Source organism: Salvelinus sp. IW2-2015, linkage group LG7 (genome assembly GCF_002910315.2).
Source record: "Salvelinus sp. IW2-2015 linkage group LG7, ASM291031v2, whole genome shotgun sequence".
Classification (NCBI taxonomy): domain Eukaryota; kingdom Metazoa; phylum Chordata; class Actinopteri; order Salmoniformes; family Salmonidae; genus Salvelinus; species Salvelinus sp. IW2-2015.
The window spans coordinates 3298985-3371073 of NC_036847.1; the positions used below are offsets into that span (position 1 = coordinate 3298985).

General features: G+C 42.3%; 1 protein-coding gene across 2 annotated transcripts; it reads right to left on the reverse strand.

The window, feature by feature from the left end:
* Nucleotides 1-36874: 36874 nt before the first annotated feature.
* Nucleotides 36875-50862, reverse strand: LOC111966211 (sodium- and chloride-dependent GABA transporter 1). Of its 2 annotated transcripts, none has more exons than XM_023990675.3 (15): nt 50503-50862; nt 48445-48829; nt 48068-48199; nt 47755-47855; nt 47490-47599; nt 47208-47340; nt 46131-46265; nt 45921-46024; nt 44692-44816; nt 44396-44508; nt 39477-39608; nt 39012-39114; nt 38529-38629; nt 38197-38364; nt 36875-37782 (listed from the first exon to the last, which is right to left on the reverse strand). In XM_023990675.3, the coding sequence occupies exons 2-15, from the start codon at nt 48671-48673 to the stop codon at nt 37399-37401; spliced, it is 2070 nt and encodes a 689-aa protein (XP_023846443.1). In that variant the 5' UTR covers nt 48674-48829; nt 50503-50862; the 3' UTR covers nt 36875-37398. The 2 variants fall into 2 exon arrangements, with proteins under 2 accessions (XP_023846443.1, XP_023846442.1); XM_023990674.2 differs by lacking the exon at nt 50503-50862 and adding an exon at nt 49911-50301.
* Nucleotides 50863-72089: the final 21227 nt, after the last annotated feature.

The following is a 72089-nucleotide window of genomic DNA, read 5'->3' on the forward strand; positions in this document are numbered from 1 at the left end:
TGACGCTGTGTGTCCCATGGTGTTTATACTTGCGTACCTATGTTTTTACAGATGAACGTGGTACCTTCAGGTGTTTGGAAATTGCTCCCAAGGATGAACCAGACTTGTGCGAGGTCTACAATTTATTTTCTGACGCCTTGAAATACATCCACAGGTACACCTCCAATTGACTCAAATGATGTCAATTAGCCTATCAGAAGCATCCAAAGCCATGACATCATTTTCTGGAAGTTTCCAAGCTGTTTAAAGTCACAGTCAACTTAGTATATGTCAACTTCTGACCCACTGGAATTGTGATACAGTGAATTATAAGTGAAATAATCTCTGTAAACAATTGTTGGAAAAATGACTTGTGTCATGCACAAAGTAGATTTGCCAAAACTATAGTTTGTTAACAAAACATTTMTGGAGTGGTTGAAAAACMAGTTTTAATGACTCCAACCTAAGTGTATGTAAACTTCCGACTTCAACTGTACATGTACATGTACATATTACCTCAATTGTCTCTACACCGGTGCCCCCGCACATTGACTCTGTACCGGTACCCCCTGTATATAGCCCCGCTATTGTTATTTACTGCTGCTCTTTAATTACTTGTTTTTCTTATCTCATACTTTTTRAAATATGTATTTTCTTAAATCTGCATTGTTGGTTAAGGGCTTCTAATTTCACTGTAAGGTCTACACCTGTTGTATTCGGCGCGTGTGACAAACACAATTTGATTTGATGTGATTTAAAGTGGATGTGAAATGACAAACGAGGTAAAGGGAGTAATGGCACCATCTTGTGGTCAGTAGGGTTACTGCTGCTGCTGCTGCTGCTGGAGAGATTGTCAAATGTTGCTCCCTTTCAAAGCTGATGCCTCTGGCAATCAACAATGCAACCATGCAGTGGAACAAATGTATAGGATTAACACATTCATTGTTTGATTTTAGAAATTCAAGCGACATTTCAGGTGGCCTCGTTTTTTCGCTCGATGGATTTCGGCAGTCCTACAGTATGTAACCTACAAGCCAGAGCCCCTGCAGTTAGTTTGGCAACACAGCATTTGCCCAACACCCCTCGTTGTAACCCACATCTTCTAACTGGGATAGGAGGGAAGATCCCTGGGATTTTTGTGCTCTCGCCCCTCAGGCTCAAAGCTGCTCTAAAACCCCTCCAACAGACCCCTGCCTCCACGAGATTAGATTTAACCATTGAAATGGCACAATGCTACCGTCTCCTACTGCACCAAGCCTTCCAAGGAAACCTGTTCCTTTGGGATTACTGGGAGGAGAGGAAAGGAAGAAGATCCACATTTCCCCGCCTTATGCAAAAACCCAATGGCAGACACATAGCACGGCGTAGTCCCGACGTGGCCGCACAGCCATCAGGCCACATCAGCAGCAGACACAGACAATAGGGTCTAAATCAGAGCGACACTTCAGGGCCACGCCAAACCCAGGCCTGACTGCTTCAGTGTGCGAAGGCTGCAAGGAGCGTGACATCTGCAGTGGAGACGAAGAGAACCGGTCCTCAGCCCCTGCCGCCTACTATCGCTGTAATACCACAGACTTATGCTCTCAGACATGGTCAAGGCAGACATCAGTTGACAGTGTCTTTTACCATTGTGTCCCATAGCAGTTATGTAAAGCGGACGTACCACTGAAACACAGCGAGTTCACTAGATGCGCATTTTAGAGCGATTCACAGACGCCCTGTTGTGTGGCAATTAATTGAGTCATTCTAAAGGGTAAATAGAAACGTGCCCCCTTTGACTGTCACGCGTTGACATACGTGTAGCCTACATGTTGGCGTGTGCAAAGGGCTTGATAGAGATCTCATTCGCTGGTTTGCATAATTCCAAATGTGTTGTGGCTGATGAGGATGTAGGGCTGCTCTGCTATCTACATCCCTGAGTGCACCACGGAAGGGGATTTTGCATGATTGCCTTAAGATCATTTGAATATTACCTATCCCCCCCTACCCCTCTTTTTCTCTGTGGCTCCCTGCTGTGTGGATGCGCACACATCCTTGGGCTAGAGCATCTAAAATAGATCATACAAGCAACTGGAGTAGATGAACAAGCGCAGGAAGCGGCTCACGGGCAGACTTGAGTCATGCTGGCGTAGGTCATGCACCCTGAGCTGACAGCCCAACACACCCGATTACAAAGCACGTCATCTTCCAGACGCAGCAGTCGCTACCATGGGTCACAAACAAAAGGGGGAAATATATGGAGAGCTAACTGGGTGATTGACCCCCATCCCAAGCCCATGTTACTGTGATGTGTGGTACGTATAGGTCCAGTGTAGGGGGGTTGAGAGGACTGGTGAATTACCTTCAGTGGGCTGACCTGATGAGGGTCTCTCTGTGCCTCTGCCTGGCCCCAGCAAGCCATGTTGGAGACTCATTCATTGTGTCATGTGGACTGCTGGCAATGGTATAACCTCAGTGGAGGGGAGGGAAGACAACCCGGTCACTCTGGATAACGGTCCACCAATGAGCAGAAACAGAACCTGTCAGGCCGTCTCAGTGTCAGCCAATCGCTCCTGCTACCTCATATCCTTCAGTCATCAGTTAAGACAGCTTCCCTTTGTTATCCCTCTGTATGGTGTGTAACATTGATTTGCCAGGATCTATTAATACTTTTCTAATTTCCAACCCGGGATAAGAAGCTCAATGTAAAGTCTTGCTGTCTCAGTGTACTGTCCTGTACATCTCTGACCTCCTTTGTAGTGTACATTAGACAGGCCAATTAGCAGCCTGTTAATTGAGGTTTATGGACTGTATGGTGTTTGGGAAAAGGACAATTCCAAAGGATACAAGTGACACATCATTTTCAGATTTTTTTATTATTCATTCTCTTTGAATGATTGATTACAAAACCCATCTGCTACACAATAGCATGACTTGGCACTTACCGCCCCCCCCACCCCATCCCCCTAAAATAATGAGTTGTCCCCAATTAAGATGAACAGACCATCATGATAAGTCAGTATGTTTTTGTAATTAGACAGCAACCATATTTTTTTATGTCTTACAAGATCAGCACCCCCCTGTATTTATATAACAACAATCCTTTGGTAATGTATGCCCCAGAAAGGGATGCTGTATTGAGACAGTGGGACTTGGGCATGGAACAGCAGAGAATATATGTTGAACCATAACTAAGGGACATTCTGATACAGTTGAAGTCGGAAATTTAAATACACCTTAGCCAAATACATTTAAACTCAGTTTTTCACAATTCCTGACATTTAATCCTAGTAAAAATTCCCTGTCTTAGGTAAGTTAGGGTCACCACTTTATTTTAAGAATGTGAAATGTCAGAATAATAGTAGAGAGAATGATTTATTTCAGCTTTTATTTCTTTCATCACATTCCCAGTGGGTCAGAAGTTTACATACACTCAATTAGTATTTGGTAGCATTGCCTTGGAATTGTTTAACTTGGGTCAAACGTTTCGGGTAGCCTTCCACAAGCTTCCCACAATAAGTTGGGTGAATTTTGTCCCATTCCTCCTGATAGAGCTGGTGTAACTGAGTCAGGTTTGTAGGCCTCCTTGCTCGCACACACTTTTTCAGTTCTGCTCACAAATTTTCTTTAGGATTGAGGTCAGAGCTTTGTGTTGGCCACTCCAATACCTTGATTTTGTTATCCTTAAGCCATTTTGCCACAACTTTGGAAGGATGCTTGGGGTCATTGTCCATTTGGGAGACCCATTTGTGATCAAGCTTTATCTTCCTGACTGATGTCTTGTTTAAATATTTCCACATAATTTTCCTCCGTCATGATGCCATCTATTTTGTGAAGTGCACCAGTCCGTCCTGCAGCAAAGCACCTCCACAACATGATGCTGCCACCCCCGCGCTTCACGTTTGGGATGGTGTTCTTCAGCTTGCAAACCTTCCCCTTTTTCCTCCAAACAGTTCTATTTTTGTTTCATCAGACCAGAGGACATTTCTCCAAAAAGTACGATCTTTGTCCCCATGTGCAGTTGCAAACCGTAGTTTGGTTAGTTCCTAGGCAACGTGCTTCTACACCTGCATTGCTTGCTGTTTGGGGGTTTTAGGATGGGTTTCTGTACAGCACTTTGAGATATCAGCTGATGTAAGAAGGGTGTTACAAATAAATTTGATTTGATTTGCTGTTGTTCTGGGATTGATTTGCACTTTTCACACCACAGTACGTTCATCTCTAGGAGACAGAACGCGTCTCCTTCCTGAGCGGTATGCCGGCTGCGTGGTCCCATAGTATTTATACTTGCGTACTATTGTTTGTACAGATGAACATGGTACCTTCAGGCGTTTGGAAATTGCTCCCAAGGATGAACCAGATTTGTGGAGGTCTACAATTTTTTTCTGAGGTCTTGGCTGATTTCTTTTGATTTTCCCATGATGTCAAGCAAAGAGGTGCTGAGTTTGATGGTAGGCCTTGAAATACATCCACAGGTACACCTCCAATTGACTCAAATGATATCAATTAGCCTATCAGAAGCTTCTAAAGCCATGACATCAATTTCTGGAATTTTCCAAGCTGTTTAAAAGGCACAGTCAACTTAGTGTATGTAAACTTCTGACCCACTGGAATTGTGATACAGTGAAATAATTTGTCTGTAAACAATTGTTGGAAAAATTACTTGTGTCATGCACAAAGTAACCGACTTGTCAAAACTATAGTTTGTTAACAAGAAATTTGTGGAGTGGTTGAAAAACGAGTTTTAATGACTCCAACCTAAGTGTATGTACACTTCCGACTTCAACTGTATCTCATTATCAAGCTCGTTAGGGTCCATGTTACAGCTGCTCCACTGAACAGCCTTAATGAGGAAAGTGACCCAACGCCAATATGAGCAGCGGTGTTGCTCATATCACGTCTTCCATCTTTCTCTGCCTCACTGTCTCTCGTCTCCCTCTCTTTCCATCTCTCTCTCTCTCTTTTTCTCTCTCTCTCTCAATTTAATTCAATTCAAAGGGCTTTATCGGCATGGGGAAAAATATGTTTACATTGCCAAAGCAAGTGAAATAGATAATTGCTAAAAAACAGAAATACCTTATTTACATAAGTATTCAGACCTTTTGCTATGAGACTCAAAATGGAGCTCAGGTGCATCCTGTTTCCACTGATCATCCTTGAGACGTTTCTACAACTTGATTGCAGTCCACCTGTGGTAAATTCAATTGATTGGACATGATTTGGAAAGGCACACGCCTGTCTATATAAGGTCCCACTTTTGACAGTGCATTTCAGAGCAAAACGATAGAAGGAATTGTCAGTAGAACTCCGAGACAAGATTGTGTTGAGGCACAGATCTGGGGAAGGGTACCAAAACTTTTCTGCAGCAATAACACGGTGGCTTCCATCATTCTTAAATGGAAGAAGTTTACCACCAAGACTCTTCCTAAAGCTGGCAGCCGGTCAAACTGAGCAATTGGGGGAGAAGGGCCTTGGTCAGAGAGGTAACCATCTCTGCAGCACTCCACCAATCAGGCCTTTATGGTAGAGTGACCAGACAGAAGCCACTCCTCAGTAAAAGGCTCATGACAGCCCGCTTGGAGTTTGCCAAAAGGCATCTAAAGACTCTCAGACCATGAGAAACAAGATTCTCTGGTCTGATGAAACCAAGATTGAACTCTTTTGGCTGAATGCCAAGCGTCACGTCTGGTGGAAACCTGGCACCATCCCTACGGTGAAGCATGGTGTTAGCAGCATCATGCTGTGGGGATGTTTTTCAGCAGCAGGGACTGGGAGATGTACAGAGAGAAAACCTGCTCTAGAGCGCTCAGGACCTCAGACTGGGGCGAAGGTTCACCTTCCAACAGGACAATGACCCTAAGCACAAAGCCAAGACAATGCAGGAGTGGCTTCGGAACAAGTCTCTGAATAATCTTGAGTGACCAAGCCAGAGCCGGACTTGAACCCGATCGAGACCTGCAAATAGCTGTGCAGCAACGCTCACCATCCAACCTGACGGCTTGAGAGGATGGGTCACTCAAGAGAAGAATGGGAGAAACTCCCCAAATACAGGTGTGCCAAGCTTGTAGCGTCATACCAAAGAAGACCCGAGGCTGTAATCGCTGCCAAAGGTGCTTCAACAAAGTACTGAGTAAAGGGTCTGAATGCTTATGTAAATGTGATATTTCCGGTTTTTATTTTTAATAAATTAGCAAAACTTTCTAAAAACCTGTTTTTGCTTTGTCATTGTGGGCTATTGTGTGTAGATTGATGAGTATTTTTTTTTTTTAAATACATTTTATAATAAGGCTGTAACCTAACAAAATGTGGGAAAAGTCAAGGGGTCTGAATACTTTCCGAAGGCACTGTATGTTCAGACCCAGCATACAACAGAGCTACAGGAGTTGTGACCCGTTTTTGTTGGTTGTTTTGTCATAGTTGTGTCTGGGGGCATATTTGGGAGGGATTTATTTCACCTCCAGGTAGGTGTTTGTCCACCTGTGTGCTAAGAGTGTCAGGTTTTTGTCCAGTCTGGCATTTAGGTCGCCACAGACTATTACATGTCCCTGCGCTTGGAAATGTTTGATCTCCCTCTATATCAAATCAAATTTATTTATATAGCCCTTCGTACATCAGCTGATATCTCAAAGTGCTGTACAGAAACCCAGCCTAAAACCCCAAACAGCAAGCAATGCAGGTGTAGAAGCACGGTGGCTAGGAAAAACTCCCTAGAAAGGCCAACACCTAGGAAGAAACCTAGAGAGGAACCAGGCTATGAGGGGTGGCCAGTCCTCTTCTGGCTGTGCCGGGTGGAGATTATAACAGAACATGGCCAAGATGTTCAAATGTTCATAAATGACCAGCATGGTCAAATAATAATAATCACAGTAGTTGTTGAGGGTGCAGCACCTCAGGAGTAAATGTCAGTTGGCTTTTCATAGCCGATCATTAAGAGTATCTCTACCGCTCCTGCGCCCTCTAGAGAGTTGAAAACAGCAGGTCTGGGACAGGTAGCACGTCCGGTGAACAGGTCAGGGTTCCATAGCCGCAGGCAGAACAGTTGAAACTGGAGCAGCAGCACGGCCAGGTGGACTGGGGACAGCAAGGAGTCATCATGTCAGGTCGTCCTGAGGCATGGTCCTAGGGCTCAGGTCCTCCGAGAGAGAGAAAGAAAGAGAGAAAGAGAGAATTAGAGAGAGCATACTTAAATTCACACAGAACACCGGATAAGACAGGAGAAGTACTCCAGATATAACAAACTGACCCTAGCCCCCCGACACATAAACTAATGCAGCATAAATACTAGAGGCTGAGACAGCAGGGGTCAGGAGACACTGTGGCCCCATCCGATGATACCCCCAGACAGGGCCAAACAGGAAGGATATAACCCCACCCACTTTGCCAAGGCACAGCCCCCACACCACTAGAGGGATARCTTCAACCACCAACTTACCATCCTGAGACAAGGCCGAGTATAGCCCACAAAGATCTCTGCCACGGCACAACCCAAGGGGGGCGCCAACCCAGACAGGAAGATCACGTCAGTGACTCAACCCAGTCAAGTGACGCACCCCTCCTAGGGACGGCATGAAAGAGCACCAGTAAGCCAGTGACTCGGCCCCTGTAATAGGGTTAGAGGCAGAGAATCCCAGTGGAGACAGGGGAACCGGCCAGGCAGAGACAGCAAGGGCGGTTCGTTGCGCCAGAGCCTTTCCGTTCACCTTCACACTCCTGGGCCAGACTACACTCAATCATAGGACCTACTGAAGAGATTAGACTTCAATAAAGACTTAAAGGTTGAGATCGAGTCTGCGTCTCTCACATGGGTAGGCAGACCATTCCATAAAAATGGAGATCTATAGGAGAAAGCCCTGCCTCCAGCTGTTTGCTTAGAAATTCTAGGGACAATTAGGAGGCCTGCGTCTTGTGACCGTAGCGTACGTGTAGGTATGTACGGCAGGACCAAKTCYGAAAGATWGGTAGGAGCAAGCCCATGTAARGCTTTGTAGGTTAYCAGTAAAACCTTGAAATCAGCCCTTGCCTTAACAGGAAGCCAGTGTAGGGAGGCTAGCACTGGAGTAATATGATCAAATTTTGGGGTTCTAGTCAGGATTCTAGCAGCCGTATTTAGCACTAACTGAAGTTTATTTGGTGCTTTATTATTGCAGTAGTCTAACCTAGAAGTAACAAAAGCATGGATTAATTTTTCTGCATCATTTTTGGACAGAACATTTCTGATGTTTGCAATGTTACGTAGATGGAAAAAAGCTGTCCTTGAAACAGGATGTCTATAGGATGGAGAAGCTGTATGGGGATTCTATTGGGGGGATATAGGTAGGCCATTTTTCTCAGTTGAGATCATTTCCTTAATTTCTAGCCAGATGTAGAATGTTCCTGTTTTGACTAATCGAGTGGGTTAGGTGTGCTCTATATCAAATTAGCATACCACCTGAGTCTCTTCCCTGTTTCACACCTGGTAGTTTGGTGGATGGGATTAGCAGCTCTCTGTAACCTAGAGGGCAACCAGTGGGTCTGTCTCCTCTATACCATGTTTCTTGTAGGATGCTAATGTCTGTATTTCCAATGTCTTTGATGAAGTCTGGGTTCCTGCTCTTTAGGCCAGATGACATCAGACCTGTATATTCCATGATGAGATAGTAAAAGTGTGTAGTGTTCCATAGTGTCTAGTGTTGTTTTTGTGTGGTTTATGCTTAGACCACTACAGTAGGTGTGAGCAGAGCATGTTGAGCCTCTTAGGTCGCAGGATGGAGGTTGGGTGGGTGTATTAGTGGGGTTTGGGCCTGTGGCTTTGCTCTCTCTCTCTCTCTCTCTCTCTCTCTCTCTCTCTCTCTCTCTCTCTCTCTCTCTCTCTCTCTCTTCTCTCTTTCTTCTCTCTCTCTCTCTCTCTCTCTCTCTCTCTCTCTCTCTCTCTCTCTCTCTCTCTTCTCTCTCTCTCTCTCTCTCTCTCTCTCTCTCTCTCTCTCTTCTTCTCTCTTCTCTCTTCTCCTCTCCTCTCTCTCTCTCTCTCTCTCTCTCTCTCTCTCTCTCTCTCTCTCTCTCTCTTCTCTCTTCTCTCTCTTCTCTCTCTTCTCTCTCTCTCTCTCTCTCTCTCTCTCTCTCTCTCCTCTCTCTCTCTCTCTCTCTCTCTTCTCTCTGTTTTGCAGTCAACACCCTCAGGCCGATTGTGTGTGCTGAAGACGGTTACGTAATGACCTCCTTTCACTGCACTCCAGATCAAAGAGAACAATCTGCCACAGAAAATTGCTCTTCTTCATTTCTTCCTTTCCGCTCCTCCTCCACCCCTACATTGTTTTATCAGACTCCAGCATCCTTAGGCTGCTACAGTATTTGCTATATCATTCCCATTCATGTTGCAAACCAAACAGCGCAAAAGGGAAACAGTCAGAGGTTCACGATAGCAAACAGCCAGCCAGGTTGAGACAGGATGAGCTAGAATAAAGAGGCCTCGGATGCTGAGATCTTATACCTCACGTGGGCTTCATCTCCTATTGGTGTACTTATATGTTCCCACCCTAACCTCCGGTAATTACCAATGAATGGATCATCTCTGGAGATTGTAGAGGTTGTGTGACTTGTGTGACTCAGCGTGCAAACACTCTTACCTACCGAAATAAACATGTCTGACATTTTCTCCAAAAGGGACAGTGTGTGAGCCAAGAGAGACAGACAGTTTACTGTGCAGTGTTCTGATGCACAACAAAAGCCTTTTTTTCCCAAGTGCTGCTGCTCTATTTTCCCCCTTGCTATTTCTACAGGTTTTTTTTATCATCAAGAGAAGAGGGATTGGGAGAGAAAAGAAGAGAATGGGAGAAGGAAAAAGAGACTAGAAAGAAATAAAAAGACGGAGAAAGAGGGAGAGAAGCAGCACCAAATGCTGTCAGGGAGGCTGTGCCTGTCGGCAGGCTTGTGAGGATTGAAATAACGAGTGTGTGCCAGGGAATATTACCCCAATGCCAAATGTAGGCAGCAGATTTGGGACCAAGGGGCATGGAGGATGCCAGAGGACATAGAAACAACAAAAAACGGAAATTTCCACTCCAGTACATAATTCAGAGGGAGCAGGTCCTCTGGAAGAGAGAGGCATATTAATACAGGAAACGTACAGTGCACTACAAGACAGTTACACTGAGTTAATCCAATAACACTCCATGTACAGTCTACCATTAACGTTTGGGCAGTATTTTTTTTCTGCATACTGCAGATATATGCAGTTTGCATTCAGCTTAAAGTTGGGAAGTGCCATTATCCTCACAGTGAACCTTGCCTCTGTGATAGAGAGAGGGAAGGTATTTGATTCCCTCCACAGACCAGTGGTACAGTAGTGGCCCTTATCTCTCCTAAAAAACCCATGTGGAGGTAGAGTCTTTCCTCTGATGGTGCGGTAATTGTCCAGTTAAATGGAGCAGAGCAAGGTTATCTCTAGGCCTCAGCCAGGGGTCTGTACCGCAGTGTACCTACAGGCGAACCAGGAAGAGTATCTTTGGGACATAGCACTCGCAGCGGTGCATTGTGGTCCATGAACTGTGCAGCATCAGACAGGCCATGGGGGAATGGGAGAGGGCAGGGTTTTAGAGCTGGAGCTGTTATCACACCTGACAGTGTCTGTTTTGGGATCCAGTGGTGTACACGGCATACGTAAGCGACTGGTCAGCGGCGAGGCCAAGCGATAGGGTCTGACGCGTCACGCTCCACATTATGCTCGCCGAGGGGCTGTGTTTGACAGCGCACAGGAACTTGACGGCCCTGCTTCCACCACACAGAGAGATGTACAGTACAGACTGGTGGTACTGAGTGTAAGAACCCAGTGCATTGTGTTTATAATTACATTTTTTCCTTTCTTTAGTTTAGGATTTTCCATATATATTTTTTACATAAAACCCCATCCTTGGTTACATACAATGAATAAACGTCTGCCTGTATATTACAGTACTTTATGTATAATTTAAGGAAAGTACACATACACCAGAGTTTCAGTTTTAGTGAGGTCTGGAAGGTGAGGTGGGTTATGAGAAATGATTCACACTGACACGTAGCATCAGTGACGCAACGAAAAAGTATAAAATTTTAGAACTGTATTGTCTGCATTTTGATAGCATTTTAATGTGTTTTTAATTTATTTTTTTACAGTTCCTAACTTGTTTGATATCAGTACAGATTTTCTCAGGGGACCCCACATGGGGCCTGACCCCAAGTTTGGGAACCACTGTACTAACCTCTCGTTCTGCTTGTTTCCACTCTCTCGCTATCTCCTCTGCTTCCTCCTCCATGCATTGCACTCATTGTGCACTCATTCTCCAAGAGTTGTTTTTTGTTTGTTTGGGGGGGGGTGACACGGCAGGAGTTTCTGTACTTTTTTTTTTTAATTGCCTTTTGTCCGGCATCTCTCAAACACACTGTCAACAGCGTCTCTATTGCCTACTTGAGCTGACTGCGAGCTGGGGTAGTTCGTTTCACGTCTCAGGGCCTCGGCCTGTGCTGTGAGAGGGCGGAGTTAGTCGTTTGAGAGATTGATGACTGGTGAATGTGGTGCTAAAAAGGCAAATCCGGGGTACACAGGTAAATATAACGAACAAACCACTGCTCATGATTCCTCTCATTTGCAAAGAGGCAGGGGTGATTCGAACTCAGTCAGGTCAAGAATATAAGCTTACTGAGCATAGATCAATGCTGGTAGCAATATTTAAATGTTGACCTGTAATTAATTTTCTGTTTTGTGTACAAAATATATATTTGTATTACTTTTTTTTTTTTAATCGAATTAGAAAAAATGACTTTGGTCCAGACCACTGTGTCCTCATATGTAGTTACGGCCACTATGTATGAGAATAGTGTTATATATTATTATATCAACATCGACCTGGGTTCCCCTTCCTCACATTGAGTCTAGAATGAGTCCAGTTAGCCTCGAGTTTCCAGTGTGCTCTTGAATTAGAATACTGGCCCCTGTGTAGCAGCAGGAGGAGCTTGGGCTGTGGCTGAGCTGCCCCAGGAGAGAGGGCTTGGGCTAGAGAGAATGCCTGCCGTGGCCCTGCCTGGTCCTACTCACCCATCAGTGGGCAGGGCCCTGAGCCTCTCTGACAAATAGGATTAGAAAGCATCGGTACATCAGAGCTCTGATTCACTGCAGCCCCCATTCCAAGCCTTTCTTGAAGGCCGTCCGACCTCTTAATCATTAGTCGGTGTGCGTGCCAACGAGTTTGTTTGCTTGACTCTGTGCTTGTGAGTGTGTGTGTCTGTGTGTGTTTTGTGAATGCGTGCATGTTAGGAAGTGTGGGAAATAGAGTGAAAAATATGGGGGGGTTGTGTCGGAGTATATGTGTGTGTGTGAGAGTACATGTAGTCTGTGTGTGTGTGAGAGAGACAGAGTGAGAGAGAGAGAGAGAGAGAGAGAGAGAGAGAGAGGACACAGACAGAGGGATTGTGTATGTGTACAGTGACCTTTGTTGTGTTACATCCTGAAGTTGTTTTACACAATACCACATAATGACAAAGTAATTGAAAATTAAATACACAAATATCTAATTTACATAAGAATTCACACCCCTGGGTCAATATTTTGTAAAAGCACTTTTTGGCAGCGATTACAACTGTGAGTCTTTCTGGGTAAGGGAAGACCCCCATGGAACGGACAAAAATGTATGGCAACTTACTGACATTGGGCGAACCATATACACAATCGCAAATACCACTCAAATGGACGGCAGTTCATCAAAACCATATTGCAACCGGAACATTTCAAATGCCAAGTGTAATAAACCAAAAGTTTACGGGGTGAGGTTGCTCCATCGTAGATTTTCATATGGGAAACTTTCAAAATCTCAACAAAAAAATTCAACCTCATAAAAAGTGAGTTTTGGACAGTTTTTTAAATATAAATATATAAAAAATTGTCAATTACGCATATGTAGTAACCGTATGGACATACATTTGTCTTATTTTATTGAGTTTGTCCATAAGGCCTATGTTTTGTCCATTTGCCTCATATGATCATAGGAAGCCGGCTTCCGAACCCAAACATCAGTGAACCCTGTCCAAATGGCATAAGAAATGTCCAAATGGCATATATACTGACCAAATGATATATATCACTATGTTATATCCTGAATCAACCTAGAAGGTCTATTTGTCATGTTTGATCATAGTAAGTCATAGGAAGTAAGAATTTCTCGTTGATGTTGATTCAGCATGTCCATTTCGTAATGGGTTGTTCTTATGGATATACATTGGCAATGGACACTGTCAACTTGCAGAAGAGCATGTTCACACTGACAATATAGCACGTGTAATGGACACTGTCCAATCGCTCGTTGGTGTTGATTTCAGCCTGTCCATTTGGTGATGGAAAAACCCTCATTAAATACATTGGAAATGTACACTGTCCATTTGCAATGTCTTACAATGGGCATTTACCATCACGAATTGGTCACGCTCTAATATACTGCAGAAATGTCCAATTGACTGGCTCGTTGATCTCGGGATGGCCGAGCAGTGATAGTGGTTCCTCTCCATCGCTCGTTGCTGTTGATTTCACCCTGTCCATTTGGTGATGGTAAATCCCTCATTAAATACATTGGAAATGTACACTGTCCATTTGCAATATAAAATGTACAATGCCAATATATTATACTGCCATCAAGTCAGCCATCAGTCAATAAGATATCATACTGACACCAAACTCACTCGGTCAAACTCTTTTAGAAGTTAACTCTCACATATTTCAGAGTCGGCCCAAAACTTTTAGCACATTCTGTTAAAACCATATAAAACCATAAAAAACATAGTTACATTCAAGCTGTGCTTCCAGTTCTGACAGTCTAGAGTCTAGACATTAATTTGCATTCTGGGTTTCTCTGTGGTAAAGTCTTTTGAGGACCTCATCATTTGACATCCTATGATATACAGGTACCATTTTCTGTGCAACCTCTCTATTAAAAATGTATGGCCTCCAAGGTTTTTGTGACAGGGTGGATCTTCACCGTTTTCTATGGCTCGCTGGTACCAGCACCAATGCACACATCTATCCCGTAGTTGGAAGTGAATCTTCTCTTGTGCCAAGTGCCATCGAAGGATACATTAATGTCTATGATGGCATCCTCCTTCAGAAACTCTGCTATGTCTGGGTCTATATCTGTATCCTCATCCTCCTTCAGCATCTCTGCTATGTCTGGGTCTATATCTGTATCCTCATCCTCCTTCAGAAACTCTGCTATGTCTGGGTCTATATCTGCGTATGCTCTTCTAATTATCTTTGCAGTACTCTCCATCGACTCTCCCTTTCTGAATCTCTGCAACTAAAGTTGGGGGAAAAAGTACTTATCTTGTCTGTCGACAAAATATCAGCATGTTAACCTATGTAAATATTAACATATCAGCATGCATTTACTATATGTAAAGCAAATTTTCTCACTAATCTCATTAGGCTACAGCCCTTTGACACTGTAGGCCTGTGTGACAGTCTCATTGTATAGTTATGGTTTCCTATCACTCTGTTTAGTTCACTTTGAATACATTTGCTGGAGCAAGGAAATACATATTATTTATACACAGCAAGTCACCGGACAATAATGGGCTGCTCTCCCTTTTTATTTACCTGTCATTCTCCTGTCATGTCTCTGATATGAGCTGAGAAGCAAGGAAGGAATCCCTTTGCTTATTCTTTAGAGCTGCATAACCAAGTCCAAGTTCGTGGGCAAGAAGAACCATCTTCACATTTATGTCAAATGCCACATCTCCCCTGGAGCACTCCTGCAGCCTGGAGGAAGTGTAAACACTCCTCCTAAATGCATCACGATCACCTTCACAGTCTGCACATTCTATCATGACAGAATTACAGAATCACTGGTTGGTGAAGTCTATGGTGATTTTGAGTCCAGTTTTATACATTTAGGGCAAATCAAATCATGTACAAGTTGATTTATTTGAGACATGTGGAATAAAAGCCACTGGTGGCTGGCTGCTGTCTGGTTGATCGCTGCTAGTTGTCATCTTCGTCTCAACTAATTTGCGACTCAACGTGCTGCTGCGGGCTAACTCATTTTACTCCTGTACTGCCACTGCCACTGCCTCGTTCGGCAGATCAGGCAAATGTTCTCTTTCATTCACTGCTTTTCTCGCATTGGCTAACTGAGATCGTCTATTTTTATTAACATACTGTAGGTATATTCTTTGAGATTCTTTCATTTGGTCTCCCTTTACGTTGATTTGTCACGGAAGATATTTTCAAACAAGGAAGTGCTGCGTAGCACGTGAGACATTTTAACCAATCGGGTTGCCGGGAAAGGGCCTTTAAATTCCAGTAAACAATCGGATGTCAGGAAATTACTAATCTTTCAGCACAAAGCACTACGTCTACAAAGGATATAGCCATGTATAGACTAGCTAATGATATGCTCTGGAAAACAAGCCGTTGAGTGATATATGATTCAACATGGAAAGTTTTAAAAATAGCGGTTGAAGTTCTACATTAAACATGCTATCAAGAACGACATTTATGGTAGGTGTAGTTGACGCAGTTGGAATAAAATGATACAAATGAACTATTTCTATACATTATTGCCGATTTATTTGTACATTTTATGAAAGTATGTAAGTTATAGTTACAAAATATCCCAAAATCTGAAAATTGACAGATGGAGCAAAATCACAATTTTTACTCCTAAACTTATTTAGGCTTGCCATAAGAAAGGGGTTGAACACTAATTGACTCAAGACATTTCAACTTTTCATTTTTTATTATTTGTAAACATTTTGAAAAACATATTTCTACTTTGACATTATGGGGTATTGTGTGTAGGCCAGTGACAAAAACATCTCAATTGAATCAATTTTAAATTCAGGCTGAAACACAACAAAATGCAGAAAAAGTCAAGGGGTGTGAATACTTTCTGAAGGCACTGTATGTGTGAGTGGACACGTGTATCTGACTGCATCTGATATTATGTGAAGCCATTTCAGTGTGGTTCTAAACATGTGCATGGATAACATCACGCAACAGTAAAGGAAGTACACACAAACAATAGAGGTAGGCTAACCAGACATTTTTATTTGTAGCAATCTGTCAAATAGATACAATTCCACACAAAAAATCTGGAGAAAAATCACTCACACGGTGATTCATATTCATATCATGAGACCTACAGTAAAAGCCAAACCTGTGCTGTGCTTGTCTGTCAGTACAGTTTGCCTCTAGTTTTGTGCTATGGACTTCCTGTGCTGTGTATTCCTCAGCTCGCCCTCCACCTGACTCCCAGTAGCCATCTGCAATGAACTGAGGAGACACTGTCGACGCCCCCAGGAATGAACAGTAAGTATGTGCTGGCATCATCTGACAGAACTCATTTTAGAGTGGACATCTTTACTTTAGCAGTGCTTCAAGCAGATTCCAGGACCCTCTCTGTAGTCCGAGGGGAAATATGAAAATACTCACACACACTGTATTTATGCACACACACACACACACACACAACACACACACACACACCCCACACACACACACACACACACACACACACACACACACACACCACACACACACACACACACACACACACACACACACACACACACACACACACACACACACACACACCACACCACACACCACACAACACACACACAACCACACACACACACACACACACACACACACACACACACACACACAGCTACTGTAGCAGAGATTGTGGGTCGGAGATGGAGTCATTACTATCCAAATTCAATTCATGAAGAAACACTGAATGCTGGCTTCACTTCTGCTGTCATCAGGTGTTCATAACAATGGCCAGAAACAGTTTGATCACCCAGCAGCATAGCCACACTAGCGCCATTGAAAAACCTATGTTTTGTAATTTACCACTGAATTAACCCAGAAGATCAGTCCCGGCTGACTGTAGTAGCCTAAACCCCTTTAAAGCTCATAATACAGTCAGGAGGGAATAATTAGGGTGCCGTACTGGAGAGAGAGCCCTTCTTCCCTCTATCTACAGTTCCGGCAGAAGATCCTCAACGTGTGCGTGACAGTCAGAGTAACATGTCTTGCTCACCATGTGGAGTGTTGCGTCTTGGCAAGTGGTGGAATGAGCTACTATATAGGTGTAATCATTACTTTGCTATTCCAGATAAGGCAGAACACAATACAACCCCCACAGTCATTTAGCTGTTCTTTCTTCCCAGGAGATAGCCTGTGCCCGGTGCCCTGCTTTCCTTTACGTTTCTGTTTGGTTCGCCTGGCTGTTTTTGTGCCTCATTTGCATACAGCGTTTGACCCGAGCCGTAATCTACAGTGACTCTTCAATAAGCCCCTGGCACATTGGGGAGATGTTATAAGCTCTGACAAAAGACAAGACGGGCTAGAACAAACTGAAGGTCACCGGGGACAGCCTTCTGATTAACTTAAATGTTCTCTTTTATCTGTTTATTTAAATTCCCCTTCTTTGACAGAGGCTAATTCTAAACCATCTGCAGAGTGCTCAATGCATACCAAGTATCTGCAGGGGCTCAGCTAACAGTCAGGTTATTCATTGAGAAAACAGGTTTTATGTGGGACAGACGGTACCACATTCAGTAGAGTTATCCAAACAATACCAATTTTTTGAAATGAAGGAGTACCTTACACATAATAGAAGGAGCTAGGGCAGGAGGGTCGTTCCACCAGTTCGGTGCCTTTTGAGTGTAACATGGTAAAATTTCAACAAATCTTAACATTTTGTCATAAAGAGCATAAACATTTTCCCATCTCAAGAGGTTAAATACAAAAATGACTATAATAAGGGCCCATTAGTGCCAAATAAAGTAACAGGGTTGACCGTAACAGGGTTGACAATTCCATCTTAAAATCAGCCATAAATCAAATCAAAGCGCAATTGTTACATGCTTCGTAAACAACGGGTGTAGATTAACGGTGAAATGCTTAATTACGGGCCCTTCCCAACAATGCAGAGAGAAATAATAGAAAAGTAAAAGACGTAATGAAAAAAGTAATAATAGATACACAATGAGTAACGATATCTTGACTGTATACACGGGGTACAAGTACTGAATCGATGTGCAGGGGTATGGGGTAATTGAGGTAGATATGTACATATAATATGTACAAAGAAGTTAGTGCAAAAGGGGTCAATGCAGATAGCTATTTGGTTAACTATTTAACTAACTGGCCTAACTATTTAGCAGTCTTACGGCTTGGGGGTCCTTTTGGTTTCAGACTTGATGCATCGGTACTGCTTGCCGTGCGGTAGCAGAGAGAACAGTTTATGACTAGGGTGGCTGGAAGTCTTTGACAATTTTAGGGCCTTCCTCTGACTGCCTGGTATAGAGGTCCTGGATGGCAGGGAGCAGTCAAATTCCACGTGACCGTTTAGTCATGCTAGTTAGACATCTCCAAGCTCTGATGCTGCTGATAGTCATTAGTAGCCTACCAAACGTGCTAACTGCCTGATACTCAGTACTATATTGTCCCTCTAATCACTCTGACATCAATGCAAATGTAATCGAAAATCTAATCAAACACTTCATGAGAGCGCATGAGCTCATGTTGCGCAACATATAGGCTATGCAATTGTGCGAGAAAACAGTGATGGCCTCTACTAAAAAGAGGAGGATCCCATCAGCTTTCGATAGGCTAGGCCTGCTATATTTATTTCTCAGCTTACCTAATATTACGCACATTGATTATATTTACAACAGGAGTATAGCCTACCTGGCTGACATGAAAATGAACCACGAGAAAGCTTCCTCCATTCACTATTTAAGTGCATAGATGACATGTATTTTTTCCCAGTGCCCCTGTTTTGATACAGGTGCATGATAATGGTCCTTTCTAAATCAAAACAATTTCACACATATATTATGCAGTATATGTAATGACGATTAAATCAAGAATAGTCTGATGGGTGACAATATTAGCCTATCACAATATTTTATCACTTGTGTATGATGCCCTGCATAAGAAACAATACATTTTTCAAATCATAGTCATACACCTCATGTAGCCTAGCCCATAGGCCTATATGTTTTGATAAGGTTTGTATCACAACAGTTCTTCCAATATCTTCAGTATGCACCTCGGATTTGGATAAGGATGCGCGCAATTGCATCCCCGATGTGTCTGTTTTCACTTGTAGCCTGTGAGAAAGCCCCGATCATGTGATGGAGAGCCATGTGAGTAAGAGGTGCTTCTGAGCGGGCAGCACTCGGCCACTGGCCACAAAAGGCTTGGATTTTTTTAGGGTGCATGATGGTCACACAAAGGGGATGCCGCCGTGAAATTCGAAGCATTATCAGGTGCTTGTCAAATTGTGAATGAGTGACTGATGAAGTGTGTACAGCCTGTGCAAAAAAAACAACGCAGAGCTTATGCCTTTCAAGCACTTTTTAAAAAGTCATCATTAGATTCGCATCACAAACATTACAATGTTTTAAACATCAAAACATACAGCCCAACGTTTGTAGAAAAACTAAAGTTACATTAACTCTAAATTAAGCATATAGGAATAGCCATTTCTTTGTTAACACTCAACACACAATAGCCGCATCTGCACACTCCCTCAAATCGTTTGGAGAAAATATACTTTCTATTTTATTCAGCGTTGTTCAATTGTATTCTTGATTCTATAAAATAATGCCACGGAATTCTAAGCAAATCTTGTCTGCTAAATGAAGTAGTGTAGCCCACAGCCATTTGGCATAGCCAGATCAGGACCTAACATAAGGACAACTCAGAGTATGCTATTCTGTTCTTCTGAAATAGACTACATTTTCATCATATCATGCTTCTTTAAACTTGTCTAAAATAAATAATAGATTTATTGTGAAGGTGTAGGCTAAAATACATGGATTTACTAGACTTTTTAAAATGTAGATCTTCCAAAGGTCTGCATCAGTGGCTTATGTGGAAGCCAGGAGATGCTAAATGTGTTTGTTAATTAACGGTCAATAACCGTGAGACCAACAGTTATTTGCTTGACAATCACCAGCTGACGAAATTCCGTGACCACCACTGCCTAACTAGGCCGTACCTATTACCCTCTGTAGAGCCTTGTGGTCGGATGCCAAGCAGTTGCCATACCAAGCGGTAATGCAGCCAGTCCAGATGCTCTCAAATGGTGCAGCTGTAGAACTTTGAGGATCTGAGGGCTCATGCCAAATCTTTTCAGACTCCTGAGGGGAAAGAGGCGTTGTTGTGCCCTCTTCACAATTGTGTTGGTGTGTGTGGACCATGATAGATCGTTATTGATGTGGATACTGAGGAAATTGAAGCATTCGACCCGCTTCACTACAGCCTCATCGATGTGAATGGGGGCGTGCTCAGCCCTCAGTTTCCTGTAATTCACGATCAGATCCTTTGTCTTGCTGATGTCGAGGGAGAAGTTGTTGTCCTGCCACCTAACTGCCAGATTGCTGACCTCCTCCCTATAGGCTGTACAGGAGAGATCTAAGCACGCACCCCTGAGGGGCCACTGTATTGAGGGGCAGCGTGGCGGATGTGTTGTTACCTACCCTCACCACCTGGGGACGGCCCGTCAGGACGTCCAGGATCCAGTTGCAGAGGGAGGTGTTCAGTATCAGGGTCTTTAGCTTAGTAATGAGCTTGGAGGGCACTCTGGTGATGAACGCTGAGCTGTAGTCAATGAACAGCATTCTCACATAGGTGTTCCTTTTGTCCAGCTGGAAAGGGCAGTGTGGCGTGCAACAGAGATTGCATCATCTGGACGGTATGCGAATTGGAGTGGGTCCAGGGTGTCTAGGACGATGGTGTTGATTTGAGCCATAACCAGCCTTTTAAAGCATTTCATGTCTACAGATGTGAGTGCTACGGAGCGACAGTCATTTAGACTGGTTACCTTGGTGTTCTTGGGCACAGGGACTATGGTGGTCTGCTTGAAAAATGTAAGTATTACAGACTGTGTCAGGGAGATGTTGCAAATGTCAGTGAAGAAGTAACTTGCCAGCTGGTCAGCACATCCTCTGAGAACGCGTCCTGGTAATCCATCTGGCCCTGCGGTCTTCTGAATGTTAACCTGTTAAAAAGTCTTACTCAGATCTGCTACTCAGATTGGCTATGGAGAAAGCTTGATCACACAGACGCCCGTAACAGCTGGTGGTCTCATGCATGGCTCAGTGTTGCTTGCCTCGAAGCGATTTAGCTCATCTGGTAGGCTCGCGTCACTGGGCAGCTAGACAGCTTGGCTTCAATTTGTGATCTGTGATAGTTTGCAAGCCCTGCCACACCCGACGAGTGTCAGAGACAGTGTAGTAGGATTCAATCTTAGTCCTGTATTGACACTTTGCCTGTTTTCATGGTTCGTCGGAGGGCTTGGCAGGATTTCTTCTAAGTGTCCAGATTAGTGTCCTGCTCCTTGAAAGCAACAGCTCAGTGCAGATGTTGCCCCATGGCTTCTGGTTGGGATATGTACAGTTAAGTCAGAAGTTTACATACACCTTAGCCAAATACATTTAAACTCAGTTTTTCACAATTCCTGACATTTAATCCTAGTAAGAATTCCCTGTCTTAGGTCAGTTAGGACAACCACTGCATTTTAATAATGTGAAATATCAGAATAATAGTAGAGTGAATGATTTATTTCAGCTTTTATTTCTTTCATCACATTCCCAGTGGGTAAGACATTTACATACACTCAATTAGTATTTGGTAGCATTGCCTTTAAATTGTTTAACTTGGGTCAAACTTTTCCGGTAGCCTTCCACAAGCTTCTCACAATAAGTTCGGCGAATTTTGGCCCATTCCTCCTGACAGAGCTAGTGTAACTGAGTCAGGTTCTTAGGCCTCCTTGCTCGCACACGCTTTTTCAGTTCTGCCCACAATTCTTCTATAGGATTGAGGTCAGGGATTTGTGACGGCAACTCCAATACCTTGACTTTGTTGTCCTTCAGCCATTTTGCCACAACTTTGGAAGTATGCTTGGGGTCATTGTTCATTTGGAAGACCCATTTGCGACCAAGCTTTAACTTCCTGACTGATGTCTTGAGATGTTGCTTCAATATAACCACACAATTTTCCTCCCTCATGAAGCCATCTATTTTGTGAAGTGCACCAGTCCCTCCTGCAGCAAAGCACTCCCACAACATGATGCTGCCACCCCCGTGTTTCACGGTTGGGATGGTGTTCTTCGGCTTGCAAGCCTCCCCCTTTTTCCTCCAAATATAACGATGGTCATTATGGCCAAACAGTTCTATTTTTGTTTCATCAGACCAGAGGACATTTCTCCAAAAAGTACGATCTTTGTCCCCATGTGCAGTTGCAAACCCTCGTCTGGATTTTTTATGGCGGTTTTGGAGCAGTGGCTTCTTCATTGTGAGCGACCTTTCAGGTTATGTCGATATAGGACTTGTTTTACTGTGGATACAGATAATTTTGCACGTGTTTTCTCCAGCATCTTCACAAGGTCCTTTGCTGTTGTTCTGTGATTGATTTGCACTTTTCACACCAAAGTACGTTCATCTCTAGGAGACGCGTCTCCTTCCTGAGCGGTATGACAGCTGCGTGGTCCCTTGGTGTTTATACTTGCGTACTATTGTTTGTACAGATGAACGTGGTACCTTCAGGCATTTGGAAATTGTTCCCAAGGATGAACCCGACTTGTGGAGGTCTTCCATTTTTGGCTGATTTCTTTTGATTTTCCCATGATGTCAAGCAAAAAGGTGCTGAGTTTGAAGGTAGGCCTTGAAATACATCTACAGGTACACCTCCAATTGACTCAAATGATGACAATTAGCCTATCAGAAGCTTCTAAAGCCATTACATAATTTTCTGGATTTTTCCAAGCTGTTTAAAGGCACAGTCAACTTAGTGTATGTAAACTTCTGACCCACTGGAATTGTGATACAGTGAATTATAAGTGAAATAATCTGTCTGTAAACAGTTGGAAATATTACTTGTGTCATGCACCATGTAACGTTCCTGACCTGTTTTCTGTTGTTTTTGTATGTGTATATGGTCAGGGCGTGAGTTTTACGTTTAGTTAGTTTAATTCATGTTCAGGTTTCGTCTACGTCGTTTTCTTGTTGTATTTGTAAGTGTTTGTTTCGTGTTGCCATCGTTTCAAATAAAGAGATGGCTTATTCCCTAATGCTGCGTATTGGTCCACTGATCCTTCTCTCCTCTCCTCATCTGAGGAGGAGGAGGACACAGTCCTTACAGAATCACCCACAACCTAGGACCAAGCGGCAAGGGATGCTCAACAGAGCAACAGGACTTCTGGACTTGGGAGGAGATCCTGACGGTAGAAGACCCTGGCTCAGCCAGGGGAATATCGCCGTCCCAAGGCGGAGTTGAAGCAGCGAAGGCTGAGAGGCGCTGGTATGAGGAGGCGCGGCGACGCGGTTGGGAGCCGTGAGTCAGACCCAAAAATTTATTGGGGGGGCACACGAGGAGTGTGGCAAAGCCGGGTAGGATACCTGAGCCAACTCCCCGTGCTTACCGTGGAGGTAGAAGGCGTCGTACTGGTAAGACACCGTTTATGCGGTAAAGCCACGGTGTCCCCAGTACGCGTGCTTAGCCCAGTGCGGGCTATTCCACCTTGCGCACTGGGAGAGCTAAGTTGGGCATCGAGCTGGATGTCATGAAGCCGGCCCAACGCATCTGGCCACCAGTGCGTCTCCTCGGGCCGCGCATACATGGCACCAGCCTTACGATGGTGTCCCCGGTTCGCAGCATAGGCCAGTGCGGGCTATTCCACCTTGCCGCACTGGCGGGCTACGGCACCATTCAACCTGGTAAGGTTGGGCAGGCTCGGTGCTCAAGAGCACGTGTCCTCCTTCACGGTCCGGTATACCCCGGTGCCCTCCATGTACCAGTCCTCCGGTGCAGCCCCCGTACCAGGCTGTCTCTCCGGGTTCTCTCTCCAGCTGTTTCCTCCTCTCCAGCGCAGCCAGTGCCTATACCACGCACCAGGCTGTCTCTCCTTCTCCTCCTACAGAAGCCGTCTCCTGCCATGACCAGCCAGTGCCGTCCTGCCATGACCAGCCAGAGCCGTCCTGCCAACTGCCAGCCAGAGCCGTCTGCCATGACCTGCCAGAGCCGTCCAGCAGACCTGCCAGAGCCGTCCAGCCAGGACCTGCCAGAGCCGTCCAGCCAGGACCTGCCAGAGCGTCCAGCCAGGCCTGCCAGAGCCGTCCAGCCAGGACCTGCCAGAGCCGTCCAGCCAGGACCTGCCAGAGCGTCCAGCCAGACCTGCCAGAGCCGTCAGCCAGGACCTGCAGAGCCGCTCCAGCCAGGACTGCCAGAGTCCCTCAGCCAGACCTGCGAGATCCTCAGCCAGACCTGCCAGAGTCCCTCAGCCAGGGACCTGCCAGGTCCCTCATCAGGACCCAAGTCCTCAGCCAGACCTGCAGAGTCCCTCAGCCAGGACTGCCAGAGTCCCTCAGCCAGGACCTGCCAGAGTCCTCAGCCAGGACTGCCAGGTATCTCAGCCGGGACCTGCCCCTTGTCCCGGTGCTGCCCTTATCTGTGCTGGCCCTTGTCCGGTGCTACCCTTGTCCCGGGTGCTACCCCTTTGTCCCGTGCTACCCCTTGTCCCGGTGCTGCCCCTTTGTCCCGGTGCTGCCCTTGTCCCGGTGCTGCCCTTCTCCCGGTGCTGGCCGTTCATTAGGGATGTTAAGTTTGAGGTGGTCAGTGGAGCGGAAGACAGAAGCGGGGAGTGACTATTGGTGGTGGGGGACAGCGTCCGGAGCCTGAGCCACCACCGTGGTCAACTGCCACCCAGCCCTCCCTGGACTTTGTGCTGGTGCGCCCGCGTTCGCACCTTAGAGGGGGGGTTCTGTAACGTTTCTGACCTGTTTCTGTTGTTTTTGTATGTGTGTATATGGTCAGGGCGTGAGTTTGGGTGGGCAGTCTATGTTTTCTGTTTCTATGTTGGTTTTGGGTTGCCTGGTATGGCTCTTAATTAGAGGCAGGTGTTTTTGCGTTTTCTCTAATTAAGAGTCATATTTAGTAGGGGTTCTCACGTTTGTTTGTGGGTGATTGTCTCCTGTGTCGTCTATGCTTATGTACCATACGGGACTGTTTGGTGTTTCGTTCGTTTTGATTAGTCTGTTCCTGTCCGTGAGTTCTACGTTTAGTTAGTTTAATTTCATGTTCAGGTTTCGTCTACGTCGTTTTCTTGTTTTGTTAATTTTGTAAGTGTTTGTTTCGTGTTGCCATCGTTTCAAATAAAGAGATGGCTTATTTCCCTAATGCTGCGTATTGGTCCACTGATCCTTCTCTCCTCTCCTCATCTGAGGAGGAGGAGGACAACAGTCCTTACACACCAGGTAGTTTGTTAACAAGAAAATTGTAGTGATTTAAAAACGAATTGTAATGACTCCAACCTAAGTGTATGTAAACTTCCGACTTCAACTGTAAGTACGGTCACTGCGGGGATGACGTCGTTGATGCACTTATTAATGAAGATGGTGATTGACGTCGTAAACTCCTCAATGCCATCGTATGAATCCCGGAACATATTCCAGTCTGTGCTAGAGAAACAGTCCTTTAGCTTAGCATCCGCTTCATCGGACCACTTCCAAATTGAGCACATTACTGGTACGTCCGTTTAGATTTTTTGCTCCTAAGCAGATATCAGGAGTTTAGAGTTAGATTTTCCAAATGGAGGGCGAGGTAGAGATTTTTTTTTCTTGTTGCACAGGTGACATGTTGGTGGGAATGATCTACAACAGATTTCAGTTTTTCCGCGTAAAAATCACGGGCTACTAGGAGCCGCTGGATGAGCATTTTCTAGTTTGTTCATGGCCGTATACAGCTTGTTAAATGCGGTCTTAGTGCCAGCATCAGTTTGTGGTGGTAAATAGACAGCGACAAAAATATAGATATACTCTTATGGTAAGTACACTGAACAAAAATATAAATGCAACATGCAGCAATTTCTTAGATTTTACTGTTACAGTTTATCTACAGTGCATTCGGGAAGAACTCAGACCCATTGACTTTTTCCACATTTTGTTACATTAGAGCCTTAATCTAAAATTGATTAAGTAGTTTTTTCCCCCCTTATCAATCTACTCACAATACCCCATAATGACAAAGCAAATGTATAAAAAACGACTCAAATTCCACAGTTACAGAAGTATCCAGATCCTTTACTCAATACTTTGTTGATGCACCATTGGCAGCGATTACAACCTCAAGTATTCTTGGGTATGACGCTACAAGCTTGGCACACCTGTATTTGGGGAGTATCTCCCATTCTTCTCTGCAGATCCTCACAAGGACCCAAGAACACAGTCTGAGGTCCTGAGCACTCTGGAGCAGGTTTTCATCAAGGATCTCTGTACTTTGCTCTGTTCATCTTTTCCTCGATCCTGACTAGTGTCCCAGTCCCTGCTGCTAAAAAACATCCCCACAGCATGATACTACTGCCACCACCATGCTTCACTGTAGGGATGGTGCCAGGTTTCCTCCAGACGTGACGCTTGGCATTCAGGCCAAAGAGTTTAACCTTGGTTTCATCAGACCAGAGAATCTTGATTCTCATGGTCTGCGAGTCTTTAGTGGCTCCCGTCTGGCCACTCTACCATAAAGGCCTGATTGGTTGAGTGCTGCAGAGATGGTTGTCCTTCTGGAAGGTTCTCCCATCTCCACAGAGGAACTCTGGAGCTCTGTCAAAGTGACCATTGGGTTCTTGGTCACCACCCTGACCAAGGCCCTTATCCCCCGATTGCTCAGTTATAGCCAGGCGGCCAGCTCTAGGAAGAGTCTTGGTGGTTCCAAACTTCTTCCATTTAAGAAGGATGGATGCCACTGTGCTCTTAGGGACCTTCAATGCTGCAAAAAAGTGTGGCTACCCTTTCCCAGAGCTGTGCCTCAACACAATCCTGTCTCAGAGCTCTACGGACAATTCCTTCGACCTCATGGCTTGTCAACGGCATTGTCAACTGTGGGACCTTATATAGACAGGTGTGTGCCGGTTGGACGCTGGAGGTGGCTTATGGTAGAGAAATGAACATTCAATTCTATGGCAACAGCAAGCACTGATGGACATTCCTGCAGTCAGCATGCCAATTGCACGATCACTCAAAACTAGAGACACCTGTGGCATTGTGTTGTGTGACAAAACTGCACATTTTGCCAAATACAAGGTGCACCTGTGCAATGATCATGTTGTTTAATCAGCTTCTTGATATGCCAAACCTGTCAGGTGGATGGATTATCTTGGCAAATAAAATGCTCACCAACAGGGATGTAAACAGATGTGTGCACAACATTTTAGAGAAATAAGCTTTTTGTGCGGACGGAACATTTCTGTGATCTTTTATTTTTGAAAAAACAGCTAGTTGTATTTTATCCATGGCCTTATTCAGCCACATGGGATACATAGAATCATAGGATATTACAGTTCTTTAGGTCCCTTTGATAGGATAGTCTCGAATGGAACTATTTCAGTTTGTTCTCCAGTGTTGTATGTTCTCCAATAGAACGGAGGGTAGAGGCGGTTTATGTACTCACCGACGTAGTTTCATCAGGGTGCCCCCACGTCAACCTCTCTTACGCCGCCTTTTTCTTTTCAGAGTCTCTTGGATTAGGGCCTGATCCAGGGGGAGCAGTGTGTCTGTAACGCCCTTCTTCATCTGAAGAACAGGAAAGATCGGACCAAAATGCAGCGTGGTACGTGTCCATGTTAAATTTATTATAACTGAACACTAAATACAAAATAACAAAAGTGAAACAATGAAAATCGAAACAGTCCTGAAAGGTGACACAACACAAAACAGGAAACAACTACCCACAAACACCAGGTGGGAAAAGGCTACCTAAGTATGGTTCTCAATCAGAGACAACGATAGACAGCTGCCTCTGATTGGGAACCATACCAGGCCAAACACATAGAGATACAAAACATAGAATGAACATAGAATGCCCACCCCAACTCACGCCCTGACCAAACGAAAATAGAGACATAAAAAAGGAACTAAGTTCAGGACGTGACAATGTCCTGCACCTCCTACTCATTGAAGTAGAAATCTTCATCCAAATCGAGGTTAGTAATCGCTGATGTCCAGCAGCTCTTTTCGGTCAAAGGAAATGATGGCGGAAACATTATGTACAAAAAAAGTTAAGATCAGAGCAACAAAAAAAACACTAAATAGCTAAATTTGTCATGAGCCCGTAAAACACGGCTATCCATTGGAATGCCATTCTTCTGACAGGGGGAATGGAATCTTGTAGTTTGTGGCAATTGAGTGGATGCTTCACAATTCTTTTAAATTATTAAAACATTTCTAGCCTGTCTATCTGGGGCTTTACAATGATGCTAAAAACTTTAAGAAATGTTGGGGTTACTTACTAGAAGTCACAGAGGTTGCACGGAGGGACATATCAAAATGCTGAATTTTGTTTATTCGCTGATAAGATTTTATTGTCATTTGAGCAGATGGTTGAGACATATCGACTGCCGAAGCAGGACTTGTTCCGCTTCCTACAAATAAGACATTATATTTTGAAAAGCACCAACTTGATTGGCAACCCTGATGTGTCTGTCATTAAAAGAATGCTTTTTGTCCTCACTATGGAAAATGTCTGTACATTTATTTTATGATGCTTTGAGGTCCTTTTCTACTGTTCACACACAGAGGGTCAAGCGAGTGTGGGAGAAATAATTGTCTGTTACTATTGATGAGGAGATGTGGGAGGACATCAGTGATCGTACTAGAGCAATCCAATTAAGGATAATACACAGATTGCATATATTCCTCAAATCGCAGACATGCTTTTAGCCCCTCTTCCTCTTCTCCTCAGTGTCTTAAATGCAAAACTGATACAGGCACCCTAACACATTGTTTATGGTCATGTACCAAAATACAAAGATACTGGTCTGGGGTTCTGCAAGAAATTGGAAAAATCCTAGGTGTCGACCTAGAATTGGACCTAGTTTCTTTGCTGTTAGGTCTCCCTAGTAGGCATGTTACTTCTCTGGGTAAGGGGAGGCTTTACAACATCCTTGCCTTCTCAGCAAGGAAAAACATCCTCTTACAGTGGATGGTGCACCTGATGGTGCACCTGTGTAATGATCATGTTGTTTAATCAGGTTTGACAAGGAATGGCATCAAATACTATTTGAATGGGTGCCATTGGAATATCTGACATGTACATTACATTCTAAAACAGATCAGCTCTACAAAGTGTGGGAACCTTATTTAAAGGACCTAGAACCCGATTTATCAGCTATTATGCTGCAAGGATTTATTTAGAATAGTGGTTGTTTACTTGTCTCAGGATTACACTGTACGTTCCATGTGTTGGACCTAATTCCTTTATTTAAACTGAGATTTTGTGTTTAATCTGTCTGTATATTTGAATTTTTTTATTTTTTATTCTTAATCCCATATTTCCTAATATGGGAGAAAATTGAGAAATTCCAATAAAAATATTATTACGGGGAAAAAAGTAGCATTTTGTCATTTTAGCTAATATTTATTCAAATAAAAAAATTGATTTATTGAATTCTCCGTGTGGTCTATATTAAAGGGCACTTCATTTAAAATAACAGGCTTTTAAAATTCAATATTTGTGCACAATTTCTACATAAAGGGTCATTCCACGAAATTAGTGCCTTTTGGGTCCCTTTGATATTTTAAGTTGAAATTGTGCACCAATATTGAATTTTAAAAGCATGTTATATAAAATTAATTGGCCTTTAATGTAGACCACATGGAGAATTCAATAAATTCAATTTTTAATATGAATAAAGGCTTGTGCCAGTATTCAGCATCCCACCGTCAACCCTGTGACACGTCTATGAAGATTTCAACCCACTTAATCCACACATTTCTCCAAATTTCATCATCATTGTAAAGACCTAGGTTTTTTGTTTCTTTGATGTGATTAGTGAATCATTTACATCTGTTCCTCATTCTAAGGTCAACCCTGTTACGTGAACTGAACTCTCATTTTAGTATGATGAAACTATTGAAACTGAGCTGGTTGAGGATAACACTTGCATTCAATTGCCACTCCCTGTTGCACACAATAAGCTTCCATTCCCCCTGTCACGAGGGGATTTAAGATTATATTGTCAACCCTGTTACAGTCAACCCTGTTACTGTATTTGGCACTTAATAGTCACTTACTATAGTATTTTTTTTATTTAACTTCTTGAAATGGGGAAAACTGTTTTTTTTTCATGAAGTTGGTCTTTATGACAGAATGTTAAAATTAGGTGTAATAATATTTATTTTATTGTTTTACTTACACTTCTCAAAAGGCACCGAATCGGTGGAACAACCCTAAAATATCAAAAGGACGCAAAAGGCACTATTTTCATGGAACGACCCAGGAGTATCAAACATGCAGCCTGGGGGCTATTTTCGGCCCAGGAACTGATTTAATGTGGCACCACTTGTGGTCCATGAATCAAGTACTTCAAACAGTGACAATATTTGAGTTTACCTTTCCCAAAGGAAGAGCTTGGCCTGAGGCATCTCGTAGAGATGTCTTCAGATGTCTTCCAGTTTTTGTATGCAATAGATGTCAATCTCTCTGGGTAGGCTCGCCATCCAAGAATGTAACTCCAACCAAAAACATGACATGTATATTAAATAAGCAGGCCAACACTTACACTCATGCAAATTATGGACTAATAACCCAATGGCGAAGGTGGGTATAAGAAAATATTTCACATTTGTTTTAGAACAATGTATGTACCTATCTTATCAAAAGAGAAAGATCATCTTAAATAGTAATACTCTTAGATTTACATTTCTCTTTATAGCATAAACGTATAGTGTAAATAACCAATGTAATAAAATATGCAAATAGCATAAACTTTAAACTGCTTCTCTATGGTTACACATGGTGAAAAGTTAGCATTGGCCTGCTAATGCGGTGCTAATACAGTAGCTTAATTCAGGAAAAACAGAGCTCACCTAATAGAATGCGATGACCATAAATACTTAGCTTTTCTCTGAAGATATATCTAGGTTTTACTCATTATTTTGAACTTTTGAAGCTTCTTTCTGACATTCACATGGCACATCCTCTGCGGGGCCCAAGATTGAAGATAATTGAGCTGTCAATCAAAGGCAGGACCTAAATGATTTGTGCACTTCTGATTGGTTAGGTCATTTCTCTCACAAGTACATGCATATTCAACCCATTCGTTGACCTGTGTTACATTGACCTTTCCCATAGGAAGAGCTGGTCTGAGGCAGCCAATTTCCAGTGGGGTGGGGGCTGGGTAGATTCAATTCATCCCTAATTTCTTGAGGCTGTATAATCTTCAGAAGTGGTAGATTTGCTAAAAGGACTGTTGCATTTTCTTGGATGTGGTTTTACCTCCCATAAATTGTAGTGGATGACTGCGTTACCTACTTGACATGGCTACTATAAGCCTCTGATACCTCTGTGCTGAAGAATACGTTGGCTGCCTTGAGCCCTGGATCCTAAAGCACCACAGCGTGCTGATATCTGCTACGTCACGAAAAGATCTGATCAAACAGGAATTTCATGCGGACGAAACGATGGCCTCCACTCATCTCCAAACCCAGACACCGCTATGCTGAGTGAATGCATATCCATACGGCATCAGCACAGATTCAGTGGTTAAAAAATCAGCAAAGATTCTAACGTTTCAGATTTTCCTGTAAACGTATTTATTTCAGCGAGGTTCATATTGAGATTGGAAACTAAGTGTGATTAGCATATACGCAGAGAGGCTTTGCACGCTTGACATCCTCTCAGCCCCTCTGCTGGAAATAACCAAGCACACAACATCCTCTGATTTCATTGATATGTAGATTCATGCATCTACAAAGATGAGTTATTCATTCATGTATTTGCTTTGAATTCTCGGGTGAGAGGACCTCAGTCAGGCGGAAGTCCGGGGCAAACAACCTAAGCCTAGAAGAAGAATAGGAATTATCACAAAAATAAACACATAAAGACCCCACATCAGAAATCTGAAGGTTAGGTGACTGAAAATGTCATGTGATGACAATATGTTCAAGAACAGAGGCTGCTTTGATTTGTGTAGCCTATGCAGCACTGTAAGGGGTTACAGTAAATCTCAAGACCCCATCCCTAACCTCATAATTATCAGTCTTTTGTTCCTAACAGCAGAATTAGTTTTCCTCTTTTAAGTAGGCTATGAGGATTAATCATAGTGGCCTGTGTGAGTCTATAAGCCCCAGCGTTCTGTCATTCTTTTATAAAAGCATCATGGGTCACCAGTTTGCTCATCCAGTGTCCTCTCCCGTGGCCACACTCCCAGCACTTTTTCATTTTAAAAATAGTCTCTCACCACCGACTGTGCCAATAAATGCTAAATACCAAACAGCAGTGTCCCCTACTTGCCTCTCCTTTTCGAACATCCTTGTCTGAATCCCTCAATATGTCATTCATTAAAGGGGCAATCTGTAGTTCAAACAAGAAAAAAGTGGTCACCCTGCGGTCACCTCGCCAAAACATGGGGCTGGAGAAATATAACCACTATCAAATTCAAAGACAGAGTTGTGCATGCATGGACTGACCATCATTTTAACCATGTTTTGAGGCTGTACAGTGTTTCTTTACAATTGAATTATTGCAATTAAAACAAGCTTATATTTTAGGTTATGATGGGGTATGACAGTTGAACGAAGCTCATGAGTTATATTCTTCAATAATCAGGTATATATCATTAATTTAAAAGTAAAAAAAATGGATGTAGCAATCACAGATTTCCCCTTTAAGGAGGAAACATATGAAATTAATGTGGTGTTTTTATGACAAGGTATACGATATATCTGTCACCTATTTAGATGTGTATGTATGGTATATTTTTCTAAATGCACTGTATGTATCATTAACAGACTTGTATTTCCAATTTGATGCTGAAATGTTACATTTTTAAGAGCTTCCTTCTTGTGTCCTCCCCATCTGAAAACGATGATATTTTGTCTTTGTGGACATAAGACATTAGCTTCAGTTGCCTCAGTGGTGACTGATTTTCATAGGTAATGATGCTAAATTATACTACTGGTAATAGGGAGGCTAGTATGCCATCCATCATTGGCTAGTTTATATGTACTGTCATTATGGGCATTATTCAACCCCTAATATGCTCACAGACATGTTCTGCAGCTACACGCACGCACGCACGCACACAAACACACACACACAACACACACACACACACACACACACACACACCAACACACACACAACCACACACACAACAACACACACACACACACAACACACACACCACACCACACACACACACCACACACGACACACACACACTCACTCACTTTGCCACAAGCTACGAGAGGAGACATCTCATTCTTTCATCTATGTGCGACTCATTGTTGTGGTGTCAGCTGGTGCCTTCTCTTTTATCACACTGGAAGCTAATGGAAGCAGCAACTGCAGGAGGTGGGGGAGAAGGAAGACACACATACACACACACAGCCGTAAGAGGTTGGGGAGATGAGGCGGATCGGCACGCCAGGCCGCGGGGCCAGAGCTGTTTTGTGGTGATGTTTTTCTAGCCTGCTGAGGCCTCGCTATCAGACTGTTTCTGACACACTTCTTCTGTACACCACAAGGAAAGGTTTTAGCCATTTTGCTCTTATTCTCTTTTCATGATACATTTTTGGTTTATAATACTTTCTTCTGGTGAACCTATTGGCATGTGTACTGTGGCAGGATATGAATATTATAGAAATGCCTTATTTCCCCCCTATATACTGAACAAAGGATTTACTCACAGGTCCTTCAGAAAGCATTCACACCCCTTGACTTTTTCCAAATGTAGTTATGTTATAGCCTGAATTTAAAATGGATTCAATTGATATTTGTTGTCACTGGCCTACACACAATACCCCATGATGTCAAAGTGGAATTATGTTTACTGAAATGTTTACAAATTCATTAAAAATGGAAAGCTGAAATGTTTTGAGTCAGTAAGTTTTCAACCCCTTTGTTATGGCAAGCCTAAATTACGTTCAGGAGTAAAAATGTGCTTAACGAGTTACATAGTAAGTTGCATGGACTCACTTTGTGATCAATAATAGTCTTTAACATGATTTTTGAATGACTACCTCATCTCTGTACCCCACACATCTGTAAGGTTCCTCAGTTGAGCAGTGAATTTCAAACATAGATTCAACCACAAAGACCAGGGATGTTTTACAATGCCTCGCAAAAAGAGCACTTATTGTTAGATGGATAAAAAAAAGCAGATATTGAATATCCGTTTGAGCATGGTGAAGTAATGAATTACACTTTGAATGGTGTACACCCAGTCACTACAAATATACAGACATCCTTCCTAACTCAGTTGCTGGAGAGGAAGGAAATCACTCAGGGATTTCACCATGAGGCTAATGGTGACTTTAAAACAGTTACAGAGTTTAATGGCTGTGATAAGAGAAAACTGAGGATGGATCAACAACATTGTAGTTACTCCACAATTCTAACCTAATTGAGAGAGTGAATAAAAGGAAGCCTTTACAGAATACAAATATTCCAAAACATGCATCCTGTTTCCAGTAAAGCACTGAAGTAAAACTGCAAAAAAGTTGGCAAAGAAATGTACTTTATGTCCTGAATACAAAGCGTTATGTTTGGTGCAAATCCAACACAACAGATCATTAAGTACCACTCTTCACATTTTCAAGCATGGTGGTGGCTGTATCATGTTATGGGTATGCTTGTCATCGGCAAGGACTAGGGAGTTTTTTATGATAAAAAAACGGAATAGAGCTAAGCACAGGAAATTTCCTAGTGGAAAAGCTGGTTCAGTCAACTTTCCGACAGATACTGGGAGACAAATTCCCCTTTCAGCAGGACAATAACCTAAAACACAAGGACAAATATATACTGGAGTTGCTTACCAAGTTACAGTTTTTACTTAAATTGTCTTGTAATATGGCAAGACTTGAAAATGGCTGTCTAGCAATGATCAAGAACTAACTTGACAGAGCTTGAATAATTTTTTAAAGAATAATGTGAAAATTTACAGTCCAGGTGTGCAAAGCTCTTAGAGACTTACCCAGAAAGACTCACAGCTGTAATTGCTTTCCGAAGGGGATTCCAACATGCATTGACTCAAGTGGTTGAATACTTATTTAATCAAGATATATTAGTGTTTTATTTTTCATTTATATGATTTTTTTTAAACACATTTTTACAAATTTTCTTCCACTTTCATATTACATGTGACAATTTAAAATGACAATTAAATCCATTTGAAACTTACTTTGTAACACAACAAAATGTGGAAAAAGTAAAGGGGTGTGAATACTTTCTGATGTCACTGTACATTGCATTTTCTGTCTCCCACCTGGTTCTATAGTACAACTCCATGGTTTTAGTAATTAGCAATTGCCTTTGTATGCTTTTCCATTCTTGCTTTATTTGCTATACATCCTTACTTGTTTTTTTCTAGACAGCATTTTCTTAATTGTGTAAATCTATTCATTACAAATGTCATTACACATATCTATTGTCTCTGTTCAGCGATCCAAAACAATTGCCAATTACTACTATTCTGAGGTTTGATGCAGAATATAGTATTTGAGAGGTCTATTATGGTGACCTAATTTCATGATATCAAAAGCTACAGTACGGCAAACATAACATTATGCTTGAGCGCAGTAGTGAACATATGCAGGACAGTTATTCATATTTTCTATAATTATTTATTTTTTCAGCTTTTTTCTTTTTGTATAACATGACAATCGTGCTTTATCATATGACACCATTTAAATACATATCATGTTTATATTGTGTTGTGCATTAGGCAGTGAGACAGTTAAAAATGAACAAAACAATCAGATTTTTTACTAGACATAGTTTCTATTTTTAATATAATCGTCAATATCTTCATTGTCATCATCATTTCGTATATTTCTGTAAGATATGTGCTTTAGTTTCTGTGATCAAAATATTATTGCAGAAAGCAGCAACTCTTCATAATTTTTTTCAACATTTAGACAATAACTTCCAATGTACTACAGACATTCACAGTTACATGTTTTACACAGTACAGTTTTTACAACAAAGTTCCGGAGGAAACTGTGGTGGAGTAACTTTATACAAAATTCACAGGACATGAACTGTAGCCATTTCACATTTTCACTTGGTTGTTTTGCTTTTCAAAGTAAACGTGTTTTGTTCGACCAGATGCTTTTCACTGCCGTATAAGCCAACTAGCATTGTCTTAACACGCCATGTCAAATGTCTGTTGAAATTAAAGCTTTGAGCTTTTTACTAGTAAAGCAAAGACAACGAAAAGAAAAAGACAAACAGACCACTCTTCTACTGGCCTGCATCTCTACATCTACATTTGTATTGCTGAATACAAAATTGATCAAAGTATAATTGATCATTACACATAAAGTGAAATAAAAAGGAATATTTTTTAAACATAGAGTTGGTCCAATATTGTTTGCTAGAGTACAAAGTGATAAGCAGGAGATCTGCCCAGTCATGCAAACAGACTATGGCTTGGTATAAATTGGTTGATAACTGGCTTAAGGCCTTCTCTGTTCTCGTCTTAGATCTGTCAGGAGACATTTTGGAATTTTTCTTTGACGTTCCTGAGGAAAGCATGCAAAAAAGTAAACAGGATTGACTGTCAGCATCAATGGATAGTCAATGTTTGTAAATCACTTTTCTATACCCTGTGCGTTTGCATTTATTTTTATTGTATGTTTTTCATACCCTGTGTTTCTCAAACCAAACACTACATGGCATAGATCGTTTTTGCTTTCGTCTGCCTACGATTTTGGTCCTCGGTCACAATATTTATAGTAGAAAACATATTAAAAATAATTCTAAAAATGTTTGTCACATAAAAGTTCATTTTTTTTACAAAAAAAAAGGAAGATAAAATAACAGTCTCTCTCACACACAAAATCTTTTGCAACAGATATACTGGATAATTCCAGGGTTCATAGACTTTAAACTTCTTATTGGCATTGTGCTTCTTCATCAGAGTTCCCCCATTGCCATGTGGCTTGTAATCAGCCTCACAGAGTGCAAAGTTTTGTAAAGAGATGACTGTGTGAGGCTTAGTAAACAACCACGATAACTTGACTCTGTCCCTTGCACTCTCCCATCTTGACAATTTTGTTCACTAGTACTTCATCCCTACTATAGACACACTGTATTTACTTGGTTCATGAAGATATTGAACAAATTGCTATTCTATTTTCAATAGTTGTTTTCTTTTCTCACAGTATTACACAGTTTGTTTACATATTTTTACTCAGATTACGGTAGTTTTTGTGAACACTAACAGTCTTTGATTTGAGCATTTTTAATGCATACCAATAAAAAGACATTAACGGGTTGGTTTTACAAATGCAGAAAAATTAAACATGATTTTAAAATCCGGTTTGATCAGATATTGCCCCTGGAGGTAGGTGAATCAATTAAAATCTTGGAAGTCCTTTGTAATGTTCGCCGTTGACTACACAATCTCCATGAGGGTTTTGCCTTGTCTAGACATTGGCCTCAGCGTTGGTCAGGTTTGTTGAGCTCACTATGTTGGGTGGTGGGATGGCCGTCTCTTTTGCCGTTGGGCTAACCGGATTGGGTGGTGGGCTGGTAGGGCTGGTCGGGTTGGCTGGAGTGGCAGGGACGGTAGGGACAGTTGGAACGGTCGGACTAGTTGGGTTCACAGGGCTAGCCAGAGCTGGAATGGCTGGAGGTGCTGGGTTGGCCGGGGCTGCAGCAACCGGGCTTGTAGCAGTTGGGTTGGATGGACTACTTGGGTTGGCCGCGTTAGAGGGACTGGCAATGTTGGTCTCGGCAACCACTGTCTCAGGTCCATTCTCCTGTGGCCGTCGGACCACTGCAGGAGGCTGGAACATTATCCGTAGGCGCTGAGAAAGAATCACAACAAAACAGTTAATTAAGTAACACAATGAATGCATCTCCGACATGTCCAGAGAGGAGAACCTGACTGAAATGATCTATTTACTACTTAATCACATGATAATAAACCATTTGGGTTACATATCAATCATCACCAAATTGCCTTTATTCTCTTGCTCTTAGAGAAAGGGGGGAACATTCCATATTTTTTCATTTAACAAGGCAAGTCAGTTCAGAACAAATTCTTATTTACAATGACAGCCTAGGAACAGTGGGTTAACTGCCTTGTTCCGGGGCAGAACGACAGATTCTTACCTTGTCAGCTCAGGGATTCGATCCAGCAACCTTTACGGTTACTGGCCCAATGCTCTAACCACTAGGCTACCCGCCGCCCCATATCCATAAACCATTATGTAGATTACCTCTTTCCAGGTGCCCTTGAGTCCGAGGTACATGTAGACCATGTATCCAGGGATGAGGACCATGGAGGACAGAGCCATGAGCCAGCCCACTCCCTGGCCCCAGGCAGGGAACACGTAGTTGTTCAAGGTGAGAGGAACCATTTGGACTGCACTGAACAAGAACACCCCCTGTGGGAGACATGGTACGATCCTTATTAATCCTGACACCACCTCTTCTCAGACACTTTCTTTCGCTGTCTCGAAATTGCTTGAGGCAGGTCATATTGATATGATTTGTTATTTTCGTTCGTGTCAGGGTATGTTCTATTGGATGTGTGTGGCGTACTACTTACGGCCACGATGAGAGGGGTGAAACAAACCCAACACAGCTTCCACCATATACAGGGCTTGTAGCCAATCATTTCCTGGATGTTGTCATAGAATTTGTCCACACCTGCGAGACAAATGAATGTGTTATCAAAATATTCAAATTCAATTTCTTCCAATTTTCCACTGGTCTGCCATGAATTGTAATGAGGGAGGAGAGCTGGTGCAGTGTGGGACATGTGAGCAGCGTTGACGTCCCTGGGGGTAAACAGGGTTTGAAGGTGGACTAATGTCTCTGGACAAGTGGGAGTTTATTTGATCATTCAACCTTCAGCTTTAACTAGTGTGTCTAGTTCATTCATTGCTCATCGCCTCTTGCCTGAGCGTACATCACCGTAACAAGTCATTTTGTCATGCTGAAACAGGGTGTTTCTGATGCAATACCGTTCACTGCAATAATGTATCTACTGTACTATGTGTATTTGACGTGGTCGAGAGACTCTACCCACCGTAGAACCAGGATATGGAGATGCACTCGAAGAAGACCAGGAAGAGGAGACACATCCCACTGGCGGAGTAGTAGTCGAAGAGCTTGAACACGTACAGGCCTCCCTAGTGACACAGCACAGAAGGGTGAGTCTTACTATGGTGGGAAACCATATGGTCTGTGGTCTTTTACATTATATTCATATCCTCGTCTCAGAGGGAAAAGATGGTGGTTGGGGTTCGTTTTCTACTCGAAACAAATCTGTTATTTTTTTGTACAAAATTAGACAGCGATAGTGCTAACCAATGTAATTCAAATTTGTATCAACTACTGTCTCATTGAGCTTGGAGGTTTTGTAGTTCAATCTGATGGTTGGCTAATGATGAGAAAGAGAGAGAGAGAGAGAGCGTGGAGGTTTTGTAGTTCAACTTCGTGGTTGGCTAATGAGAGAGAGAGAGGGAAAGAAAGAGAGAGTGTCATGCTGTACCTGTGTGATGTTGGAAAGGCCGATCAGGTACGATACCAGGCAGACAGCAGCGATGAAGAGCTCTCTCCTGCCCCTCAGTGCCCTGGGAAACTCATCCACCAGAGCTGTGATAAAGCCCTCCACCGTGCAGAACTACCCACACAGACACACACACACACACACAGACACACAAAGGGCGTGGATTCTCAGTCACAAACGGGAGAGATTTACAGTATTTTGCTTAGTATCTATGTAATGAAGCACTTACAGTGGAACTAACAGCGTTTGAACTACTTTTCAGATATGAAACAAGCAGACAATCAAAATATCATTCAAAAATATAAAATTCCCTGTTTATACTACAAAAGCAACTTCATAAGAGGTTTTAAAAATAGGTTATATTTGACTCAGCATTCCATGATGTACACTAAGGCATTGTTGGCAGAATAGATGGATGCAGTTCAATGCATGATTAATATAAATCACCTATACATTTCTTGGTAGTCCAAAAAATATTGTAAATCACAGCTGGCTTGGTACATTGTTTGCTGCCTCCATTCAGGATGCACTGTTTCAGTTTGAATGACTCAATATTTTGGACAAAAACGTACAACTCTAACTAATGCTGGGAATGTCAATACAATCAAACTAGCAAGGGCAATGATCACAAGTCAGACATGCCAGCAACAAACGCTGACACTACACATCCAAGTATATCGGACCAAATTATGAAAGACAAGAATTGTACTTTTGAATTCCGTAAAGTCAGTGTGGAAGAGGTGAAAAAATGATTGTTGTCTATCAACAATGACAAGCCACCGGGGTCTGACAATCTAGATGGAAAATTACTGAGGATAATAGCAGACGATATTGCCACTGCTATTTGCCACATCTTCAATTTAAGCCTACTAGAAAGCGTGTGCCCTCAGGCCTGGACGGAAGCTAAAGTCATTCCGCTACCAAAGAATAGTTAAGCCCCCTTTACTGGCTCAAATAGCCAACCAATCAAACTTCTGGAAAAAATTGTGTTTGACCAGATAAAATGCTATTTCACAGTAAACAAATTGACAACAGAATTTCAGCATGCTTATAGTAAAGGACACTCAACAAGCACTTTCACAAATTACTGATGATTGGCTCAGAGAAATTGATGATAAAAGTATTGTGGGGGCTGTTTTGTTAGACTTCAGTGCAGCTTTTGACATTCTTGATCATAGTCTGCTGCTGGAAAAACGTATGTGTTATGGCTTTACACCCCCTGCTATAATGTGGATAAAGAGTTACTCGTCTAACAGAACACAGAGGGTGTTCTTCAATGGAAGCCTTCCAAATATAATCCAGTTAGAATCAGGAATTCACCAGGGTAGCTGTTTAGGCCCCTTGCTTTTTTCAATTTTTACTAACGGCATGCCACTGACTTTGAGTAAAGCCAGAGTTTCTATGTATGCGGATGACTCAACACTATACACGTCAGCTACTACAGTGACTGAAATGACTGCAATACTCAACAAAGAGCTGCAGTTAGTTTCAGAGTGGATGGCAAGGAATAAGTTAGCACTAAACATCTCTAAAACTAAAAGCATTGTATTTGGAACAAAACATTCACTAAACCCTAAACCTGAACTAAATCTTGTAATAAATGATGTGTAAATTGAGCAAGTTGCGATGACTAAACTGCTTGGAGTAATACTAGATTGTAAACTGTCATGGTCAAAACATATTGATGCAGTAGTAGCTAAGATGGGGAGAAGTCTGTCTATAATAATGCGATGCTCTGCCTTCTTAACAACACTATCAAACAAGGCAGGTCCTACAGGCCCTAGATTTTGTCACACCTTGACTACTGTTCAGTCGTGTGGTCAGGTGCCAACAAAATTGCAATTGGCTCAGAATAGAGCAGCATGGCTAGGCCCCTGGGACGTACACAGAGAGCTTAATATTAATAATATGCATGTCAATCTCTCCTGGCTGAAAGTGGAGGAGAGATCGACTACTTTTTATGAAGGTTATCGTCATGTTGATATGCACCGAGCTCTTCTGCTAAACTACTGGCACACAGCTCGGACACCCATGCATACCCTACAAGACATGCCACAAGAGTTCTCTTCACAGTCCCCAAGTCCAGAACGACTATGGGAGCACACAGTATTACATAGAGCCATGACTACATGGACCCCTATTCCACACCAAGCAGTAAAATTAAGTATTTTTAAAAAAACAGATTAAAAAACACCTTATGGAACAGCTGGGGACTGTGAAGCAAACACAAACATTGGCACACACACCACACCACACACACACACCACACCAACCACACACCACACACACACACACACACCACACACACACACACACAACACACACACACCACACACACACAACACACACACACCACCACACACACAACACACCACACACACCACACACACACACACACACACACACACACGATAACATACACCACTTACATACACATAGATTTAGTACTGTAGATATGTGTGAGTAGTGGTGGAGTAGGGCCTGAGGGCACACAGTGTGTTGGGATGTCTGTGAATGTATTGTATTGTTTTAAAATTGTATAAACTGCCTTAATTTTGCTGGACCCCAGGAAGAGTAGCTGCTGCTTTGGCATCAGCTAATGGGGATCCATAATAAATACAAATACAAAAACAAATAACGTGGCTAATAGGCTAGTCTATCTATTTATGTAGCAAGCTAAAAACATGGAGCCTAACGTTAACTAGCTAGCTGCTAAGAGGATGTCATGTCATGTCATTGGAGGAGTGGGTGAGTGACTGACTTTTTTTCCCCCCTCATATCATTTTTGGTGGTTATACACAGTTAGAGATGTGTTTTGCTTAGCTAGCAAGAACTTGAACGACTGTTATCCAGCTAGCATATATTTTGCGTTCACAAATTCACTCTGGCCACCTACTCCGATTTCAAAACACTCTCGCCTGAGTGTGCCAGAGCGTAGAATAACGGATGAATTTACGAACATGAAAACCCGCTGAATATGACCGGTGTCAGTAAATGTAGGCTAAGAAAGTAATAGTTAGTCACAAACGCTCTAGATAACATGTGAACAACCTAACCAGCTCTGCTAGGGCGAGTAAAATGGTCAGAGTGAGATGTTCTCTCATTTGTGTCTGGAAGTGGGTAGCAAGCAAGCTAGCCGACTTTAGCCAGTTAGCTTGGGCGATGGGTAGCAAGCAAGCTAGCCGACTTTAGCCAGTTAGCTTGGGCGATGGGTAGCAAGCAAGCTAGCCGACTTTAGCCAGTTAGCTTGGGCGATGGGTAGCAAGCAAGCTAGCCGACTTTAGCCAGTTAGCTTGGGCGATGGGTTGCAAGCAAGCTACAGAAGGACGAGTAGGCTACAATTCCCCATTATGTTTCAGTGCAATTTTGACGGTCACCTAGCTGAAAAAGTTTGAGAGGGTTTATCTAATGTTCCTTAGTTACATTTTAGATCATCTTGCTCTGGCTAGCATTAGTTGTTGATCTCGTTGTTGTTGATGTGCGCTTAACTGAGGGAGAGAGAGCCTATCTTTTCATGGATCAATAGAACTGTGAAGTTCGCAAATGTAAGAGGACTCCTGTAGTATGTACATATTTGCAGAAATCCATTCAGGTATGTTTTGTGGCTTTTGGCGAATGCATTCTAATGATCTAAAGTCCCGTTTTTGCAACTGCCTGTAAACACACATTCCAGTTCACAGTGAATGCTGGCAAATGGCTTGTTTGCATAAAGGCCTACTGTAGCTATGGTGTACCGGTCTGCGTAGACTCCGGTCCTGGACGAGACAGATGTTTTTATCCGGTTTTATTTACTGCAGTGTCTATTAATTGTCCAAACGCACGGCCGCTTTCCCACTCTATATTGCTATAGAATTTTCACAAATTCCCAAACATTCTAAGAATTTATGAAAACATGACATGACATATCTAAGTACTCGCTTGTCAGAACATTTTTTTTTTTAAGTGTCATATTCCTCCGGGGGGTGTATATGAATAGATTTTTTATCATATTTAATATTGCAAAAAATGCTGTCAGTTTCACTTTAATGTTTCTACTATCATTGATAGTCTTGCTCCTGTTTGTATTTTCATTTTTTATCAACTGCAGAATTTGGTAAATTAGTATTTCTACGAAATAAAAACTTCAAAGGACCAAAAAAAGGAAGCACTGGTAATTGTCAATTACTGGGACATGGATCCCTTGAAGGATAGTATCATTGTTGTACTTTAATTTTACCCAATGGGTAAATATACATTGGTTTATTTATAACATTGTGGTTCATGTAGTAGTATGATAACCATGTAACAGTTGTAAAGAATGACCAAGATGACCAAAACAGTTCAAAACAACCACTGTTATAGCTTTTTTAGTACTAGAGACCTCATTTTGGCAGCCACCTTAAAAATATAACTCCAACATGCAAAATAGCCATTTCCCTTGCAGTATGAATATTTACCATTCCATATAAAAAAAAAAGGTTAGTCACAAAAAAGAGCACTGGTGTGTCAACTTAGGATTTATCTGTTCCGTATAAAGATGAGTAGCAGAATTGAGTATCATTGCTAGCAGACTCAGTGGCCTTGCAGTAACCCAAATAGCATACACAAGCTAAATGCATGACAACAGAGCACCAGGGGGCCAAGAGAGAGGTGACGTAGTTGTATTAAAAAGGGTTGACAGTAAAAGTCAAGGCTCATCTGTATCTGTCCATTAGCAAAAAAACTGAAATGAGCTTCTCATTGGAGAGACCAGGGAAAAACAGCTAGATATGTACCTGTGCTTACACATTTAGGTCACACGAGCCTGGTCCTAGACCTATAGGTGCTTTAGCTAACTCCCCTGACATGGCATGGTAATGATAGTGAGAGGATTGGGCTAAAGCACCAAGAGATTGCGGAGCAGCCTATGAAAACAGCCTTACCTGACTGTCAATCCCCAGCATCAGCAGCATGGAGAAGAACAGGATAGCCCAGAGAGGGGAGACAGGCAGCTGGGTCACAGCCTCAGGGTAGGCCAGGAAAGCCAGGCCTGGACCTGCATACCAAACACACCAACACAACACATTGGCTCACAGTTTCTTACGGCTGCGTTTCTCTGTGTGGATTGAGGTAGAAGCAGAGGTGTAATATTAGACTTAGACTGCTGCGAGCAGAAGTCAGAATAGACAGCCCCTATTGTACGTTGATGGTGCAATTACAGAGGGAGTATTGGGTTTACCTGAAGCTGCAACTTCTTCTATGGGCCTCTTAGTCACGTTCGCCATGAAGCCCACAATAGAGAAGATGACAAGGCCAGCAAACATGCTGGTGAAGGAGTTGATGCAGCACACTATGATAGAGTCTCTGTGGAAAGGAAACATGAAAAAGTCCTGTTGTCAGAGCTTATGGTGATCTGTCATCTCTTCTGTGGCATCATCATGGATTCCTAAAAAGGCCTTTCTCAGGAGAGAGAGAGCTTATTCCTTATCATTGCTGAGTTGAAAACATATCCCTGTTTAATAATATATTGATGTTGGCCACAAAAGGTGTGCAATGAGATAGTAAAACAATATGAAATGTGTTTTTGTGCAACATTCCAAGGGGGAACAATGTTCCTTTATCCAAAGAGGTTTAATATCACAGTAATACCTAAATATGAAATAAAGCAATGCCCATTTTTAATGGATACCAAGCTCCTATTTGCAAAGAAGAGTTTTCCAAAGAATCAACCCTTATTTACAAACCAAATTGCATGATATAGCTAAATATAGCTAAATAATATTGGGCCGCTAATAAGCAACAACAAGTAACAACAAGTCAATTGAAATAAATGCAAGTTGAGGCTGCATGATTATATAACTGATGAGCAATTTGTGGGACCTAGGACAAAGGATGGGCTGCTTGGGGAGGATGTGAAATCTTTGTCTAATCGTCTTTTATTTATGCAGTGCACATCCAAAGCTGTATGAATGGCCCCGTATTAGACTGAATCCCTGTATTGATTGTAATAATGTTAATCTAAGCTTCTCGTTGTAAATGGCTAATAGCAAGGTCCACATATACTGTTGAGGCAGAGGTAGGCAAATATAATTCAGCCGTGGGACCTCGGAGCGGATGGTCGGGGGGGGCCGGAACATAATAATCTCTATACTGGAAATTGACCACAACTCAGCCCAGAAATAGATTATATTTGAAAATAATAATACTTTCATACCTTGATTCCATTGAGACACGATCACATATGTCGCTTATGTTTTCGTGTGGGAGTACTTGGGAACAGATTTCCTCAATTAAACAACATTTTAGATGAATTTCTGGTGATTTTATCCTTTTTTTGGGACCCAAAACTAAAATCCTAATATATATTGCCGACCCCTGCGTTAAGGTATACTGGTCTAATGGTTGCCTTTTCAAGTCTTGCCTCATACATGATCTTTTCCATTTAATAGAAGCCTACCTCCATCTTACCTGTAAACATTATTATTAAAAGGGTTATAGCTCCCAAGAGCTATCAGTGAGCCCAGTCCCAAACCGTAGGAGAAAAATATCTGAGTAGCAGCATCCAGCCATACCTGTCAAGGGGAAATAACCGTTTAGCCGTTTGACAAAGGAGGCTGAAAAACGGTTGATTCACATGCCAGTATTTATCTCACATAGAATGGTAAGTTCATTCATTACCTCAGATTCTTTTAGTTTTTCAAAGTTAGGGGTGATATAGAAGCGAATGCCATCCATAGCTCCAGGTAGAGTCACTCCACGGCAGAACAGAATGAATAGCATGAAATAGGGGTACGTGGCCGAGAAGTACACAACCTAGAAAATGTAATCAACGAGTCACCATCAGCAGCAAAGGAATGCACGCTAACACATGTTAATGTGAACCATCGAGTTAGTACATTTGCAATTCAGTCTCTGCTTCAACAAAGGCCTATTCACTCGAGAGGAAAACCAATGGATTTCTTGTCCTCCAAACTCTCACACGGAGAGCAGCAACAAAAATAAGAAAATAAATCAACAGAAATCTAGTAAAGAAATTCATTGAAGCCTCAATTTGATCCGACACCATCTCACTATGCTTACATGATACCCCGTATGAGATTCTAGAGCACAGAACGTAGGTGGGTGGAGCATTTTGCCACCACAACAAATGTTATTTGCTATGGTCACGTGACAGATTAGATTTCCGAAATGTAGCACCAATAGGGAGTGAACTGGCTCCGACTGAGGGGGAGAGGAAAGGACAAAACCGGATTTTAGAGGGCTTGTTGCTCTTCCTCCTATCATCAACCCCTCCCCCCCCCCCCCAGGCATGTTCAGGCACCATGAGCCTGAACATGAATACTGAATGTTTGATGTATATCCTCTCATTCTAAAATCACTCTGGACAATAGTCAGTGCAATATAAATGATTGATGAAGGTGATATGACTCTGATCGACAACACTGTTTGGGATAGCTGCAGTTGTTTTTATTCTTCAATTGTATCTGTCATTTGTGACACTTCTGTCGTTTGTGTTTTTTTATTTATTTTTCTGTAATATTTTATGCACCCGCTGTTATTTCCATGTTTTGCCTTCGTAACCAGGTCGCCCTCGCAAAATAGGTTTTTATTAACCTCAATGGGTCTTATCTGGTTAAATAAACGTAAAAATAAATAAATACATGACAACGATAAAATATTGTATCACTGTCACACATTGGATGCCAGAGAGCTTTTACATACACCTCAATCTGCCTTGCGAAACCAGTCTCTTACCTTGCCAGTCCAGCTCACCCCTTTCCAGATACAGAAGTACACCAGGACCCAAGCGATGGCCAGTGTTATTGCCAGTGGCGCTCGGATCTGCCCTGGTTTTTCCAAGCCATCGGTCATTTGATGCATGTTGCGCCTAAAAACAACAATAAGACCATTATGCACACTGGCAGAATGCTTTGCAGCAAAGGGACATTCCTTTTATACTTCTCAAGCAGGCATGCAGGGTACTGTAATGCTGTGCTGAAGCGACAGACAAAAAAAAACAGGCAGTCGATGTCTTACTCCCAAAACTCCATCACCGCGCTGGTAAGATTGGTGTTATCGACAATACTGTAGTTTGAGTAACATTTGTCTGTGTTCCATGAATTGCCACACGAGCTCCATGGAAGTTCCTGAAAAACAATGAAGGATTAATGCCTGTTTTCCTCCTTGACACAATGAGAGATCTCACATGATATCAACAAGGATGCTACAATCCCAAGTGAGAAAAAAATGTTTTTTGTGTCATCCCCATGTGGCTTATAGGAGGTAAAATGGTGGTACTTACCGAGGTAAAGGAGTTGTAGAGATAGTATATGGCCCAGGCGATGATGACAATGTAGTAAATGTTAAGCCAGAAGGACAGGACAGCTGCCGCAAGGCCAACACCTATGAGATGGAAATCGATGACATGTCTGTGCATGCTCCTAACTCTCCAGCATATTCAGGGTGAATTACAGCAGAACTCTCTATCTCTCTATCACACAATAAAGATAGGATGCACAAGTGGGCCAGCTGACAATTAGGAATTTGATTTTAAGATACCCCAAAAAATGACCGTAGAAGATACAGTAAGAGCATCGCACGAGTAGAATGTGTACCTTTGAACACGGGAGCCAGCTTCCAGACTCCAAGCCCACCAATTGAGGTGTATTGACCAAGAGCGGTCTCAAGCAGGAACAGCGGCATCCCAGCGAATATGAGTGTCAAAAAATAGGGGATCAAGAAGGCTCCTGCATAGACACAAGCAAATCAAACCAAATATAAATGTCAGAATAAAACCACACACACATGCAATGGAATGTAGAAGCTAATTGGAATCATTCAATTAGGATAAGAATAATGCACGTCTGAGCTCTTACACGAGGGCCATATTCACTCTTCGTTTCACATAATAATTAGTGCTCGAAATGGACGAAGCACTTACTGAGTAGTGAAATGAACTTACGTTATATAACTTTTTTAAAATCGTGTTTACCTCCACCGTTTTTTCCACAGAGATATGGAAATCTCCATACGTTTCCGAGTCCAATTGCATAACCTACACACGACAGAAGGAAATCGAATCTCCCTCCCCACGTTTCTCTTTCGGGAAGATCCGTTTTCGTCTTGTCGCTTTTCACGTCCAGTGACTTGGGTTTGTCATTAGTTGCCACTTCGTTAAGTTCTGTTACTTGTCCATCCGTTTTGGTGCCGTTCGTCGCCATGTCTGTCGATTTGTAGTGGTCCTGGCCTTGGAACGCGAAGCTTCAGCACCAGTCCACGCAGACAGCAGTTTCGCGGTTTTTGACCCAAAACCTTTGAACCAAATGTCTGGAAGCAGGTGACGGCTATGGGGACACGGCTTGTCAGTTGCCGTTAACCTGGAATCGGTGAATACAGTGATTGGTCGGTTTTTGAGTGCGCACTCAAATTGGGAAATTGATTAAAAAACATGATTACGTTTACAATAGATTTGCTACAGAATGGGATTGTATGTTGTTTGACTCTTCAATACACACATTGGCTTTTGTAAATTACTGAAAATAAAATGCATTTTGAAAGTTAGATTTTTTCGATCGACTCCACTCTAGACACCAATAAACGTCTCACCAAATATATGCAATGCAGAGTCTAAAACACAAGAATGCTATAAAAAACAATAATGGCACATTAATGATGGCACAGGACTTTTCCATCCATATAACAACACATATGATAGGTTTGTACGTAGATTGTTTATTGGCTATAAAGCCTACTTCTCCCACCCACAATATTCTTACAATCAAATCAACACAATTTGCAAATTAGTACAGTCCAGTGTCGAGAATGCACATCACCGAATGATCATTATTTGCAAAGAAAAAAACTTTCAGACATTGTTATTATCCAAGCCACCGAGCTCACGCTCAAAACGCAACATCGCAACATAACATTCGACAATTACATATGTTCATCCAATCTGAGAGAGCAACAATTACGCCTTGCAACTGACACATGCAGATACGCTTACTAATTACCTATGCACTACCTATGTACTGATTTAAGTGGACAGAAAAACCGACAGCAATGTCTCAACCAAACTGGATCACAATTGCATTGGGGAGACAAAGGAATGCCCAAAGCGTAAAGCTTTACGCACCAGGCTGCACAAATTACATTCGAGGAATAGAGAACCAAACGCACTCCTATATGACAAAAAATTGACACAGTTATATGAACCATTCAATCAACCGGGAGAGCCGTCTATTCTGCATTTAATTGGCTATAAAACAAGGTGTATTTTCTTAATTACCTAAAGTCATTATGGTTACAACAGTTCCATACTGTCACGTTAAACTACGAGTTAAATCACCGTCTTGCTTGTTGCTTTATCCCTGACTATGAACGATTCACGGAATTGTAACACCGGGAAACGCATTGGTAGGGAATTCACACACATGTCAAATAATCTAATTTACTCACAATGAAGCTGCGCTCTCTGCCACCGAGGATGTGCTGCCTGCCACAAATCTCGAAACGAGGTATCCGTAGATTCCCTCTGAAGTTGTAAACCTCCAGTTTTACTTGGAACATAAAGATATTGTTTTTCCATTAAAAGACTTGGAACAAGCGCCACAAGTGTCCTAGAGGAGAGCGCACACGTATCCCGCTGCCGGGAGCTGTCCAGCGGCGCGCGGTGCTGACGAGGTGGCTAAATCAACACGAGAAGCAGCCGCTTCGCCTTGTGCAACTGTCTAACATCAACAACCAGAAACGTTCAGGGGAGCGCAATTCTCAACTCCCATCTACATAGCGTCAATGTCATCTGAAAGTCGCCCCCCTCCTCCTCCGTGTAGTCTACACATCCACTACTGACATCGCACTGCATGTTTTCTCAATATTTCATGATTTTTTTTTAACGTGTTTTCACTGTTTGGGAAATCTTGAGTAGGTCTAAAGCAGTGGTAAGACTTCGTTGACTTAAGGGAACACGGGTTTCTCCGATCACTTACAATGAACAATTCACGCAATTGTAATTCACACACACYTCAAATAACTCAATTGACTTACTTACGATAAAGCTGTGCTCTCTGCCACCGACGAAGTGTAGAGGGGGTCATTAACATATTGGCCACCTTATTTTACACTATAATAAGATAATATTGTTTTCCCCTCAACTTGAACACACGTATGTGTTGCACAGTTTTTTTCCCCTCCTCGACCTGTCACGGTCTTCAAATTAAGGAACATTCTAAACACCTCATTCCCAGCCTGCCCCAAGACCCCAAATATGTCATCCAATACACCCCGACCCTCCTCAAATCAAATGTCATCTAGGGGTGTTAAATGCAAGCATATCGAGGGCAGTCAATGCACGATTAACAATTCCAAACTGGCGTAATTTGGAAGGTGAGGCCAGTTGGTGTCTGCTTTCTGGCAAGTGTGATAAGGGAGCCTGTCAATAAAGGGAGGGGGCACTGGCTGATTGTCTAACTCTGCCTGTAATCGTCTTTTAGCCCACCGTCTCCAGAAATGAAAAGGCTGATGTGAGAGGAATCAACTCACCCAATAGAGAATAATTTAACTCACAAATTCTCGTAAATATGTTGCTTCAAGCCGTAGAATTCAAGCTGCAGGAGATTTTACAGATGGGGTTGTCCTAAAAGTGGACACATGCAAGCCTAACGGAGTGTTAGCTGAATGACATGTTTTGTTGTATTTTGTCTCACTCGAGAAACCAGACGAATGCAAGGCAAAAAAGAAAGCAACATTACCCTCTATGGACTTCTAAAAAAAACTAAACAAGTTTTGACTTCAGTGGTAAGTGGTAAGTATATAACAATATTATCTGACTTTGATGCAGGATAAAAACTGTTTTGAAAGTATTCTGAAATAAGAGGAACATTTTATCATCATACATAGATACAGTTAGTTTTTTTTATAGATGTTTTTTTCCATATCAGGTCAGTGACAAAAGTTTTGGGGGGGAAATTTACACTGTATAATTGATGAGATTGTGGTTGACAGCTAGCTATATCTTATTACAACTCCGTTGAAGCATACCAGGTCTAAGTAGTTTTTTTTACCAAGCAGTTTTGTTGTGAATTATTGCTAGGGCATTGCCTACAACATATTTTTTACTAAACAAAGAAGCAAAATTTGACACTTTGTTATTTTATTTTGTCATAATACTACCTTGAATAGCTTAAAATGTCTATATTTGATCCATACTCAAAAATTGTGAGACACATTTGTGAGACACTTGATTTCGAGATACATTTTACTTAGTTGTGTAAAGTGTGGTGAATGCAAATACAGTCCATTCCTAGAAGTGAGTTCCCAGTAATATCAGGGGCATTTTGGCAGTAGAGTACAGTACAGTGTGAATGTTCCCATCCTACTCAGACAGTGAGAGCAGAGCGGCTGAGAGGGCAGCAGATGGTAAACCAATGAGGGGTGAACTAACCCACTAAATGATACCACATTAAATGCAGCATTTAAAATCCCATCTGGGTTGCCATCCCTCTGGACATGGCGTTTTAAACAGGACACACATCTACACACCTGCTGATGCAACACAGAGACAAGTCAACGGCTGGTGACACTGGTGTCACGCCTGCTCTCTCTGCTGATCTCTGAACCCATTGGCTTTTCGTTCCTCTGAACTCCATGGTTTTCATTCTCCGAACCCTGAGCAATCCACTTTCACTAGGCTGCATGGCCGTGTGGTTCTACTCTATGAATCCCCATGCATGTTCCATTAGCTGGAGATTATATGCAGTGCCCTTACATGTACTGGCTTCATAGCGTTTCATGTGATCATCTTCGGTGATTGATCACTGCCAACATCATGAGGTCTTCTGTGTCTTTCTAGCTCAGAGAGAATTCCAAATGACAAGTCTGTGAACAGTGTGTGACAGGTCAATTTCAATGGAAGGAATGTGCAAAACTAACATATTCCTTTATTGCTTTACAGATATCTCCAATTCGTATCTTTTCCATTTTATGACGTATCCATATTGGGATAGTAATTGCATTTTGCAGCAAGCAAATACACACTATATGTTACAATTTGAGTTAAATATTGGAATTGAATTGAAAATGGAATTGTGAGAAATAAGTTGATGATCTAATGGCAAAAAAATGAAATAATTCCCAGATAGTATTTATTGCAAATTGACTCATAGTAAGATGATGGTACTATGATATTGCCAAGCTCCCAATATCAAACATATTTCATACGGGTTTGCTTATTATATTTGGGTGAAACCTTAATGTAACATTGATATTAATATATGGACCTCCTGCATGAATCTGTGAAAATGGAGAATGGCAATTAAATTCCACCAAATAATAAACATCTTATTATTAAAACGCAAAGATAAAGAATTTGGAAATATAGGTAAGCTTTCTCTCTTTGAATACATTGAATAAGTCAATAATAAGACCATGCAACTGACAAAGATAACCTTTGGAAATGAATAAATATGAAAAACTAAGACATATTGAATTTTAATACTGATACATTGAAAATGGTTTTATCTGTAATCGTGTGAATGCTATTCTCATTATTTGAAAAACAAAGCTTGTTGAAATTTATTTTATTTTATATTTAAAGGCAAATGTTAGATTTGATCCCTCAGTTGTGGACATACATACAGTAACTCCTATGCTGTTACATAATTCCTTCACATGATAATGACAACAGTATAACAAAATATATTTTGTACATGTTGCATCTTGCATATTCCTTGCACAACCTTACATTCACATCTGTGTTTAATTGTTCTGTACTTTATGTGAGATTAGAGCATCTCTAAATCAGTCTTCAGCCCACTACTTCCAACAATCTGACATTCGAGGTCACAAACGAGCTGATTACTATGATGATTAGTCATTAGTATGCTAATCCTAAGCAATCCAAATATTTTATTCATATTGTTGACGACTTGTTTTTATCTGTGCTGCCAAAAATGTACACGCATTTCAGTTGATGAAGTTTTTGAAAGTTAAAATGTAGAAGGTAGAAGAGCTTGACATTTTGGCACAAAATGAGGACCCGGGAAAAACATTGCTCAGGAAAATCTTCCTTTGAACTGGTCTCAGCACTTACAACATGGCTGTAAATGGAATATGTACAATATGTGTACATTGTCACTTGAATCATTAAATATAACAAGCAATGACTAAATATGAACATCCTGGGGTGATATACCCCAGTAAACATGCTAAGAAAATGAAATCTCCTCAAGAAGAGAAGCCATGGTCCCATTTGTCTGTGCCTCCTCCAGTAAAGCATTTGTTTAGGATGACCTAAATTGGTGCTAAGTGGATGCCTCAGCAGCTCCGTCTCACCACACGTGCACGCACGCACGCGCACGCATGCACGCACATAAAAAAACCATAGAGCTGCTGAAGGCAGTTTTATGCAAACTAAAAAGCTTTCTTATATGCTTTAGCTTATAGGTTGACCAATCATATTCAGGGAGTATCGAGGGGAGCTTCAATCAGATTTGTGGAGCCTGTTCTCTCACTCAATTCGGTGTTTCTTGGCTCTGATTTCACCTTAAATGCAAATGAGCCAAATCCCTCTGCTGCAGAAATACTGGCTGCTTTTTTTCTTCTGTTGATAAGCATTTTGACGCAACATTTGTCAAATAATCAAACATAAGCATAATGCCTGCCTCGACAAATATGCGACGTAAGACATTTAAAAGGTGAGTACGATGTTTCACGTTGTGGTCATCGACGTATCACTGTACAGTAGTAACAATGAGATAGACCCCTGAGTTTAGAATTCCTGACAGCCAGCACACATTTATGTGGGTTTAGTAAACATATGACCTCCATGAAAAAACAGTATGGGGGCACTAAATCGCTTCAAATTTTGTACATGTGTTGCTAGGCAACAGCATAATCGGTCTCAGTCTCCATCTTCTTATGTGCCTCTCTCTTGTGGGATTTCTGCGCTACTAATGCCCAAACTCCATTAATGCCCAAGATTAGGCTTCTGAGGGTGAGGAAAAATAGGCACCCAGAAATCCTTCAGAATTCAAATGTGCGTCAAAGACTGAATGAATCATGTAACTGACTTTACCGTCCAATGAAATCTTACTAAGACCATGCTAACAATATCAATAGTAATACTTGTTTTGATGCTTACTTACTTAATATACTAATCACTGCAACTTTTTATAAAGCTCTGCTGCCGCCGACTACTAAAGTCACCTCAGCTGCCAATCACTACTACTTCCATATTTGCACTTCACATTATACTACTCCTACTGCTACTACTATAATCTCACCCACCAGCCGGCTCTCTGCACCAGCAATCTAACCTGGGGATGAGGTTACTATGACTACTACTACTACTACTAGTACTACTACTACTACTATTGGGTCATTAAACCAATAGAGTGCTTTTTGGGTAGTGTAATTTGGTTATTTATTTTTGTACATAATCTTAAAGAGAACATGTTCAAGTTAATAAAAAACATGTTTTCCTATCTCCAGAGGTTCAATTTGGAAAAATTACTATAAAGGGTGGCAATTAAAGTAACAGGGTTAACCTTAACAGGGTTGAAGTCTTCATCATAAAGGAACTGTCCTGTGAAAATCTCACTTTTAAAGGTTGATATGCTGTTATCCAAATAGCTCATATCCAAATAATGCTGTTGACTTGCCCTGTACTCAAATCTGTGTCAAAAGCATGAATTACTGAAAAACCACCACCTCAAATCTCAAACAGACTGTTTGAAAAATGCTTGCTCTTTCCTCATATAACGTGAAGTCACGTTGGGTCATTGGCTGAGCTGGCCAATCAGCCGATACTTGTCAGGAATATTTTTTATGACCGGTATATGCCCACACCAATCTGTTATTTTTTAAATATATATATTTTTAAATACTTACAGTGCCTTCAGAAAGTATTCACACCCCTTGTCTATTTTCACATTGTGCTGTGTTACAAGGTGGGATTAAAATTGATTTAATTGTCTTTTTTTCCAGTGATCTACACAAAATACTCTGTAATGTCAAAGTGGAATAATAATAATAAAATGTGTCAAAATATAAAATGTTAATAAAACACTAATATATCTTGATTACATAAGTATTCAACTCCCTGAGACATGTTAGAATCACCTTTGGCAGCGCACACAGCTGCGAATCTATCTGGGAAAATCTCTAAGTGCTTTGCACACCTGGATTGTACAATATTTGCACAATATTCTTCAATGGTTGTTGATCATTGCTAGACAGCCATTTTCAAGTCTTGCCATAGATTTTCAAGCCAATTTAAGTCAAAACTGTAACTAGGCCACTCAGGAACATTTAATGTCGTGTTGTTAAGCAACTCCAGTGTATATTTGACCTTATGTTTTAGGTTATTGTCCTGCTGAAAGGTGAATTTGTCTCCCAGTGTCTGTTGGAAAGCAGACTGAACCCAGTTTTCCTCCAGGATTTTGCCTGTGCTTACAATAGCTCTATTCTGTTTATTTTTTATCAACAAGCAAAAAATCCCTAGTCCTTGCCGATGACAAGCATACCCATAACATGATGGCGTCACCACCATGCTTGAATATATGAAGAGTGGTACTCAGTGATATGTTGTGTTGGATTTGCCCCAAACATAACACTTTGTATTCAGGACATTAAGTACATTTTTTGCATTTTTTTTGTTTTGTTTTTACTTTAGTACCATTACAAACAGGATGCATGCTTTGGAATATTTTTATTCTGTACAGGCTTCCTCCTTTTCTCTTTGTCATTTAGGTTAGTTTTGTGGAGTAACTACAATGTTGTTGATCCATCCTCAGTTTTCTCCTATCACAGCCATTAAACTCTGTAACTGTTTAAAAGTCACCATTGGCCTCATGGTGAAATCACTGAGCGGTTTCCTTTCTCTCCGGCAACTGACTTAAGAAGGACGCCTTTATCTTTGTAGTGACTGGGTGTATTGATACACCATCCAAAGTGTAATTAATTACTTCACCATACTCAAACGGATATTCTATGTCTTTTTTTGTTACCCGTCAACCAATAGGTGCCCTTCTTTGAGAGGTATTGGAAAGCCTCCCTGGTCTTTGTGGTTGAAACTGAAATTCACTGCTTGACTGAGGGACCTTACAGATAATTGTATGTGTGGGGTACAGACGATGTAGTCATTCAAAAATCATGTTAAACACTATTATTGCTCACAGAGTGAGTCCATGCAACTTTTTATTGTACTTGTTAAGCACATTTTTACTCCTGAACTTATTTAGGTTTGCCATAACAAAGGGGTTGAATACTTATTGACTCAAGACCATTTCTTTCATTTATAATACATTTGTAAAAATGTCTAAAAACATCATTCTACTTTGACGTTATTGTGTGTATGCCAGTGACACAAAATCTAAATGTAATTCATTTTAAATTCAGGCAGTAACACAACAAATGTGGAACAATTCAAGGAGTTGAGAATACTTTCTGAAGGCACTGTAATTAAACCATTTTGGAAGGAAAACAATTTCACTCATGTTGTAATTAATTATTGGTTATATTTCATAGAAATGTGGAAACATTGGACAGTTACTTGAAATCGGCCATAACTCCCCCTGTGACAGGGGGATGGAAGCTTGTTGTATGCAACAGGTAGGGGCAATTGAATTCAAGCTTCACCCCCAAAAAATGTAATTGGTAAAACATTTCTAGCCTGTTTATCTGTAGGTAACAGGGTTGACGTGTTATGCTCAACCAGCTCAGTTTTACACCACAAAACACCAGCAAATGGCCAAGAAGAGTAGAACTAACTCACCTGCTTTTACGCTATGATTTGATGATCAATGTTTATTTTCCCCAAAATATTTTTTAAAGGGATAGTTTCATCGTATTAAAATGAAAGTTGAGTTCACGTAACAGGGCTGACCTTAAAATAATGGACAAATATAAAATGTCACGGCCGTCGAAGGAAGTAGACCAAAGCACAGCGTGGTGAGCGTACATATTCCTTCATTTAGGTGATGCCAACAAAAACAATAAACAATACGAAACAACCGTGAAGCTTAAGGGCTATGTGCCACAAACAAAGTTAACTTCCCACAAAGACAGGTGGGAAAAATGGCTACCTAAGTATGGTTCTCAATCAGAGACAACGATAGACAGCTGTCCCTGATTGAGAACCCTACCGGCCAAAAAACAGAAAAATATAAATAATAGAACTGAAGAACATAGAATACCCACCCCAAATCACACCCTGACCAAACAAAAATGACATAAAAAGGCTCTCTAAGGTCAGGGCGTGACAGTACTCCCACAAAGGTGCGGACTCCGGCCGCAAAACCTGAACCTATAGGGGAGGGTCTCGGTGGCATCTATCCGCGGTGGTGGCTCAGGTGCGGGACGCAGACCCCGCTCCGCCACTGGCTCACCCCACTTTGGGTGCGGGGACCCTCGTGCGCCGACCCCGGACTGGGCACCCTCGTTGCTGGAGGCTCCGGACTGGAGAAGTCGCTGGAGGCTCCGTCCTGACTCCTCACTGGAGGCTTCGTGCCATGGATCATCACTGGAGGCTTCTTACCATGGATCATCACTGGAGGCTTCGTGCCATGGATCATCACTGGAGGCTTCTTGCCATGGAGATCATCACTGGAGGCTTGTGCCATGGATCATCACTGGAGGCTTCGTGCCATGGATCATCACTGGAGGCTTCGTGCCATGGATCATCACTGGAGGCTCTTGCCATGGATCATCACTGGAGGCTTCTTGCCATGGATCAACACTGGAGGCTTCGTACCATGGATCATCACTGGAGGCTTTCTGCCATGGATCATCACTGGAGGCTTCTTGCCATGGATCATCACTGGAGTGAGGAGACGTATGGGCAGTCTGGTACTGTGACTGCCACAGGCTCACCAGGCTGGGGAGACATACAGGAGGCTTAGTTCTGGGCGCAGGCACAGGACTCACCAGGCTGGAGAGACATACAGGAGGCCTTGTTCTTGGCAGAGGCACCGGATACACTGGGCCGTGGAGGCGTACTGGAGGTCTCGAGCTTAGAGCCTGCACAACCCGTCCTGGCTGGGTGGTTATCTTCACACTGCAAATGCAGGGCGCTGGCACAGGACGCACTGGGCTGTGCAGACATACCGGAGACACAGTGTGCAGAGCCGGCACAGGATATACTGGGCCGAGGAGGCGCACTGGAGGTCTGGAGAGCAGGGATGGAACAACCCGTCCTGGCTGGATGCTCACCCTAGCCCGGCAGATGCGGGGAGCTGGGATGTATCGCACCGGGCTGTGAACGCGCACTGGAGACACCGTGCGCTCCACCGCATAGCACGGTGCCTGACCAGTATGACGCTCGCTACGGTAAGCACGGGGAGTTGGCTCAGGTCTATAACCCGACTCTGCCAATCTCCCCGTGTGCCCCCTCCCCAAAAAATCTTGGGGCTGCCTCTCGGGCTTCCTTGCTAGCCGTGTTCCCTCGTAACGATGCTGTTCCGCCTTTGCTGCCTCCAGCTCCTCCTTGGGACGGCGATATTCCCCAGCCTGCCTCCAGGGTCCTTTACCGTCCACAATTTCCTCCCAAGTCCATGAGTCCCTCTTACCATGCGCAGCGTGGTTAGTGTACATATTCCTTTATTTAGGTGACGTCAACAAAAACAATAAACAATACGAAACAACCGTGAAGCTTAAGGGCTATGTGCCACAAACAAAGTTAACTTCCCACAAAGAAAGGAGGGAAAAGGGCTACCTAAGTATGGTTCTCAATCAGAGACAACGATAGACAGCTGTCCCTGATTCCATGTAGAACCCTCTGGGGAAAGGGTTATACATGGAACCCAGTAGGGTTCTACCTGGAACCAAAAAGGGTTCTTCAAACGGTTCTCCTATGGGGACAGACAAAGAACCCTTTTAGGTTCTGGATAGCACCTTTTTTCTAAGAGAGTAGGAATTTATAATGATGCTGAAAACGTAAGGACATTTTGGGGTTAAGTGGGTTAATATCTTCCTATAAGTCGGAAAAACATGAGGGACCTGTCCAAAATGCTAGCAAGTCTTTATTTGCTAGCATTTTGCTAGCACATGTTCCATGTGGTCTATCAACCTGGACTGAGGGATAGACATATAATAAACATAAATCCGGGACACTCCAATTCATATGGTATGTATTCATTTGTCACTAGACAATCACTTACAAAGTATAGACTAACGATCGCTGTCCATGGTGCTGAAATTGCGAGTTGTCTATCAAATCGATAATAGGCTTTCTGTGGTGCCAGGGAATGTATAGCGTTGTTTATTGGTAGGCCTATTTGGTTGTAATTCTTCTCATGTTAAGCCTAACATTTCATGAAGCTATACACGGTGTCGCATCGCAATACTGCCATTTTTAGACTGCTGGCTAGTGGCAATAATGTAATTACTTTAAAAAAAGATACAACTACCCTATAGCTACTTGAACCTGCGTGACATGACCTGTCCTCACGTTTTAAAGTTATTGTTATTGTGTATAAAACCAGTCTATTAAAGCCAAATAATACAGTCAGTCCACCCTCAAAACACTAGTTTACTAGGGATTGAGGATAAATTCGGCCACTATTTATTGTTGAGTTTAGCGGGTTTTGTCTGGCTAATAGCCTACATAAATGGGCTGCAATATTCAAGGTCAATTAAATCAAATCCAGCTTGAGAGACTCCCCTGGTCTTCTGAAGTCCTCCTTTTTTTTGTGTGCAAATGTTTTTATCACAGCCTGTAGGTCCAGGTTGCAGGGCCCCACTGTTTTCTATACTGAATATGCCAACCGTAACCTGGTCTCAGCATTTCGTATTGTTCTGTATGTAAATCTGAGTGACTCGATATGTTATGATATGTTATGGTTCGTATGGTATGTATTCATTTGTGGATGTCCATCACCCATTTTGTATGATATGTTATGAATTACAATCGTTTTTATATGTTTCAAATTTGCAAAACGTACAATATGTTACGAATTTTCACAACGTACTACATGTTACGAATATGAAACATTTATTATATGTTACGAATTCTAGCTAGGGGTTAGGATTAGGGGTTAGGATTAAGGTATAGGATTAAGTTTAGGAGTTAGGATAAAAGGTTAAGGTTAAAGTTAGGGTTAGGGGAAGGGTTAAATAAAATTGTTAAGGTTAGGGGAAGCTAACATGCTAAGTAGTTGCAAAGTAGCTAAATAGTAGTAAGCAGCTGAAAAGTTGCTAATTAGCTAAAGTAGTCCATGATGAGATTTGAACTCGCAACCTTTGGGTTCACGTTATACACCCACTCATCCACCCAGAACCCTATGGGGGGTTTCCAGTACGCCAGTGATGATATGTTACAAATTGCAATTCGTACAATATGTTACGAATTTACAAAACGTGCAATCAAATAAAAGAAAATCAAATTGTATTTGTCACATGCACCGAATACAACAGGTGCTGTGAAATTCTTACAAGCCCTTAACCAACAATGCATTTTTAAGAAAATAAAGTTAAGAAAATATTTGATAACTAAACTAAAGTACACAAAAAAGTAACACAATACAATAACAATAATGAGGCTATATACAGTGGGTACCGGTACCGAGTCAATGTGCAGGGGTACAGGTTAGTCGAGGTAATTTGTACATGTAGGTAAGGGTAAAGTGACTATGCATAGATAATAAGCAGTGAGTAGCATCAGTGTAAATGCAAATGGAAATAGTCTGGGTGGCCATTTGATTAATTGTTCAGCATACTTGTGGCTTGGGGGTAGAAGCTGTTAAGGAGCCTTTTGGACCTAGACATGGAGCTCCGGGTACTGCTTCCCGAACGGGAGCAGAGAGAACCGTCTCTGACTTGGGAATCTTTGACCATTTTTTGGGCCTTCCTCTGACACCGCTTAGTATATAAGTCCTGGATGGCAGGAAGCTTGGCCGCAGCGATGTACTGGGCTGTACGCACTACCCTCTTTAGCTGGCGGTGATGCAACTGGTTAGGATGCTCTCAATGGTGCAGCTGTGTAACTTTTTGAGGATCTGGGAACCCATGCGAAATCTGTTCAGTCTCCTGAGGGGGAAAAGGCATTGTCATGCCCTCTTCACGACTTTCTTGGTGTGTTTGGACCATGATAATTTGTTGGTGATGTGGACACCAAGGAACTTGAAACTCTCAAACCGCTCAATTACAGCCCTGTTGATGTGAATGGGGGCGTGTTCGGCCCTCCTTTTCCTGTAGTCCATGATCATCTCCTTTGTCTTGCTCACGTTGAGGGAGAGGTGGATGTCCATTGCACCACACTGTCAGGTGTCTGACCTCCACCCTATAGGCTTTATCATCAGTGTCGGTGATCAGGCCTACCACCGTGTGTGTCTAGTATTGACAAATAGACACACACCCCCACCCCTAGTCTTACTGGACGCAGCTGTTCTGTCCTGCCAATGCACGGAAAACCCAGCCAACTGTATATTATCCGTGTCGTCATTCAGCGAAGACTCGGTGAAACATAAGATATTACAGTTTTTAATGTCCCGTTGGTAGGATAGTCTTGGACGGAGCTCATCCGGTTTATTCTCCAGAAATTGCACGTTTGCCAATAGAACGGATGGTAGAGGCGGGTTACCCACTCGCTGACAAATTCTCACAAGACACCATGATCTGTGCCCACTGTATTCTCTTATTTTCTTCATGCGAATGACAGGGATTTGGGCCTATATCCTTCGCATCAGACTCATTAATGAAAAAATCTTTGTCCAGTTTGAGGTGAGTAATTCCTGTTCTCATATCCAGAAGCTATTTTTGGTCACAAGAGATGGTACCATAAACATTATGCTCAAAATGAGTTACAAACAATGCGAGAGAAAAAAACACACAAAAAAGCACAATTCGTTAGGAGGCCGTAAAACGCCTGCCAAACCCTCCGGCGCCTTGGTCATATGTTATGAATTCCAATTTGTTGTGGCTAATATTAGATAGTTGGCTAGGTGGCTAAAGCTAATGTTAGCTAGGCAAGGGTTAGGGTTAGGGGTTAAGGTTAGGCTTAAGGTTAGGGTTAAGGTTAGGGTTAATGTTAAAGGGTTAAGGTTAGGGTTAGGGGAAGGTGTTAGCTAATATGCTAATTAGTTGCAACGTTATTAAAGTTGTCCGTGGTGAATTTGGGTTGCTAGACATTCGCCTTATACACCAACACATCTACCCTGACCAACCACCCAAAGTTCATTTTTGCTGTAAGTAACCTTCTGTCTTATGTAACCCTACCAAACGTAACATATCATACTAATTTGAGTGTCTCGTATTTACATTTACTATGTTATGTTTAGTCTATGAGACCAGGCTGGATGGTACAGAAAGTATACACAGTATGTGGTTGTAATAATAGTAATTATTTATAATAACATTTCTACTGCTGTCAATACTGACTACCATTACTGTTACTGTTACTACTACTACTGCTACTACTACTACTACTACTGCTACTAATACCTATTTTGATAGTACTTTGTATTCTGTTTCTTACCTTCGACAATTTTAATGATAATGAGTTTCAATTATAGTTTGCCTGCATTCAAAAACAATACAAGATGGTTGAATTCTGGGTGACACTGTTACAGAAAACCGTAAGATGACAACTGCAGTATCATAACATCCACCTCTTACTGTGAGGCAGGAAGAGGGAGAGGCGGGAGAGCGACGAGGGGTCATCATCACCTCCAAATACACTCACCATCATTACGAAGCCCTACATTCTTCGAAGAAAATGGTGCTATCTAGAAACTAAAATGGTTCTTCGGCTGTCCCCTAAGGTAAACCCTTTCATTTTGCAGATGCTCTTACTCATACTGGTCCCCTGTGGGAATTGAACCCACAACCCTGGCATTGCAAGCACCACGCTCTTCCAACTGAGCCACATGGGAACACAGACAGTCTGACATGGAACATGAAAGAGTTCTTCCTGGAACCAAAAAGGGTTTTACCTTGAACCAAAAAGGCTTCTCCTATGGGAAGAGTCAAAGTACCCCTTTGGAACCCTTTTTTCTAAGAGTGTAGGAGATATATGGAGGAGCAGAGACATTGAGCTGTCTGAAAATGTCGTTTTTTTTAACAGAAAGCCTCTAATCTTTCCGCTCCACACTGCCCCTGCGAATCTCCCCTATTCACGCGCATCACTATGGAAACTGACTGACTGACTGGATGGCTCGCTCCTGCAGCCTGCCTGCCTGACTTGCACCATGCAGCCATGTCTGGGGCTGTGAAGGACACGCAGGTTGCACAGCAAATACCTTGTCAATCGCAATGCCAACCAAGCATGTTTTCGGCAGCCATGTTGTTTTTTGGTGGCTGCCATCTTGATGCTGTCAGGACCAGGGACTCGATGGGCTCCGGCCTAAAAGCTGCAATCTGTGTGTGTGTTGATGTTATAACCTCACCCATGAGAGCCTCAGACCTACAGTATCATCTAATGGTTGGCTAACTACTGACATAATTAGATAGCGACGTCTATGTCTACAGTTTTTGAGTTATTTGGCAACATACTATTTTTGTGTGTTTACGATTGGCACCATGACCATTTCTTTGCCTTTCTTCCCGCGAAATAGTGGAGGTAAATATTGGTCATGGTTTTAAAAGGTGAATCAGCTTCAAAAGCTGAGCGAGCTGGTCCACCAGCCAAATCCTCCCAGTTCTGACAAGAATGGGCCGGAGCATGTGAACAAATTCCCCAGACAAACTTCTAATTCAGGGCTTTTGCATAAAGCTTTGAGAAGCACATTTACATGTGCTGTTGACATGAACCCTAATCCATCGCAACCCCCAGTAAATCACAATAAACGATCAGCGTCGTCAGGGTTATCCTTAATTGTGTAATTAGGAAGTGGTGTTTCAAGTTTCACGTTTTCATTGTCACGTGCACAAGTACAGCGAAACGCCTTTCTTGCTTGCTCTTTCACAACAATGCAGTAATCCATTTCAGTAGTAGGTACTGTCAATTTTAAAAAGTGTACAGGGTACAGGGTCAGTTACAGGGTGACCCCTGTACAGGGTCAGTTCAGGGGTCAGCAATACCATATTTACAATGTGCAGGGATATTGGAGTGGTACTGCAGGGTTAGATACAGAGCCACCATCCCCATAGGGGGCACAAGGGCACGTGCCCCAATTAGATTTGTCATATATATATATTTATATACTATATACTTCACATATATATATTTTTTTCTACTACTAGCCACTTAGCAATTTTCTGAAGTTGGCTTTAGCTAGCCCAGATAGGCTTCCAACCATTTCAAGCTGTCAATCAAGTTAGAGTAGCTAGCTTGTCTAACTATCTTAGCCGGCATGCCTGCTGGCAAGGTTGGTCGACTTTAGAAAAGCAAGCAAAAAACGAAATGTACAGAATAAGACTCATTCCTTTCAAACCTTTGACACAGATTTTAGCAGAGATGCGGAGCAGCATGTTTAAGTTGCTTTAAAAAAACAAACACTCAAGAGGATACAGACAACTCAAGACGTATGCTTAGATATGCGGAAAAACAGAAGTCATTTGCACGTAGAATTAAGCATAATGATTATTGTTCTAGATTGTTCTAGCTGTTTCAGGTGTTTGAAAAATGCTCAATTCCTCAACCACCCTCACGCCATCCTCACGTACTTGTGCCCCCTCAGATTTTTGGGGGTCCGAGATGCCCCTGGTTAGATATGCATAGAGGTAAGGTGACTAGGCATCAGGATATATGATAAAAAAAAGAGTCGCGGCAGCCTATATGATGATTGTATATGAGTGTGTGCGTATGGTGAATATGAATACGTGTGTGTGTGTGTTATGTGTGTGTGAGCAAAGGAAGTGTGAGTGTTGGAGTGCCATTGTGAGTGAGTGTGTAGAGTGTGCATCGAATGAGCGTGTGAGTGTGCATCGAGTCAGTGCAAAAATCAAATCGAAGGGTCAATGCAGATGGTGGGGGGTTTAGAGGGTGGGAAAAGGGTTCAGTGACAAAACCATAAACGGCGCACAGTCAAGTACATTGTACACAGTTGTATATTTGCTGACATACCATTCACACACGCCAGCCATGCTATGGCATAAACACTGTGACTGCGTTGGCTGATGGGACACACATGTACGGACATTGTCCGGATTTACGGCCTTTTAAAAACAAATCTGCGCCGCAAAACCCACCCTCCCTCCTACTGTGGCTGTCACCTTAGATCTGTTCACAACAGTGCCAGAAGCGTGGCCAGCATTACAATTAGCTGGCTGAGTGGAACCTCTGTCCACAGTGGGGCCTGTAGGGCTTCTTAAACATCACATGATGCTTAATTAAAGATCCTGCTGCAATTAGGTGGTTGGAGCTGGGCCAGATGTCTATCAGTCAGTCGTCACTGTCAGTCTCAGCCCGGGTTGACTAATCAGCTGGCCCACTGAGTCACTACATGAGCTCCCCTGTCTGTCGCTATACTAGAGCGATGTGCTGTAGAGTAGATGGCTCTCTGACCTCTCCTCCTCTAACTGGGCTCAGAGCCACTGTTCATGTGAACACAGAAAGGGGTGGTTTATATTATTTGGCAAACCTGGATTGAACCTGTGTCGGTTTAGATGTTAGCTGTGTGTACAGGAAATGCCTATTTGCCATGATAGCGATCTATCTTCTGGTAAAAAAAATAATAAAATAAAATCAACTGCAGTCATGTTTTCAAATATGTATTTTTGTAATTGCATATGTGGGATCGCTGGTTCATCTCAAGTGTTTTGGTACTTTCAGATGCATTTTTTGGGAGAGAGTAATGCCTACATGTTGGGGATCTCAGGGTTTTTGACGAGAGTTTCTGTCAGAAATCACGGTGTAAACAGAAACAGCTCCGTTCAAATAACACCTAACTGATCGAAGCAATTGATTTGCCCCTCAAATCAATATAAAATTGAGCCAATGGTGTATACGGACACATGACATATTTCACGTGACATGAACATGGACACCAAATGAGCCAGCTGGGGACCTTTGACCCCATCATTTTGATCTCACGGAACATTACGAGGCCTGAGTAACAATCAATATCAAGCACTGGATTAACTTGCAGTTAAATAACGCTGTTAGAATTAAGGAGAGAAATAAATCCAGTATTCCATTTGTGTCGTGTGCATTTAAAATAAAGTTGCTATTATTATTCTTATTGTCAGTATCTACTATTATTGTCTAGTATCTAATATTTTCTTAACTATTCTTGAACTTCACTGTTGGTTAAGGGCTTATAAGTAAGCATTTCACGGTAGTCTACAAGTCTACACTTGTTGTATTCGGCGCATGTGACAAATAAAGTTTGATTTGATTTGATCACAGGTTTGAATACCTTAAACCAACATGAAGCGGGTGTATTTGAGATGCTGTTAGTGTGTGGTTCATTGACGGTCCCTGATTGGGCAACACAATGGTCAGTGAGAGGTTAACACCTTGGAGAATAATAAGTTAACACGAACATATTATTTCATTTATGTCTCGGCTATGTGAGAAAGAAGGCAATTGTATCTTTGATCAATGAGATTATAACCTAGAATTACCCACTCAAAAAGGCAGCCAAAAGTTAGTTGAATTTCCAATGTGTTATCTATGCTTTCAACCGTCTAAAAGCACAACCAAATTCCAATGGAAAAACAATGTCTGATTTTTTTGTTTAGTTTGAATCGAACTGTGTTATCACTGCACTGTCAACCATTTAGAAGCACAACAAAGTTAAAATGGGAATACATCCCACCAGATATTTTGTATTTTTACAACAACTTAATGTGTTGTCACTCAGCTTCATTTAATAGCACAGCCAAATGACCTGACATTCAGTTCAGATTACAGTAAAAGTACATAGTGCAAGTGGTTGAAATTCCACCCTCAAAACAACAGTATTTTTCGCGTAGATTCACAATACATTGACAAATTACGTTGGAAACAAAATGATTCAAACAGTTTGTGTTCAGTGGGTAGCTTCTATTTTTTTTTTAAATTGTATTTCTACATGCTTTAAATATCCCTTTGTTATAGATACCCCCATTTTCATTTTATTTCATTTCATTACATTTCATCATATTTTTTTTTTCACACTCTCTGATGAGCATTTATTGGATTAAAGCGTTGGAGGTTAGTATTATTTCTCTGAGGATTTGGAAAGATCAATGGCTTCATATAACCTTTTACCGCAGTGGGCTAAATCAGAGGGATTCTTGGTCATCTTAAACAAATCAACTTAGGAACAAAAGTGGGCCTATACATCTCACGCACATGGTTATGGGTTTAAACAAAAGAACACACCTGCACCATGTCACATATAGAGTTGAAATGTATCAAATCTTGAGTTTGCATCCAAATATTACACTTTATATACATCACAGAAGACTGAAATGTAACAAAAATGTTTGACATAGAAACACTGGATCAACAATAAAAAAATCATGATGAAGTTATGAAACGTATTAATAACATTCCACCATGAGGCCAAAGAGCTTTTGGTCATTGACCGCAGGAAGGGGCTACAGACTCTCACCAAAGGAATGCTCTAGGTCCCTCCAGTTTTTGACCTCCAAAATGCCAGTCTGAAAAGAGAGTCTTAGTAATGGGGAGATGCAATTTTGTAATCCAATTCACAAAATGTCATATACATTTTATTTTCTTCTTCTGCCCATTTAGCCCAAATCATGTTAGTCCATTTACCACGGCCCAGTACGCTGCGTGTGTGCGTGTATGCATGTGTGCGTGTTCAGATAGTGAATGCTAATCATCCTTTGTTTCGTGTGAACCATCACGGAGACACGTACTGTATGTTCAGAGACTGTTGTCATGGTCAGCCCTGATGTGCATGATGAGACGGAGCCCAGAGGCTGTGGGTGAATGCCAATGCTCCTGCTTGTGTGTGTGTGCGTGCACGTGTTCTAGCGAGCGCTTTGTGTGTGCTGAAGACAGAGATCGCAACGAGTTTGTCTTTGTGCGTGATGTGTGCGCCGACGTGTCCCAGCGCGAGTGTGCGTGTGTGTACATGCATGTGGGCTTACAGTATGTGTGTGTGCTTACGTGTGTGTGTGTGTGCCTATGTCTGCACATGCACATGTAGCCTATGTGCGTATGGTGGGCTCCTGTCGGAAGCAGATTGAGAAGTGTAGTGTGTGAGTGCGATGCAACACCTTCAATAAAAAAAGCTGAATCCATCCATCCCCTAAAATGGGATAGATGCATGGGCAGGGATGAAGTCACTTAATTCAGGAAACATTGACCTTTAGTGGATTCCTTGAGGCCATGCAGTGAGTCACATGAGGGCCGGATATTTACAGTGTCTCTCATCATCGGCCTTGTCAAATCACAGCACACTCCACTGAAGGCTGGGCGGCCCCGGGCGCGACTTCAGCCACACAGATGGATGCATAGGTGATTTGTTCCTCTTTGAGCCAAAACGTACTATAGCCTCAATTTGGGGATACAAAATGGATATGTGTGTGCGTCCGTGCTCGTGTGGAACACACATGCACCCCGGTGTGTCCTAAGCCCCACAAATCCGGGGGCCAATTCTTCTCATAAATGGGCTTCTTCCATGCATTTAATCCCCAGCGAGTCTTATGAATCGTATTACCACTGGGATTGTACAAGTGACCTCTCCCAGCAGATACTGTTGACATTTTCTATGGTACAGGTTGGAGAAACATGGAGCTCATCTCAACAGGAAATTGACTTGTTCTGTACTATATTCTTTCTCTCTTTCATGGAGTAAAAAAACATGGTGACATCAGGCAACACTGATCAAAACACTGCAGAATTTCTAACTAATATTGTGTTGTTATTCCACTTCCGTGGCCAGGGGTGATAGCTGGGTGATAGAGTGACCAGCCACATTCGTTCATTTCCTACGAGCTCCTTAGGCAACACTTGACTTTCCGACTGAGTTGTTCTTGTACAAATAATTGTTTTCTTGTAGGTACTGTAGGTGTGTAACACGTACCCCCAAGACTCAAACTGAGGGATTACAATATTTGTTACACCACACTTACAAGGATGATTACAAAATGACAATAACACTACCCAAACCTGCTCAGTGAAACTGAACCGTACTATCTGAGGCATGTCTTTAGGTGCTATCAGAAGCATGTGTCTTGCAGTTAATGATGATCTTGTAACTGACAAAGCCAAAACTTTGCTATTTTAAGACTGTTTTTTTCAACTGATTTGATTCAGGCTGTTCTGAAGTTTGGTTGCTGCAGACATGAAACAATTTGAGTTATGTAAGAAACCCACATTGCATATTTTCCTCTTGATTATCATTTGGTGTTCAGGCGGAATAGCTGGGATGTTGAAAACAATGATTGGCAGAAATGCTGGCCAATGCAACAGCACCAAGACACGTTTTAGGAGGAGCATACATATTTGGAGAGATTTTCTCTTTTGTTTTTTCTTCTGTCTATGAGTAAGTTTCCTCAGTGATGCATCATCAAGGTGAAAGCCAATGGAAAGCCTTTCCTCTGAGTCATGTCTGTCTGGTGAAGGCTTCTCATGCACACTCACCTGACTCTGCATGAGGAAGATCATTTTTGAAGGCTACCTAGTTCGCAGTACACAAATTACTAATTTGCTAATATTCTGAGGGAACGGGTGTGTGTGGTGTGTGTAGGAGAAGAGAGAGAGAAGAGAGAGAGAGGAAGAGAGGGGGAGAGAGAGGGAGGAGGAAGGGAGAGAGGAGGAGATGGATGAGAAGAATGGGGAGAGAGACAGAGAGAGAGAGAGAGAGAGACGAGAGGAGAGAGAGGCGGAGAGGAGAGCGATTGTCTGTGATGTGGACTTTGCCCTCAGAGAGATGAGAGACGGAGAATAAAGGTGTTAGGGTCTGTATAACTGGGAGGCCCAGTGCAGTGGTGTACTGCACCCACCGTTCATCGCCATGACGCCACAGCCACTCGAGTGACATTGAAGACCACGATGTTACTGGAAAAAAGAAATGGTGTCATCTGTGTTCAGATCTATCTTCATCAAAGCTCATTTACTGCAGGTGTACAACACACACACACACACACCACACACACACACCACACACACACACACACACACACACACACACACACACACACACACACACACACACACCCACACACACACACACAGGACAACAGCTCACTGAGGTAACATGCAATTCTTTGAAATGTCACTGATATCTTTTAGTTATTATTCAACCAACATATACATACTTTGTCGAGAATAGAGAGATGCATTCGTGTATTAGGTCTAATACGCGAATACATCAAAGACAGTTACTAAAGCAAGCTTCGAAAGACAAAGTGCAATTCTGAGACGGTTCATTCAAATATAATATCTCATGATTTATAACATGTTTGTTGATTCAGTAACTGTTTCATTTTATGCATTCAACGTCGAGGCGGTTAGGACTTGGGTGGTTCCGCATGAGCAGCAAGCCTTCAATGCAAACTCTGCAGCCACTCCAACGGTCATGGGAATAGTACATGGAGAGAGACATGGAGTAAGAGAGAGAATACATCCACCTCTCCTCTAAAGCCAACCCATCTTTCCAAGTCTGAGCTTGACGTTATGTCACCGTTTGAGCAGAGGACGAGGAACAGCGCTCCCCTCGTGAGTGGTATGTTGGGGCTTGGAAGTGTCGCTGTATAAGAAGAGATCGAAATCCCCGAACACTCCTCCCTTTAGTCTTCACGTCTGAATACACCCGCAGATATGAGAAGAGGGGACGAGGGGGGGGGGGGGCTGAGAGAGCGCAGGAGAGGGAGAGAGTTAAGTGAGAGAGAGAAAGGGGAAAAGAGAGGAGGGGAGAACGAGAATAGGAGAGAGAAATGGAGAGCAGCAGAGAGAGAGAGTGAGAGGGTGAGAGAGAAGAAAGGGAGAGAAAGGGAGAGAGGGTGAGAGAGAGATTGAGAGAGGGGGGAAGAGAGAGGCTGATGGACTCAGAGTAACCCTCCAACCAAGGAGAGAGAGACAGAGGAGAGACAGGGAGGAAGGGAGGAAGACACCTGGCCTGCATGACAATAAAACAACAAATGATTTCTCTGAGAACCTTTATGCAATGAAATGAATGAAATATCACTAACAGAAGGACTGTGGTTGCACGCTGTTACATGAAAACAATATTACACACTTGGTTTGAAGAATGCAGGGGCCAGATTCTTTAAACATTGACGGATTGATATTTTTTAGGTTAAAGACCATTTAACCTAACAAAATGGGGACTTGAACCTATTTTGAAGCAGCCATACAAACTTACAGTATTTGCAGGCTAGGCTAGTGCAAACCTTGAATACTATTCCTGACCTGATCCGTCCCAAGTCAAGGCACCCAACGAAGTTCATTTTTTATCTTCGCTATGACACATGACATATATTCATTTGGACACGTGGATTAAGTCATCCATAACATTTGCATAAATGGTTCTCATTACGGTCACCAGGGAATAAATAACGATTGCCAAACCTGTGTGTGCGTGTGTGCATTCGTCTGTGCAGAAGGCAAGGGAGAGGAACGAAGAATACAGTGACTGCGAGGACAAGATGTGGCGGGGTGGGGGGGGGAAATAGCCCTTCTCATCTCCTCTCCTCTTCTGCCGCTACAACCCGGCAGGGTTTCTATGGCAACCTCTCCAAAAACGGTGTGCGGTGAATTGAGGATTTGAGATGCGCTGTCTGATTATGATGTGTGGAGAT

Bases quoted from the DNA above. Each gene is read 5' to 3' on its own strand.
- LOC111966211 (XM_023990675.3), bottom strand. From the start codon at position 48,673: ATGGCGACGAACGGCACCAAAACGGATGGACAAGTAACAGAACTTAAC. The intron at 46,266-47,207 runs GTAAGAGACTGG...TACATTTTCTAG, and splicing joins GGGTGAGCTGGACTGGCAAG to GTTGTGTACTTCTCGGCCAC. The intron at 44,509-44,691 runs GTAAACCCAATA...TTTGGTATGCAG, and splicing joins AGAAGAAGTTGCAGCTTCAG to GTCCAGGCCTGGCTTTCCTG.